At 38.9% G+C, this 72,089-nt stretch overlaps 2 protein-coding genes across 3 annotated transcripts in view; one reads left to right on the top strand and one right to left on the bottom strand.

Annotated features, from left to right (window-relative positions):
* Window positions 1–15,647, top strand: part of SASS6 (SAS-6 centriolar assembly protein) — a 48,065-nt gene extending 32,418 nt beyond the window's left edge. For both annotated transcript variants that reach the window (XM_025385233.1, XM_025385243.1), the window contains 3 exons: window positions 12,176–12,273; window positions 14,733–14,827; window positions 14,928–15,647. In XM_025385233.1, the coding sequence (XP_025241018.1) occupies window positions 12,176–12,273; window positions 14,733–14,827; window positions 14,928–15,034 (300 nt within the window). In that variant the 3' untranslated portion in view covers window positions 15,035–15,647. The remainder of the gene's footprint in view (window positions 1–12,175; window positions 12,274–14,732; window positions 14,828–14,927) is intronic.
* A 1,326-nt stretch (window positions 15,648–16,973) lies between these two features.
* Window positions 16,974–65,092, bottom strand: MFSD14A (major facilitator superfamily domain containing 14A). Its single transcript, XM_025385256.1, has 12 exons — window positions 64,854–65,092; window positions 51,078–51,173; window positions 41,354–41,416; window positions 40,122–40,249; window positions 38,185–38,299; window positions 32,321–32,539; window positions 31,928–32,041; window positions 30,847–30,918; window positions 23,089–23,201; window positions 21,824–21,921; window positions 19,711–19,874; window positions 16,974–18,351 (listed from the first exon to the last, which is right to left on the bottom strand). The coding sequence occupies exons 1-12, from the start codon at window positions 64,935–64,937 to the stop codon at window positions 18,145–18,147; spliced, it is 1,473 nt and encodes a 490-aa protein (XP_025241041.1). The 5' UTR covers window positions 64,938–65,092; the 3' UTR covers window positions 16,974–18,144.
* Between the last annotated feature and the right edge of the window lie 6,997 nt (window positions 65,093–72,089).

Genomic DNA, 72,089 nt, shown 5'->3' with positions numbered 1-72,089 from the left:
CAGGTGTGTGCTACCGTGCCCAGGTACCATTTTTTGCATTTTTTGTGGAGGTGGAGTTTCGCCATGTTGCTCAGTCTGGTTTCGAATTCCTGGGCTCAAGTTATCTGCCTACCTCAACCTCCCAAAGTGCTGGAATTATAGGCGTGAGCCACCGTGCCTGGCCGTGTCCTTCCTTTTCACTCAGTATACCGTGTTTGATGTTCATCCAGGCTGTAATGTGTATCAGTAATTCTTTTCTTTTAATTGCTCAGTAGTACTTCATTGCATTGATATGCCACAATTTGTTCATTCATCAGTTGATGGACATTTGAGTTGTTTTAAGTTTTTGGATATTACAGATTAAGCTGCTGTGAACATATGTGTGCAAGTCTTTGTATTTATTGTGGGTGAGTACCTAGGAATGGAGTGACTGGTGGCATATGTTTGATTTTTAAGAAACTACCAAATGTTTCCAAAGTGGTTTTACCATTTACCACCAGCAGTCTGAGAGTTCAGGTTGTTCTGCATCCTTCCAACAGTTGATATAGTCAGTTGTTTAATTTTAGCCATTCTAATACATGCATAGAAGTACCTCATTGTGATTTTATTTATTTATTTATTTTTTTATTGAGACAGAGTCTTGCACTGTTGCCCAGGCTGGAGTGCAGTGGTGCAATCTCAGCTCACTGTAACCTCCACCTTCAGGGTTCAAGCGATTCTTGTGCCTCAGCCTCCCTGGTAGCTGGGGTTACAGGTGCACGCCCCCACGCCCAGCTAATTTTTGTATTTTTTAGTAGAGACAGAGTTTCACCATGTTGGCCAGGCTGGTTTTGAACTCCTGACCTCAAGTGATCCCCCACCTTGGCCTCCCAAAGTGCTGGGATTACAGGCATCAGCCACCACACCTGGCCCCTCAGTGTGATTTTAGTTTGCATTTTCCTAAAACCTAATGAAGTTGAGTATCTCTATTCATGTGCTTATTTAACATCAATATATTTACTTTGGTGATATATCTATTTGAATCTTTTGACCATTGCTAAACAAGGTTGTCTTTTTATTGAATTGTAAGAGTTCTTTGTATATTCTGGATACAAGTCTTTTATTAAGTATATGATTAGCAAATATTTTCTCCCAGTGGCTTCCCTTTTCATTTTCTTAATGTGTCTTTTGAAACACAAAAGTTTTTAATATTTGATGGAGTGCAGTTTATCAAACTTTTTTCTTTTGTGGATCTTGCTTTTGGAGTTGTATATAAGAACTCTGTCCAACCACAGTTTGAAAACATTATCTCCTTTGTTTTTTTCTACAAGTTTTATAGTTTTAGCTGTTACATTTAGATCTGTGATCCATTTTGAAAAAATTTGTGTGCATGGCTTGAAGTAAGGATCTAAGTTTATTTTTCCTCCCCGCTGTGGATATGCAGTTCTTAGTACCATTTATGAAAAGTCTTTTTCTCTGTTGAATTGTCTAAGCACTCTTTGTTAAAAATCAGTTGACCATGTAAGGATTTATTTCGGGATTCTCAATTCTGTTTCGTTGATCTTTATACCTATCCTGTGCCAATATCACAGCATCTTAATTACTATGACTTTATATTAAAAGTGTTGAAAATCTCCAGACTCTCTTCTTCCTTTTCAAAATTGTTTTAGATCTTTTTCATTTTCACAAAAATGTTTGGTCACGTTGTCAATTTCTGCAAAATGGTTTGTTTGGATTTTGATAGTTGTACAAGGAATTTATAGGTCAGTTTTCAAAGAAATGCTGTTTTGACAGTCTTTTGTCTTCCAATCCATGAATAGTAAGAGTCTTTCCATTTATTTAGATCTTCACTTCCTCTCAGTAATGTTTTGTAGTTTTCAGTGTATAAGTCTTGAATTTCTTCTGTTGAATTTATTCTTATGTGTTTTATTCTTCTAAATGCTATTGTGGGTATAATTATTTTATTTATTTTTCAGAATATTGATGTGTAGAAATGTCATTTTTGTATGTTGATCTTGTATCTTGAAACCTTACTAAACTCATTTATTACACTCATTAGTGGTTTTTGGTAAATTCTGTAAGATTTTCCACATAGACAGTTATGTTATCTGAAAATAATGACAGTTTTACTTCTTTCTTTCCAATGTGGTTGCTTTTTATTTATTTTTCTTGCCTTATTGTAATGGCTGGAACCGATAGTACAATTTATTTTTATTTATTTATTTTTGCAACAGAGTCTTAGTGTCACCTAGCCTGGAGTGCAGTGTTGCACTCTTGGCTCACTTCAACTTCTGCCTCCCCGGCTCAGGTGATCATCCTACCTCAGCCTCCCTAGTAGCTGGGACCACAGGCGCATGCCACCGTACCCAGCTAATTTTTTGTAATTTTGTTAGAGACAGGGTTTTGCCATGTTGCCCAGGCTGGTCTTGAGCTCCTGAACTCAAGTGATCCACTTGCCACGGCCTCCAAAAAAGTGCTGGGATTACAGGTGTAGGCCACTGCTCCCAGCCTATAGTGCAGTTTAAATAAGTGTGAGAGCAGACATTCTGGCCTTGTTCCTGGGCTTCAGGGCAGAGCATTCAGTCTTTCATCATAAGCATATTAGCTGTAGATTTTTGCTAGATGGCCATTTTTCAGAATAAGGAAGTTCTGTTCCTAGTTTGCTAAGAGCTTTTATCATGAATGGATGTTAAATTTTGTCAAATGCTTTTTCAATTGATACGGTTATGTGGCTTATCTTTTATCAGTTAACAGATTGTATTGATTGTTTAAGATTATATTAGTCTTTCATTCTTGGGATAAACTTCACCTGGTCATGGTGTATTCTTTTTATGTATTGCTGGAGTTAATATTCTTTTTTTTTTTTTCTGTTTTTTTTTTTTTATGGAGACAGAGTCTCTCTCTGTCGCCCTGGCTGGAATGCAGTGGCGTGATCTCGGCTCCCTGCAACCTCTGCCTCCTGGGTTCCAGCAATTCTCCTGCCTCAGCCTCCCGAGTAGCTGGGACTACAGGCGACTGGCACTGCGCCAGCTAATTTTTGTATTTTTAATAGAGACAGGGTTTCGCCATGTTGGCCAGGCTGGTCTTGAACTTCTGACCTCAAGGTCAGAGGTGAGTGATATGCCCGCCTCGGCCTCCCAAAGTGCTGGGATTACAGGCATGAGCCCCCACACCCAGTTTGGAGTTAATTTTCTGATAGTTTGATTTTGTGTCCATGTTCATAAAGGATATTGGCCTGTAGTTTACTTTTCATGTACTGTCTTTAAAAAATTTAAATCAGGACAATACTGGCCTCATAAAATGAGCAGGAAAGTATCTTTTTTATTTTCTGGCATATATTGTATAGAGTTGCTTTATATTTTCTTTAAATGTTTGGTAGAATTTTCCAGTGAAATCATCTGGGTCTGGAAATTTTTTTGCTGGAGTTTTTTTTTCAGCTGTGAATTAATTTTTTTCAATAGCTATAGAATATTTGGGTTATTTATTTCTTCTTGGGCCAGTTTCGATAGTTTGTGACTTTCACAGGATTAAATCAGTTAATCTAAATTTTAAGCTATGTGTGAAGAGTTGTTTGTAGTATTCCATTATCTTTTTAATGTCTATAGACTCTGTTGTAACATCCTCTCTTTCATTACTTATAATGGTGATTTTTGCCTTGTCTCTTTGAAAAATCAGTTTGGTAAGAGGTTACCAGTTTCATGGATCTTTTCAGGGAACTGACTTACGGTTTCATTGGTTTTTCAATTTACTGATTTCTCCACTTTAATATTTTTTCCCTTCTAACTGCTTTGAGTTTGTTTGGCTCCTTTTCTCACTTTCTTAAGGTAGAAGATTATGTTCTAAGAGTTTTATGTTAATCTAAACATTTAATGCTATACGTGTTATTCAGTCTTGCTTTAACTGCATTTCACAAATTTTGGTATGTGTATTTTCATTTTCATTAAGTTCAAAATATTTTTTTTCTTTTTCTTTTCTTTTTTTTTGAGACGGTCTCACTGTGTCCCCCAGACTGGGATGCGGTAGCATGATCGCAGCTCCCTACAGCCTCAACCTCCTGGGCTTATGTGATTCTCCCACCTCAGCCTCCTGAGTAGTTGGGACTACAGGTGCACACCGCCACACCTGGCTAATTTTTGTGGTTTTTTTTGGAGAGACAGGGTTTTGCCATGTTTCCCATGCTGATCTCAAACTCCTGGGCTCAAGTAATCTGCCTGCCTTGGCCTGCCAGAGTGTGGGGATTACAGGCATGAGCCACCACACCCAGCCCTATTCTTTTCAAGTACATATGGAACACTATCCAAGATAGACTATGTCCTTAGTTCTAAACCAGTCTGGAATTAAACTAGAAATCTATAACAGAAAGATATATGGAAGATTGAGGGAAATTAGAAAATATTATTTTGGCCAGGTGTGGTCAGATACACCTGTGGTCCCAGCTACTGGGGAGGTGGAGGTGGGAGGATCACTTGAGCCCAGGAGGTGAAGGTGGCACTGAGCCATGTTTGCACCACTCTGCTCTGTCATGGGCAACAGAGTGAGAGGTCTTACAAAAAAAAAAATAGTGTTCTGTTTTTGTTGGGATAGTGTTCTTTAAATATATCTCTTTGTATGATTTTTATTTTAGTGGTTGCTCCACGCATTTATAATATACATATTTTTCATAGTGTGTAGAATTAAAGTAGAATATACATACCTTGCCACCATACAGTCCCTTTGCCTTTTCCCCCCTTATGTTTTCATATTTCATAAGTATTGTATTTACATACATTGGAAACATTATCAGACAATCTAAAATTTTTGCTATCATCCATTATACATATTTAAAACTCTGGAGTGGGCTGGGTGTGGTCCCTTACACCTACAATCCCAGCACATTGGGAGGCCGAGGCAGGCAGATCACAAGATCAGGAGATTGAGACCACCTTGGTTAACACAGTGAAACCCCGTCTCTACTAAAAATACAAAAAGTTAGCTGGGCGTGGTGGTGGGCGCCTGTAGTCTCGGCTACTCGGAAGGCTAAGGCAGGCGAATCACTTGAACCCGGGAGGTGGAGGTTGCAGTGAGCCGAGATTGTGACTGCACTCTAGTCTGGGCGACACAGCGAGACTCCGTCTCAATCATTGTGGGAAACAGTGTGGTGATTCCTCAAGGATCTAGAACTAGAAATACCATTTGACCCAGCCATCCCATTACTGGGTATATACCCAAAGGATTATAAATCACGCTCCTTTAAAGACACATGCACACGTATGTTTATTGCAGCACTATTCACAATAGCAAAGACTTGGAATCAACCCAAATGTCCGTCAGTGACAGACTGGATTAAGAAAATGTGGCACATACACACCATGGAATACTATGCGGCCATAAAAAAGGATGAGTTTGTGTCCTTTGTAGGGACATGGATGCCGCTGGAAACCATCATTCTCAGCAAACTATCTCCAAGAACAGAAAACCAAACACCGCGTGTTCTCACTCATAGGTGGAAATTGAACAATGAGATCACTTGGACACAGGAAGGGGAACATCACACACCGGGGCCTATTGTGGGGAGGGGGGAGGGGGAGGGATAGCATTAGGAGATATACCTAATGTAAATGACGAGTTAATGGGTGCAGCACACCAACATGTCACATGTATACTTATATAACAAACCTGCACATTGTGCACATGTACCCTAGAACTTTAATAAAAACAAAAAAAAACCCCAAAAAACAAAAAGCAAACAAACTCTGGAGTGGAGAAGACTAGTTCATTATATTACTCAGTGTTTACCATTTCTGTTGTTCTTGTTATTCTTTTCCTTCATTCCTGGTATTCTAAGTTCTTCTACAGTATAATTTCCCTGAATGATAGAACATTCATTAGCATTTCTATTAGAGGAAGTCCTCTATCAATTCTTCTTCTTCCCCTGGGAATGCCTTTCTTTTACCTTCTTTCCCGAATGATATTTTCTCTGGATATAACATTCTGTATTCATAATCCTTTTCCTTAAGCACTTTAAAACTGTTGTTCTGCTTCTTTTAGGATTTCATGATTTCCAGTGAGAAATTAGCAGTAAATTTGAATTGTTCTCCTATAACTAGTGCATCATTTTCTCTGCCTGCTTTTAAGATTTATTTATTTTTTTAGTTTTTCGCAGTTTAACAATGATATGTCTGGGCATGGATTTCGAACTCATTTGACTTTATCCTTTTGGGGGTTTACTAAGCTTGGTAAATCTTTTCCCAAATTTTTGACATATTCAGCCATTATTTCTTCTTCTTTTTTTTTTTTTTTTTTTTTTTTTTGAGACAGGGTCTTGCTTTGTAGCTCAGGCTGGAGTGCAGTGGCATGAACAGAACTCGTGGCAGCCTTGACCTCCCAGGATCAAGCAGTCTTCCCACCTCAGCCTCCCATGTAGTCAAATATTTTTTTCTGCAGAACATTCTTCTTTCTTTTAGGACTCAAAAGACATGAATGTAAATCTTTATTTTCCTAAGGGTCCACAACTTTCTGTTCTTCCATTCTTATTTTTTCTGGTTTTCAGATTTGATTATTTCTGTTGATCCGCCTTCAAGTTTACTCTTTTCTCTGTCCATTCTACTATCAAGCCCATTCAGCGATTATTTCTGTTCTAAAATTTCCATTTCATTTTTTTTTTTTTTTGCTGAGACTTTTTTACATTCATTTGAACATTTGAGCAGTGTTATTAGAGCACGGTTATAATGGGTGATTTGAAGTGTTTTCCTGATAATTCCAGTAATTGTGTCATCTTGGGGTTCACTTCATGGTTTATCTTTTCCCTTATGAGTTGCTTACATTTCCCTAGTTCTCTATTGAGTGCTTTTGGATTGTATCCTGGACATTAGAATATTACGAGATCCCAGATCTTATTTAAATCCTAAGGAGAATGTGTTTTTTTTTAAGCAAACAGTCTTGTTAGGTTCAAGTTCTGATTAGCCTTCTTTAGGTTGTGATTCTTCAGTTCAATTTTTTTTTAAAGACAGAGTTTCACTGTGTCACCCAGGCTGGAGGATAGTGGCGCAATCTCAGCTCACTGCAATTTTGGGTTCAAGCAATTCTTGTGCCTCAGCCTTCCAAGTAGCTGGGATTACAGATGTGCACCAGCAGGCCCAGCTAATTTTTTGTATTTTTAGTAGAGATGGGGTTTCACCATGTTGGTCAGGCTGGTCTCAAACTCCTGGCCTCTTGTGATCCGCCCACCTCAGCCTCCCAAAATGCTGGGATTACATGTGTGAGCCACCATGCCTGGCTGTCAGTTCAAGTTTTAAAGACTTTGTCATGTCATGCTGTTTGGATCTGTCTCAAATGTGCTATTCTGTGACCTTGGCAGTAGTTAACCCCATAGTCAGTTCCCAAAGCCTTTGGTATGCTGATCAGGGTCAGATTTGTACAGCTCATAAGCGAGCCTAAGAGTTTATATACCACCTTATAGGATTTCTGCCTTGAGTTTTCTCTCCATGATTTCCTCAGAATTATCCATGTCCTTAGGGTCCCCCTTCCTGGTTTTCTGGCTAGAAAATACAGGCCCCTTCCCTGCTATGCAGTTCCTGTAATTGTATCTGCATCTGTTATCAAGCAGCAAGAGGACAAAGAGAGGAGAAAAGTAGTGAGGATATTTCCCCTGTTAATGAGACCACAGTGCCTTTGGTAGGAAAATGATTCCCCTCCTTCAAAGTTTTAGTTACCACCTTGCCACTGTTGCCACTCTGGCACTTCTGCTTCCATATAGTAGCCTGGGGGTTGGAGCAGGAAAGAACATAGGGAAAAATGAAAAGAAAGGGATTTTCCTCACTCTTTGATCCTTAGGAGTTTCTTTTTTCATATCTCAGCAGAAAATGAATCTACCTTGATATTAATATTCTATTCTGGCTCTCTTATGCCTGGTATTTACATGAAGTATCATTTTCTATTTTTTTTATTTTCCAGCCTGTGTCTTTAAATGTGATTTCTTTTAGATATTTGTAATTGACTCATTTTTATCCATTCTGACATTCTTAAACAATTTAAAATGTAATGCATAAGTTTTTCCATATTATGATTTGTTTTCTATATGTCCTGTTTCTTGTCTCCCTTTTCTGCTTTTTTCCTGCCTTCTTTCCAGTTAGTTTTGTGCATTTTATTTCGTTTTTCATTTTATATTTACTGTTGGCTTTTGTTTATTTTCTTTGTGTTTACTCTGGTTTACAATATACAATTTCATCATCTACCTTCAAATATTTTACTACTTCCCGTGTAAAATAAGACTGTTACAATAATATACTCCCATTTCTTCCTATCTTTTTGCTACTGTAGTTAAAATTTTACTTCTATCTTTGTTATAAGCTCTACTTTTTTTTTCTTTAAACAATCAAGTATATTTAAAAGACATTAAACAATGAGGAAAAGTCTCCTTGGTTAACCCATACATTACTATTTACACTCTTTTTTCCTTTATGTAGATCTAAATTTTCATCTGGTATTTTCCTTTCTCCTCAATAACTAAGATCTCTTATAGTACAGATTTTTAAGGCTTCTTACAATGCAGGTCTGTGGGGAATTAATTATTCTTTTGTCTCATAATGTTGCTATTTTGACTTCATTTTCTCTGAATATAGAACTTTAGGTTGACAAGTTTTTTTCCTGTCTTTATTTTGAAGATGTTATTCCATTGTTGCCTGGATTGAATACTTTCTGGCAAGATGTCAGTAGTCATGTTTATAATGTTTCCTTTATATGAAGTGACCTTTTTCTCTGGGTGCTTTTAAATTTTCTCTTTATCATTAATTTTCAACAAGTTAATTATGCTTTGGTGTGGAGTTTGTGTATCATGTCTAACGGGTTTTCATGAAGTTCTTAAATAGGTGGGTTTGTAGTTTTTATCAGTTTAGGAAATTCTAGTCATTATTCACATTTCTTTTTCTGTTTTGTTCTCTTTTTTGGTGTTCCTCCTTGGTACTCCAGTTATACATGGTTGATTACATGATATTGTCCCAGGGAGACTTAGTTTATTTCATTATTTGTTTCATTTTATGTAGATTCTGATGCCGTGTCTTAAAGTTTATTAGTCTTTTCTTTTCTTCTGCAGTATATAATTTGCTGTTAATCTATCCAGTGAGAAATTTTCATTTTATATAATGACTATTTTGTGCCTAGAATTTTCATTGCACTCTTTTTTATATCTTCACTTTTCTCATACTTTTTATTTCCATTAAGTTATATACAATTACATTTGTGTCCCTGGTCTATAATTTCTGCCATTTCTGAATCTGTTTCTGTTGGCTAATTTTTCTTCTGAGTATGACATCTTATTGTGATCTTTGTAATTTTTGATAAGTGGAACATTGTGAGTGTTACATTGTTGATTGTCTGGATTTTATATTTCTTTAAAGTATGGCAGGCTGTTTTTTTTTTTGAGACAGGGTCTTGCTCTGTTGCCCAGTATGGAGTGCAGTGATGTGATCATAACTCACTGTAAAACCAAACTCCAGGGCTTATGTGATCCTCCTAACTCAGCTTCCCATGTATCTGGGACTACAGGTGTGCACTCCCATACCTACCTAATTTAAAAAATTTTTTGTAGTGATGGAGTCTCATTATGTTGCTGAGGCTGGTCTTGAACTCCTGGCCTCAAGTGATCCTCGCACTTTGGCCTCCCAAAGCACTACAATTTCAGGTGTGAGCCACTGTGCCTGCTCAAGAGTGGCAGGCATGTAAGTTACTTGTGGATCACTTTGATTCCTTTGAGCGTTTTTGGTTTTTTTCTTTAGCATTAATAGCATGCATCTAAAGTAACTTCTACTTGAGGGTTAGTTCAGCTGTATTTCAAAGCTTGAAATGCTCCTTTATTGATGGATGCAGTGGATCAAGCCTGTAATCCCAGCACTTTGGGAGACTGAGGCGAGCAGATCACAAGGTCGAGATCGAGACCATACTGACAACATGGAGAAACCCCATCTCTACTAAAAATACAAAAATTAGCTGGGTATGGTGGCGCACGCCTGTAGTCCCACCAGCTACTCAAGAGGCTGAGGCAGGAGAATCTCTTGAACCCGGGAGGCCGAGGTTGCAGTGAGCCGAGATTGCACCACTGTACTCCACCCTGGCTACAGAGCGAGACTCTGTCTCAGAAAAAAAAAAAAATGCTCGTTTATTTATCCAGCCTCGATGAGTTTTACCCTATGCATACGCCTAGAACAGTAGAGACTAAAGGACATTGACAGGCAGGTATCTGGAGATTGTTCTTTGTATAGCTCCCTTCTCATCAGAATTCAGCCCTACAACCTCCAGCGGTCCAATCTCCCTAAACTCTAACTTAATGTCCTCAATTTAGCAATTATGTTCTCCCTCTGCATCTGCTGTCAAGAAGGGGTTGCCAGTTAGAAAGTTTGAATCAGTTGTAGGGATCACATCTTGGAGATCACATCTTGTCTGTGGTCTTGTATCTGTGAATATTCTCTTCATTTATTTTGCTCAGTTTCCTAATTGTTTATGATTGGTGGCTAGAAGCTATATTAGTATTAGTACTGGTATCTTAATTTGCCTCCCTCTTATTGCATGTTTTTTAAAAATAAAGAATATTAGAATCAGCTCTCTTGATTAAAAATATCCTATTTGTGTGTAATGCTGTTACGGGTAGATTAATGTAGGGAGATCTGGTATCTTGATGGTATTCAACCTTGATAGCCAAGTGAAGTAGCATATATCTTTATAATTTTATCATATTTAGTATCCATCTATTCCTATTTTGCGTTTTACCAAAAACTGATGTGTACTTTCTTATGTCTTTTCTTTTTGTATCAGAGTAGTCATGAATTTTTTCTTTGATCTATTAATTTATATTTATAGATTTCCTGTAGATTTATACCTTTCTGATATAACAGGAATTCCTTAGTACATTATTACTTTAAATAAACTACATCTTATATGCGTTCTTTATTTTGGATTTTTGCATAGATACTTGATTACTTTTGACGACTTTAAAATTCAGATTCCAAGCCCTCATTTAGAATCTTTAAATAAATAGGCTTTGAAAGTCTTGAAAGGGGAAGAATTTTCAGAATGTATGAGGTAAATGCATTATTGTGATCCTTGGTTACTTTTAACACTAACATTTATTTTAATGTATTAATGTTCATATTCTTATTTGAAAATAATTGGTAAAAGAATCATTTTGTAATTCATTTTGCTTGTATGACAGGTATTTTTTTTTTACGTAAAGAGAAGTAGGCTTCTCGGCTGGGCAGGTGGCTCATGTGAGCCTGTAGTCCCAGCATTTTGGGAGGCCAAGCTGGGAGGATCCCTTGAGCCCAGGAGTTCGAGACCAGCTTGGGTAACATGGTGAAATCCCATCTCTACAGAAAAATACAAAAATTAGCCTGGGCAAGAGAATGAAATCCTGTCTCAAAAAAAGAAAAGAAAAAAGAATTAGGCTTCCTTTTATTAACTCTTTTCAATAGCATGTGCTTGTGTTATAAAATATAGGTGAAAACTGTTTGTTTTGGTTTTTTTGTTTGTTTTTGGGTTTTTTTTTTTTTTTTTTTTTTTTTTTTTTTTTTTTTTTTTTTGAGACAAGATCTCATTCTGTCACCAGGTTGGAGTGCAGTGACATGTTGTTGGCTCACTGCACCCTCAACCTCCTGGGCTCAAGCAGTCCTCTCATTTCAGCTTCCAGAGTAGCTGGGACCACAGATGCGTGCCATCACCCCTGGCTTATTTATTTAGTAGATATGGAGTCTGTGTTGCCCAGGCTAGTCTCGAACTCCTGAACTCAAGTGACCCACCCAAAGTGCTGGAATTACAGGCATGAGCCACCACACTTAGCCAAAGCCTGCATTTTTATGTATAGATTTATCAGAAAACAAATTTAACCACCCATCTCAATATAGAACTGTCTCATTCACCCTGGGAATGGTGGCTCATCCCTGTAATCCCATGATTTGGGGAGGCTGAGACAAGGAGTTTGAGACTCGCCTGGGCAGCATAGTGAAACCCCATCTCTACAAGAAATAAAAAATTAGCCAGACTTTGTGGCGTGTACCTGTAGTCTCAGCTAAGTAAGGCTGAGGTGGGAGGATCACTTGAGCCCAGGAGATTGGGACTGCAGTGAGCCATGATTGTGCCACTCTACTCCTGCATAAGCAACAGAGCAAGGCTCTGTTTCAAACCCCTCCTCTGCCCAAAACTGTCTAATTCTATATAACTCAGTTACATGAGATGTTTTTCCTTCTCGCAGGTTCAGTTTAATTTGCAGTTTACAAAACCAAATGCATCACTAGGAGACGTTCAGTCAGGAGCAACTATTAGTATGCCTTGCTCAACTGATAAGGAAAAGTAAGTACTTAATGACATAAACTTTAATGTTTGCAATTTTGAAGGCCATCTTAAAGAATTTTTCTCAGTGCTTGAGAGCTGTGATACCCACCTGTCTACCTGAGACATTGCAAGTTACTGATCAGTGGAATTTAAGTTGAATCACTTAGCTATAAAAAAGAGATTTCTCCTATTTTTTCTGTTTCCTCCTCCAACAGTCTACTCATTTTTTTTAATGTGGGATATGCTTGGATAGTAAAATTTTGTTTGTTGAAAGAGATTTTCCTACATAACTGAAGACTGGTCTTTCAGATATTCTCAGATATATTCACAGAAATTTTTAAAAATTCCTCATGGTCAGCTGTTTTTGTTTTCTTATATGGCTATGTCTGCCCCTGGAAGCTCTCCATTTTTCTGATTTATTGCTTTCAGTATAATCTAATCTAAAATACCAGCTAGTTAATATGCTAGAAATATGCAGAGAATGAGTAAAAAGGTTTGTGAGATTTTCCTGTAGATAACATAAATAAGCTTTAACGCCATTTTGCGACCCTAGGTTTTAAACAGGGTTTACATAGTGAAGTCTGTTGATTCAGTGACTTGTGGTTAAATCAAACCATTCATACAGACAAACTTTTCTCTCTGGGTAGACTTCATGTTTGTAATTTATTATTACTAATAGTTATTTATTAAATTTAATGACTTTAAGGCCTGTCTGCCAATACTCATTATCATGAGCTATCACCATCCCAGTTCTACATTACAAACTAAATTACTAACATAGCTCAAAGAGGGTTCCATCCCCAGCTCTCAGCTTTTATTCATTGGATCATGATGTGTTAAAATAGTTAATAATGTTTGTGGCTGGTCACAGTGTTTCACGCCTGTAATCCCAACACTTTGGGAGGCCAAGGTGGGTGGATCACTTGAGGCCAGGAGTTCGAGACCAGCCTGGCCAACATGGTGAAATCCCATCTCTACTAAAAATACAAAAATTAGCCGGGTGTGGTGGGCACCTGTAATCTCAGTTACTCAGGAGGCTGAGGCATGAGAATCGCTTCAACCCAGGAGGCAAGAAGTTGTAGTGAGCCGGTTGCACCACTGCATTCCATCCTGGGCAATAGAGCGAGACTCTGTCTCAAAAAAATAAAATAAATAGAAAAAATAATTTTAAAAAGTCTTTGTGAGCCTCTATTTTTTAAAAAGATTAAAATTCACTTGTTCACAGGGAGAGTACCTTGAATTCCTGTTAATGGTAGCATATCATAATGTTTAGTATATCTAATTTATCATAGGTTAGGCATAGTGGTGTATGTACACCCGTAGTCCCAGCTACTCAGGAAGCTGAGGCAGGAGGATCACTTGAGTCTGGGAGGTTTGAGACTGCAGTGAGCCATGATCCTGCCACTGCACTCCAGCCTGGGGGCCCTGCCTCAAAAGAAAAAAAAAAAAAAAAAGCCAGACAATGTGGTACATGCTTGTAGTCCCAGCTGCTTGGGAGGCTGAGGGATCACTTGAGCCTGGGAGTTGGAGTCTGTAGTAAGCTATGATCAGTCACATCACTGCACTCCAAACTGAGCCACAAAGCAAGAACCTGTCTCAAAAAAAAAAAAAAAAAAATTATAGAGCAGTTTTACTAGCAGAGAATATGACAATCATATTTGTAGTATGAAGTCAAACATAACCATCTGTCCATAAAATTAGGACTGTTCAGTGATTTTGACTTTTTTCTGGTTATTTTGTCAGCTAGCAAAAAGTGGCAACAGGTATCAAACGTTAAAGAAAAAAATAAAGTAGAAAAAAAATCTATTCACCCACTTATTTTCTGAAAATTGGGTCAAGAGCAGCCATCATTTAATTTTAAGGACTGATTTATTCTCATTGTTTTGCAAGAGCCTTTAACTTTTTACAAGTAATACTAGGGAAACCGTTAACACTGGACAGATTTAGAAAAGATGGCAGTGGTAGAAAGGGGAAACATACAGAAATGCCCTTCTTTCTCCCCGATTTTCTCATTTGTATTAATTTGACCAGAATTTATTATTGTGGAATGTGTATTAATATTTGGTCATGACTACTTTGAAGCAGTAGAAAATTTTGAAGAGCTTTTGGTCAAAGGAAAAAAATCTTATTTTAAATATGAGTTAGAAATTAATGGTGTTACTCTTAAGGCATGTATTTTTCTGTCATGTATCACTTATGTGCTAGTATTTAAATTTTTACAGCACTTGTAGAATTTTCATTTTTCCCACCATCTTTATCCCAGCTCTTAAGATTTTATTATAATCTACTATTTACTGAGGATACTTTGGTTTATGTATAAAATTACCATTTGCTTAAGAAACCAGTGAAGAATGTGTTCTGAACAAAGCTAAGCTATAAATAGAACTTAGTTACATTATCTTGCATATGTATATATATGAGATAAACCTTCAAAATTAATAAAGACTTTGTTAAATAATTACCATTTTCTTTTTAAGTAGTGAAAATTTAGGGTTGGAATCCAAATACCTGAAGAAAAGGGAAGATAGCATTCCTTTACGCGGACTCAGCCAGAACCTATTTAGTAGTTCAGGTGAGCAGGGATTTCTGGATTTTGTACTCTCTAGTTTAATTAAATGTAATGTATGAAGACTTAATGAATACCACTAACTTCTTTTTGTCCTCATTTGCAGACCATCAGAGAGATGGCACTTTAGGAGCATTACAGGTATCTTCCAAACCCACAGTGCTCCCCTCGGCATCTTCAGCATATTTCCCTGGGCAGCTACCAAACAGTTAATTCTAGTGTAATGTTTTACTTTTTACTGATATTTTAGAAACTCAGGTGCTTAAAAATATGTCAACACGAATGAAATCCTAAAATAGCAAGTTTCAAATTTTACTTGAGCTGTTGAACTGGATCCTTTAAGTACTGCTATCTTTTATGGCAGTTTATAGGAACAAATTTGTACTTGGGGATTGGTAAAGCTTGTGAGTAAATGACATTTTTTGGTTTGTGAACATGGTGTTTTATAGAATAATAATATCTATTTTATTAAGCTATTCTTTAGAAATTCAGTTCTAAGGAAAGAGTTGATCCTTATAAGGGAGATTTCAATCATATTGAAAATCTGGGTAAAGTAAAACCTGCTCATAACCTCATAGTATGCAACCAAAGAATGCTAATTCATTTTATCACTTTCATTGGTAAAGCAAAACTTTTAAATTCAACACCTGAAAATTTTGAGGGAAAATGATTACCTCCTGAGATATCTATATTATTGATGACATTTAAAGGGAAAAGTCCTAAATTTACCTTAAATAACTGAAATGAATTAAGCCTTCGTAGCATATTTTCCTTGAAACATTTAAATTTGCTACTGATGAATCAAATAAACTTGATATACTTAAAAAAATTTGGACAGTGTATTTGTGACCAGATTAAGTGCTTTAGTCATTTGAGCTGAAAAGTTTTTTAAAACTTTAGTGCTTCCTAAATGTTTATACTCATCTAGTTTTTCTCAATTTGTAGTTTTATTATGCAGTTAAATCTCTATCAGTGGAATTTTAAAACTTGGTACTACTACTAAATCTATATCATGAATGATTCATTTATTTTTGTAGTATTAACTTGGGTTGATTTCAATGTTAATAAACTATGCAAAACAAATAACTGTTAGAAGGTACAATTTTCTTCTCTTCCCTGTAACTAAAAGTTTTAAGAATTGTTCCTTTGGAAAAATTTTTTTTAAAATTCACCCAGAATCATAGGGCCTCATTTTGTTTTCTTACTGACAAACAATACCTGGTAGCATTCGCTAGAGTCTTCCAAATCAATGTTTGTAAAGTACTAATGCTCATGTGGTAATTTTAAAATTAGTTTCAAATACTTTATTATACAGATGAAGAAACATTTCAAGATATTAATGATATAATAATGTTACTGAGTTCCATGGTAAGACTCTTTGCTAAATTTTTTTATGAAGCCAGTATCTTGAAACTACTGGCAATTGAAAGTGTCTTAAACTATGGATCTAATCTGAAAATTCAATAACTAATATTAGGCAGTGATACTCCCCCTGCCCCCCCCCATTTAAATATACTACTGTATTAGTGAGAATACTTGGTACAGTCACTTGAAAGCACTTGCTATTCTGGAAAGAAGCCTCTTGGTGATTTTGGAAGGGGCTTTGTTGTAAATACTATGTAATATATATAAAATATTATGACAGGTTTTGGATGTGATGCATGACATACAGGTAGCTCTCTTTTTTTAAATATAGATATCTATCTCTTTGCATAACACAAGGAAAGTTGAATTTTCAAAAAGATACCATGCTATCATCTTGCAAATTTTTTTGTATTAAATGTATATAGACTTCCAAGTGTGCTAATTCTTTGCTCTACCTCTTAAACTTCTTTTAGTTGCAATTGTTTTGCAGTGTAAAATTGTACATGTGTTAATAATCAAAGTGTTGCATTTAATGTTATTTCTGTAAACTCTGAGCTTTGTTAATAAACTATTATACAGCATCTACACTTTGAAAGTCAAGTACTTCAAAGCTAATCTGCATACTTACTGCATTTTTGTTTCTTTCCTCTTGTCTTCCTTGAAGCATATTTTTTAGTGAGGGCAAAGAAATGGATGCAAAGAATGAATAATGCTTTGATTTGTTACTGTAAAAATGAGTATGGTAACAAAGCCAAAACAGGCCCTATAGGAACTCACAGATCAAGACTTTTTTTTAAAAAAAAAATCATTAAAATATTTAACTTTATTAACAGAATATTTACATTTCTTTTAAGACCTTATTTAACCATAGTGAGTGTTCCAAGTTTAAAAAGCATTAAGCAATAACCACACACAAGATGAAAACAGTGTAAACTATACAGTACTTTATATACAATTTTTACAAAGTAACACTTTTTTAAATAATATAACTGGACACAAAAATATACACTTTAGAGAAATTCACATCAGTAATTGTATAAAGCTCTCCTCTAGGGTCCTGAAAATTTAGGACAAACATTAGCTCTGTAAATAAAGTGTTACTGTGACAGTCCTGAAAGGCCACTATATATATTTATCTACATATAGATATCACATTGACATTTTCAAGGCTACCAGCTTTACTATATAATTTTTAGATTATGTATTCAAGTGTTGAGGTGCTTATGATTATGCAAACATTAAAAGAATAGTGGTATAAGAAGTAGCTGGGGAACAAATTTGAGCCAGCATTTAGATTTACAGGCTCTAAACACCCCAATTTAAATTCTAAATGGCTGATACTTTCTCACTTCAAAAACAGTAGTGAATAATGTTTAAAAGTACTGCAAACAAGCTCGAAACATGATTCAGATTTAGTACAGTTTTCTTAAGAGTTTTTTTTTAAATGCAAACAATTCATTTACCATTTCTTTGTTTTAGTGCATCTGCATTAAGGCTTTGAATTATTTGACCCAAGATTTTACAATATTAAAATCTGACTCAAAATTTTACAATGTTAAAACAAATAGGTCCACAACCATACTACCTACTCTGTCTCACTGAGTCAGCATAGAGTTAAAGCTCAACACCTTAAGGAAATGGTAGCAGAGACATTTGCTAATATCTAAGAAGTTACATATATAGTTTTTAATTAAAGGATGTATAATAAAACAAACAGCTTAGTGGCAAGAAATTGGTGCTAATAAACAAAAGGTTTTTCAAAAGAAATTGTAACATCTTTGGAAAACTGTCCGGTTCTTTAAGTTCCCACTTCCTTTAGTTCCCACGGAGTTCATGCAGATACAGTTCTTAAGACAATCTTAAAAGTACACTGTGGATGGAAATGGAATGTATATCCAGAACTAGAGGTGAAAACTAAGACCTGGGTGCTGATAGAAAAATCTTCCTGATTTCAGTCGTCACACATTTGTGTCCTGGAGTAAAGGTTCTTTGGCCTCTCCTGGCGCTTGTGTACTATGAGGATGGCTGTGACTGCCACAGTGCTTTCTCCAACTGCTGGACCTTAAGCTTAAATTGGTATGTTCCGGAATAAACAAGGCAACAAGCAGAGCCAGCAGTACTGAACAGGCTCCAAATAGGAAGGGAGGGCCAGGGATGATGGAATTCTGAGGAAGAATAAAGTAATTAGGATTTTTACACAAGTACTTTTACTCATAAGGAGAAACTGCATACCTTTTAGTATTAACTTACGAATTACAAGCTAATTGCTCTTCTCTTTATTAAAGCCATAAATATAAAAGGCATCCCCTTTTTAGGATAAAAGAGATACTAACACATTCTGTATAAAATTCTGGGAATAACAACTGGCAAAATAAGACTATGCAAAAATATTATATCATTACTTTCAGCACAAAATGTGAACACAGATGTTCTATGATTAATTTGTTAGTCCAAGGGGAAAACATTTATAGAAAGATCTCAAAAATAAAATCAGGCTGTGCGTGGTGGCTCAAGCCTGTAATCCCAGCACTTTGGGAGGCTGTGGCAGGCAGATCACTTGAGGTCAGGAGTTCGAGACCAGCCTGACCAACATGGTGAAACCTCGTCTCTACTAAAAATACAAAAAAAAAATTAGCCAGGCATGGTGGCATATGCCTGTAATCCCAGCTACCCGGGAGGCTGATGTTACAAGAATCGCTTGAACTCGGGAGGTGGAGGTTGCAGGGAGCCAAGATTGTGCCACTGCATTCCAGCCTGTGTGACAGAGTGAGGCTGTCTCAAAAACAACAAAAAAACTAAACAACAAAATCAGGTAGCATACAGTATTTACTATGGTAGCAGAATAAATGACCACTTCTTTGTTTCAAGAAGGTAATTATAATTTCAAATGACTGAAAGTAAAAAAAAACACAGGTTACCAAGAAAAATAGACCTTTGTTTTAGCCCAAAATTACATTCATTCTTAGCAGAAGCTTGCACTGCCAATTTTAATTTGTATATGGCCCACAAACATTCTTTTATTTAAAAGTAGTCTTAGTGGGTTGGAAGATTAGTGCAGACTCTACTAAATAAGCCAGGAAACTGATGAGCTGCTAATATTGGCCAAAATGATCAGCACTGTTTGGCATTAATTTTCAGTTGAAAGGAGGGAAATATAGCAAACAAGTGAACAAAGGTATTTACCAGCACATAAGCCTGCCTTTTGTATGAAAAGTCAGTTATATGGAACTGTGACATTAGACAAGTTTCAAAAGAGAGACTAGTAGTATAGAGAAATGGTTTGTTACATATGCCATTGACAAATTAGGTTGTTTAAAATTTTTCATTCTCAAGCGGAAAAAAAATACGCACAGCCAATTTTCACAAGGCGGTATGTAGAAGAACACAGTCCCTTAAACTCTGGTTTTTAAGCATTTTATTCAGTCTCAAATAGAATCTCACATAAAAGTTTTCATGACCAAAAACCAGTATCTTTTAATCTAGCCAAATGAACTCTACAATTTGATCATGTGAATGAGAATTACCTGTTCAAAGTGGTGCTGAGGGCTTGTGTTTGTTCCCAAGTCTGTTCCTGTTATTGGCAGTTCTTTAAGTTCCACATGGAATATGTAGAAAATGAATCCATAGAGGGCCGGTCCCAGACCATTGCATAATCCTCGAATTCCTGTTATCATTCCTTGAACGACACCTACATTGTTTAAACAAATTACCACTTAGTAAACTACATATTTTTTCCCCTACCCTAGAACCAGTACAAATATGAAATCACTTAATCTAAAATCAAGGTTCTTATCAGACACTAGCAATTTACAGCAATGTCATTAGAAACTATTAATATTTAGAAGCTATCAGCTCTACAAAGTGCAGTAAGCTGTCCTATGCAAACATGAGCCTGGATGTACCGATGTATAGGTCTAACATAGAAACAAGTGGGCAAAACCACTTTATGCCCTAGATTACAGCCTTCAACACATGGCTGGTTAAAAAGCAGTCACGATTTCACAACTACGAATGTTAAAATTTCTCTGTCCCCAAGCAACTACTGAAGACCCCTTTTAGTCAAAAATAAAGTGGGAGGGTTACCCTGGCTGGAGTGCAGTGGCGCAAACTTGGCTCACTGCAGCCTCAACTTCCTGGGCTCAAATGCCTGGCTAATTTTTGTACTTTTTGTAGAGATGAGGTCTCACTTTGTTGCCTAGGGTGGTGGTGAACTCCTGGACTCAAGTGATCCTCCTGCCTCAGCCTACCAAAGTGTTGGGATTACAGGCGTGAGCCACTGTGCCCAGCCAAAATCACACTTTGGTTTTGTTTTTTTCTTTTTGAGATGGAGTTAAACTCTTGTAGCCCAGGCTGGAGGGCAATGGTGTGATCTCGGCTCACTGCAACCTCCGCCTCCAGGGTTCAAGTGATTCTCCCGCCTCAGCCTCCTGAGTAGCTGGGATTACAGGTGCATGCCACCACGCCTGGCTAAACTTTTTTGTACTTTATTAGTAGAGATGAGGTTTCACCATGTTGGCCAGGCTGATCTCGAACTCCTGACCTTAGGTGATCCACCTTGGCCTCCCAAAGTGCTGGGATTATAAACATGAGCCACTGTGCCTGGCAACACTGTTTTTATAGCATTTTTGTTTCTCTTTTGGATCTTTTCTCTAATTTAAAATGCAACTTGCTTTGGCCATAGGCCTTTTCTTCCTCATTTATCAACCAAGTGACAACTGCCACTGTTCTGCAGTGCCCCTTTTATCCTTATGACTAGAAAAAAACATCCTTTTCAAAGAACTATTACTCATCTGTTGGCATCCCAAGAATTAAATGCTCCCAACAAAAAAAAAAAAGCATATGACATTAAAAATGTTTGCTATGTTACATATCTTTAGATGACTGAAACTGTAAGACTTTTCTTTTTTTATTAGAGATGGGAGTCTTGCTATGTTGCCTGGGCTAGCTTCAAACTCCTGAGCTCAAGTAATCCTCCTGCCTCAGCTTCCCAAGTAGCTGGGACAACATTCATAAAAGGTCTATGAATATATCCCACAAGATGTCTAGCACAACACAGCAAAAACTTAATGTTTAGTTAATATTCTGTGGCCAACCTTCATCAGGAAATTTTTTTGAGACAGGTCTTTCAAGGTCTCTCACTCTGTTGCCCAGGCTGGAGTTCAGTGGCCTGATTTTGGCTCACTGCAACCTCCGCCTCTGAGGCTCAAGTGATCCTCCTACCTCAGCCTCCCAAGTAACTGGGACTACAGGCGTGTGTCACCCTGCCCAGCTAATTTTTGCATTTTAGTGATGGGGCTTCCCTATGTTGTCCAGGCTGGTCTCCAACTCCTGAACTCAAATCTGCCCACCTCAGCCTCTTGAAGTGTTGGGATTACAGGTATGAGCCACCATGCCCAGTCTCATCGGTAAATTTTCTAAGAACAGAACAGATAAGCCACATATTCTAAGTGAGAGAAAAGGGAACATGTATCTACCTAAGGACAAATACCCTAGAATCTGCTTTTCCTGTTTATATCAAAAGCAATTTTAAAATTCTCTACCCTGAAGATATACTTATGTTCAGTACACAGGAGACAGAACACAGGATTAGAACATTCTGTACTTTTAAATAATTATCGCTGGTTCCCATCAACTCACCCTGTTGATCAGCATCAGCAGTTCGCGAAACAAGTGCACTGACGGCAGGAAAGGTGATGCTAGACATGGCCGCTACTGCCCCAGCAGCCCACATCATCCTGCAATGAAAGCAGCAAAACCAAAACAGTAACTTCTTCTCCACTGTACCTGAAAGTCAAACTACATACTTAACTCATTCTTACTGTGAAATGGCTGTAGAGAAAAGGAGAACAGAACTTGCTTACTAGGTGACTATGGGCAAGTCGCTTAACAGTCTAACCCTGTATACAAAGGCAGCAACTTAATTCACAAGAGTGCTGTGAGGGTGTCATGTAAAATCGGGGTATCATGTTCCAAATTGTAAAATGTGCTGGGTATTATTTCTACAGGCAGCTGAGAGGTTATATTGAGGATAATGTATGATACAGATGAAGAAACATCATCAAATATTTCCAAACACATGAAGCCAACAAGTCTTTAGCAAAGTTCTCATGGATTTGTGATTCAGTGTGAAGATACCGCTGATTTGATCTAATCCTTCAATTGTAAAGAACAAGTAACTTGGATGTTCCTGGCTTGATGTTTAAAAGAAATGTTTTAGGTAATCCCAATTGTGAGCACCTCTTTGCAAAGGCTAGTCTGGAAAACAAACAGTCACACTCTTGATGCTTACTCCTATCCAAGTCCAAACAGAGACAAGGCAGTGAGCTGTCTGAAATATTAGTGCAAACCATGGAGTCCAGTGCCGTAATGCCTGAGCACAATAACACTATCTACGTGGGCAGCCTGACAAGCACCACTACTCAACGCCCCTGCAGGAAATCCGACTGGGAGGAAAAGCTAAGACACAGCATGACGCTGGCACCAAAACAACTGGATTGTTTTCACTTCTGGTTTGCTATCAGTAATGATCACTGGTTATACAACTTGCTTTTTCCTAACCGGAAAAGCAAAAAATGTAAATAACGTTCAGGGCCTTGTTGCTGTGGGATTACATACTTTTTCCTAGTAACAGACTGATTTAGATTAAATGCTCCTTAAAGATTCAAAAGCTGTATAATCTCATTCAAAAATTCAGCCTGTCATTTTGCTACAAAAGGTCACCTTTTTAATCCTCAAGTCATTCTAGGAGAATATATATACAATTGGCAGACTTAGACATATTTTGAAAGATAAAAAGCATAGTATGAGATGGATTACAGTCTACCGCTCAGTTGAGAAGCAAATAAAAACAGAAGGGCTAACACCAAAATTAAAACTATTAATATTAAAATATTTATACTTACCAAGGTTCTGAACCAAAGCCATACCATGCCAACTGTAATATTTGAAATCCTAGACCCAATAAAATGGTGTTCTTATTTCCAATTGACCTCATAAGTAAACTCAAGACTATGGTCTGAAAAAAAAAAAAAGATTTATCGGGAATAAAGTTTTAAAAAGTGACTTCTTTCAATCTATACTATAAAAGGACTATTGGTACTTTTCTACAATTTGGCTGATTTTCAGCAATAATTGCCCTGAATATGTCTGAGATCACTGGTCCAGGTCACATCAGCAGATGAAAAGTACCTCTGCTGACACAGATCCAGACTGAGAGAGAGTTAGAAAACTGAAAGATAAAACTTCCTATTCAGTACATTTCTACTGAGGACCACTTAAATCAGTAGTTGAAAATGGAAGGGTCGAGAGTTCTAATGATTTGGAGATCCCCATTATGTAATAGCCTTAAAGCTTGTTTAGGTCCAAGTTAGTCTAAAATGCTTATTTCTACAACTAAAGAAAAACTAACATAGAACAATGATTACCCATATATTATTTACCTAAGTTAATCTATTGTTGAAACCATGATGTCTTTTATAAACAGTAAATAAGTTTGATTTGGGAGAAATACAGTATACTAATTAACAGCAGACTTTAGAAAAACAGCCTGGATCATAATCTTGGCTTTGTGTGGCTCTGAGCAAGTCACTTGACTTTGAGGCTCACTTTTGTCTCTTTCCAAATGGGGATAACAGCACCTATTTCAAAACCTTGTCATGTGAATTAAATGAGATATATTTACATTAACTTCTTAGAATTGTGCCTGGCAATAGTCAGAGTTAATAAACAATATTATCAGCGGGTGGGTTTTCTTGTGCCTCCTTTTTCTTTCAAAGTTAACAGAAATTCAGCAGTGATTTGGGAACATTAGAAAATTTTTTTTTGCTATTCTAACTAAAGTTTTTAATATATTACATAAGATAGCTAGTAAGTCCATAGACAAAGAAGTAAAAATAATACAGGAAGTCACTATTTTATGATGGGCTGACACTTTAAAACCCATAAAATGTAAGTTTTGAATTCTTTAAATTGAGATGGCCATTTAAGAATTTAATCACAAATATGCCAGTGAAAAGCAAATTACTCTTTGAAGGAATTTTGGGCAATTAGAACTCAAAGCTTTCTTCTGTAAGACTTTCACTTAAATCATGTGAGTATAAGATTGAGTTCCACAAGGCATTGCTCCCTTGTAGAATTACATTCTTCAGCAACCAAACCAGAAAAGAAAACTCGCCCAGAGCCAGCAGTTAGCTGAGAAAAACTTCAACTGAAAGAAACATTTAGGCTAGGCACAGTGGCTCATGTCTGTAATCCCAGCACTTTGGAGGACTGAGGTGGGACGACTGCTTGAACCCAGGAGTTTGAGACCAGCCTGGACAACATAGGGAGACCACATCTCTACAAAAAGTTGAAGAATTAGCCAGGCTGGTGGCACACGCCTGTGGTCCCAGCTACTCAGGAGGCTGAGTCCAGAGGATCACTCGAGCCCAGGAGGTCGAGGCTGCAGGGAGCCATGATCACACCACTGCACTCCAGCCTGGGTGACAGAGACAATCTCAAAAAAAAAAAAAAAAAAAAAAGAGAGAGAAAATTTGTTCACCCTTTCACTCTAAAGCCATTATTTTCCAGTCTGATAAGTATGCTAAATATTTTCCATTTTTATTGCCCCCAATCAAATGCAATCTATGTGATCATGTTGCTTTCTTCTAAGGTAGTAAATCACATGCTTCCCATGGCTTGTGGGTGGGAACTGGCGGCCAATATTATAAAAAAGAATCAGAAAGATTAGAAATGATTAGGATTCAAATTAGGGTTAGAAATAATTAAAAATGATTTTACTTGTGGAATATATCAGAGACTGGCTTTCAATTAATTATGAAAAAGGAAACTGTAAGTATACCCGCTGTGGCCTCCAACTGTCTCAGAAGAACAGGGAACTATAATGCAAAGTCGAAGAACTTCTGGGAAACTACTTTCAAGAACATCCCTGAAGGTAGCACTTTCATCTAAAAAGCTGGGATTCTTTATATGGCTCTAGGAAATCACAGAGCAGAAAACATTTGTTCTCATTATTCACTGAGATGATGATGAGCACTCAAGGAAGAAACGCTGTTAAAAAATAGATTTCACTTATGATGAAATCCCTGGCACTTCAGCCAAGAGACAGGGCAGTGAAGAAGGCTGAGCATCAACTCCCAGCTCAGTGGGAACAGGATGGCATGGGCCAGCCGTGTACCCTGGAGCACGTGCTCTTTCAGGAATGCTGGCCTAAGAAAGCTGAGACTTCTCAAGCATAGATCATTCATATTACCAAAAAGTACTTATAAAATGCAGTCATTTCACAGCCCTTCAACCAACGCATCTAGCCAGTAAGTAATTATCTACAGAAATGAGTATCTTTCCCTTTGTGGAAAGCTGTTCTCAAAGAAAAAATCCCAGTTCAATAAAAAAAGGCTCAGAATGCATTATTAGCCCCATTTCCATTTGATAGATTACATTAACTGGAGAATATATTTTCTTTTCTTTTTTTTTTTTTCCAGAGATGGAGTCTCGCTCTGTTGCCCAGGCTGGAGTGCAATGGCATGATCTCGGCTCACTGCAACCTCTGCCTCCAGGGTTCAAGCAATTTTCCTGCCTCAGCCTCCCAAGAAGCTGGGACTACAGGCGCCTGCCAGCGCACCCGCTAATTTTTGTATTTTTAGTAAAGACGGGGTTTCACTATATTGGTCAGGCTGGTTTCAAACTCCTGACCTTGTGATTCACCTGCCTCGGCCTCCCAAAGTGCTGGGATCTCAGGCATGAGCCACCGCGCCCAGTCTCCCCCCCCGCCCTTTTTTCCCCAAGATGGAATTTCGCTCTTGTTGCCCAGGCTGGAGTGCAGTGGCGCAATGTTTGCTCACTGCAACCTCCACCTCCTAGGTTCAAGTGATTCTCCTGCCTCAGCCTCCCAAGTAGCTGGGATTACAGGCACGTGCCACCATGCCCAGCTAAATTTTTTTTTTTTTTGCATTTTTAGCAGAGACGAGGTTTCACCATGTTGGCCAGGCTGGTCTCGAACTCCTGACCTCAGGTGATTCACCCACCTTGGCCTCTCAAAGTGCTGAGAATACAGGCGTGGGCCACGGCGCCTGGAGAAGAATATATTTTCTTAAGGCCATGAGATGAGTCATTAAAATTGGAAACAATTCAGATACACCAATCCCCCTTGCCTGGGGTAACATCCTATGTGCAGAATTACAGCAGCAGGCCCACTGCTGTGAAAACCTCCTCTTGGACTCTCCCCTACAGCCCATCTTGTGACCCAAAGCCCTAAAAGACACTGATACTTATAACACTCTAACTGGGAACACTGATTTTCTTCTTGAAGGCAGGAACTTTTCTCTTATTTACATTTATATCCCCAGCACCCAGTAAGTTCTTAATAAATGTTTATGGAAAACATGCATAATTCTAAATGTTATAATATTCTCAACTCAATAATATTAATAATGAAACAAAATACTTAACATATACAGTGTTCTTGAACAGAAAAAAATTTTGGTGTCCCTTAATTTAACTCTCATTTTGAAGATGACAGCACCGAGTCCCAAAGGTTAAATGACTTAAGCAAGATGGCACAGCTGATTAAACAGCTAACACTAACATCAACTTTGGTTAGTCTGTTAAATATTTGCCAAATTCCTAATAAGACCAACTCTTATTCTTGGCCTGAAGACACACGGGTAAGTCAAAGTATCCAAAGTATCCACACACGGACTACCTTCTCGTGAAGGAAAGATGGACATGAGCCCGCTTATTTAACAAGATATTCCAGGTTGTAGCTGCTATGAACAAAATAAAATAGGGCAGCGTGACGGAGATGCTGCTTAAACCAGGATCCAGGGAAGGCCTTTCTGAAGTGCGAGTTGAAGAAGGGGAGAGCGGTAGTTATGTGAAGATCTGGGGAAAGAGAACACCCCAAGCAAGGCTGACAGCAAGTGCAAAGGCCCTGGGCTGAAACAGAACACACTCAACCATGTGGAGAGTGGAGGAAAATGACATAATGAGGAGTCTAGATTTTATTCTGGTTGCAAAGGAAAGTGAGTTTTAAAGAGGCAAGATGCGATTAAATTTCCATTTTACAAAAATTACTCTGCCAAGTGCAGAATGAACTATAGTGAGGCAAGATGGAGGCAGAGAGACCAGATGGAGGATACGGCCACAGCTCAGATTGGGTTCCTACCAATGGAGAATATCAGAAACGCTCTGATTCGAGATGTATTTTGGAGACAAAGGTGATAGGAAGTATCATTTGATGGGCTGAATGTAGGCTAGGGAGAAAGGATTCATGAATGTCGCTAAGGTCTCTCTCTGGCCCCCAAAACCAGGTGGCGGTAAAGCCACTGAATGAGATGAGGAGCATAGGGGTGGCAGGCAGGGGATGGAACCCAGATTTTAATTTTGGCCATGTTAAGACTGAGATACCCAGCCAATGTGTCACATAGGAGCTCAGGGACTGGACTGGAGGTGTAGTGTGGGAGTCACCCCCATAGAGAGGACTGGATAGGAAAGCACAAGAGAAAAAAGAAATGTGTAGAAACTATATCAATGTTCTCATGTAAACACTTACTTAGTGCAAGTGTTAGGAACTCATATACCTACTGGTGCCCAGGAAGCAACAGGGCTGCCGGCAAACCAGAAAGAAAAGGTTCCAAAGGGGACAGCAACTACTTGGCTCTCGCTGGAAGGTTGGCCCATACCTAGTTACCAGATCTAATCATTTTGGGGGAGAAGCTGCACAACCATAATTTCACATAACACTTCCCAACTTTAAAGTATTTACTATAAATTTTTTAAGTTGTTTTTTTTTTTTTTTAAACATTATGAAAAAAACAATGACATTTAGTTTAGCACCTCCTGGCAGTTCAGGGTGCCAGGGTGACAAAAATGAATATGATACAATCCTGACCTCATGATCTACTCAGAGGTCCGCTAGAGCTGACAAAGTAAGGCAATAAACAGAGACAAAATCTCTACTACAGTGTATTCTGTACAATGATAGAGATATGCCCACATTAGCATGCGAACCCAGAAAAGGGATACTTAGGGTGGAGGAAGGGGAGGCAGAAAGAATAGCAGGAACAAAAGCACATGGGTAAGAAATACAGCAAACAGGCGTAACTGGAGAGCTATTAGCAGCTCCCTGCGCTGGAGAGGAAGGAGAAATACATTGGTTTTTCAGTGGTTTGGGAGGTCAACAGGGGACAAGTCATTCTCAATTCTATATTTCTGCATAAACGAGAATACAAGATCATTCTTCCACCTTTGAGGCTACACATGTAATAATGTAGTAGTTCATATATAATGATATAAAGTGTTAATTCTTACTTCTATATAAGCACCGATACCTAAATGGTCACTTAAGGACCTTGTTCCTCACGGACTGTGACTGTCATGCTGTATCAGCAATGGTGGTTGGAGGGTTGCTTGCACCTTTGGGTCTTACTGTCGTCAGGTCTCTGCTGCTGCACTTATCTTTCCAATACAAATCCAGCTACATCCCTCTCCTTTCTTTACCTGTCTGCCCTGCCAGATTCTGCACTCTCAGAGACTGTCTTTCATCTTGTAACCTAGTACCAGGTGCCATCTGCTGAACAGAGAAAAAATACTCTCAAAAGCACCTTGCACTCATCACTCGGTCTGCAGTGTCACTGACTAAATTTATTAGATGCATACAGCTCCCACGGTCATTTAAGTAAGAAACAGAACTAAGACCTTATAGCTGTCGATCTCTTACGTGTCATTACAGTATTAGTCTGCTCTCTTCATCTAAATCTGAAACAAAATGTTAGCAAATCTAACGTCGGCAATGTATGAAAAAGATACTCATGACCAGGCTGATTACATCCGTTGCAAGGTTGGGTTAATCTTTGATAATTCATCAAGTTCTACACATACTGTGTATTTTCCTTACACTTTTTTTTTTTTGAGACACGGTCTCATTCTGTTGCCCATACTGGAGTACCATGGCACAACTATGGCTCACTGCACCCTCGACCTCCCAGGATCAAGCAATCCTCCCATCTCAGCTTCCTGAGTAGCTGGGATTACAGGCACACACCACCACACTGGGCTTCTTTTTTGTTTTTTTTTTTTGGTAGAGATGGGGTTTTGCCAAGTTGCTTCAGCTGGTCTTGAACTCCTGGGCTCAAGTGGTCCCCCATCTTGGCCACCCAAAGTGCTGGGATTACAGACATGAACCACCGCACCTGACCTCAAAAACTTTTTTAAAGCCATTTTTATATAAAGGCTACAGTATATTTTCCCCCAAAGTTGAAAAGCACTTTTCTCATGGCTAGGAATGAATACTTAAATGCATTGTTTTTCCAGACTGATGATTCTCAGGACAAACCTGAAGCCAGAAATAGTACTAATACTCAACACCAAGTATATGTATGTGCAGAGGCTTGGGGAGGCATATGGGATTTAAATTTGAAATTTGTTGCTAAACCCACCAAAACAGAATGAATCATGAGATCTGCAGAAGGAACCCTACTCAAAAAATGGTGAACCATCCAAGAATCAATTAAAAATACCCTAGAATAAAATTAAGTTGCAATCTAGTAGATTACATCTAAGGTGAGAAAAAGTATTAACTTAGACTAGATTATCTTCATAGAGTCTCGGAAACAGAAAGCCAAATAGCAAGAAAGGGGGCGGGGCTTTTTCACAGAAAGGAGGACGACGTTCTGTGATGTGGGGGAATTATGGAGGCCACCAGAGAAAACTGGTACTCTTATTGTTCAACAGAAATTGTTTGGAAGCCAGGATGAAGTATCTCCTCAGAAAATCCAAATTCCTGTGTTGATTAATATCTTATTCATCACACAACAACTGTTTCCCAACTGGGCTGCCAAGATACACACTTTCATGTCATTCTGCTGCTCAGAACCCACCAATGACTTCCTATCTTACTCGTGTCTTATGAGGACCTGCAAGTCCCACGTGATCTGGTCCCTCACTACCTCTTGGACTTCAGTTTCTAAAATGCTCTCAACTGTTCACTCAACGGGAGCCGCACTGGCCCCCTGTTGTTTCTTACACAGGCCAGTTACAGTCTCTCCTGAGAATTTTGTTTGTACTGTTTAGAATTCTCTTCTTCCAGATAATCCTACAGCTTGTTCCTCATACCTTTGGGTCTCTGCTCAAATGTCACCTTGCATTAGCAAAGTCTTCTCAACCAGGCCCCCTGTGCCTTAAGACCTTTCCCCCAAGTCACTCTCTATATGACCCTTAGCTTTTTTCTCTGTTCTCAATACACCTGATATGTTTACATTGGTGTTATTTTCTGTCTTATCCCACCAGAATGTAAACTCTACAAGAGCAAGAATTTAGTTGAGTTCACTGCTGTATCCCCAGTGCCTGACACACAGTAGGTATGCAATAAGTATCTGTTGAATGAGTGAATAAATAGGACAAGGACTAACAGACACGAAACTTCTAACTTCATCCAGGCATATATCCTAGTATACATCAATAAACTAGCTTTTACATTTATATATCCTACATTAATATATGTCAGTCCCAAAAATTTGATCAACACACAAACTGAATTTCTGAACCTATCAACCTCAGACTCCTGACTTTGTTGATTCCACCCAGATACCATCACTAGATGAGGCCCTAGTCTGGATGGCCAGCCAGGCTCACTCTACGACATCACTCTAAAAAAAGAAACTCACCTGTGCAATAATGGAAAGAATGCCAAGGACTGCTATAAACGCTGCAACACTTTCTGGTGAAAATTTCATTATCTAGAAGGGTTTCCAGAAAAGGTAACATTAATGAATACAAATGTATACCAGATAGAAAACTAATGCAGCTACTTGTACATTAACATTAAATGGGCCAGAAAAAAATAAATGTAATTCATTTATAAACAAAGAATTCCTCAGAGGAAATACAACAAATCTTAACATACTAAAAATGCCTACTTATACATGGTGGGTCCCTCAGTGTGGATATACTACATTGGAGATACTTACCAAGAACTCAGAATCATTTTACAAATAAATATTGCAGTATTTTGTGCATTTTACATGTATTGGTTAAAGGCTTGATTTCTGTCTAGTGAGACTAGTGTCAAGGAGAAAAAAACTCGTTTTTGCTCTCATTTTGGCTAGTTGCTCTACTTACATATGCTCCAAATCACAAAGAAGCTGGAGCAGGTGAAGGGGTTAAATCACTTCTACAACCAACAAATAAACTCAAACCACCGATATGGACAGGGAAAACTATCTTTCTTAAGTCAAAATCTTAATATACCAAATACTCCCATAAGAAATGCACAAGGAACATCAGCCACACGGAACAGAAGGTTAAGTCTAGTGGACTAAATGGTATTTTTTTTTTTTTTTTTTTTAATTTTGAGACAGAGTTTTGCTCTTGTTACCCAGGCTGAGTGCAATGGCGCAATCTCGGCTCACTGCAGCCTCCGCCTCCCAGGTTCAAGTGATTCTCCTGCCTTAGCCTCCCAAGTAGCTGGGATTACAGGTGCCCGCCACTACGCCTGGCTAGTTTTTGTATTTTTAGTAGACACAGGGTTTTGTCATGTTGGCCAGGCTGGTCTTGATCTCCTGACCTCAGGTGATCTGCCCACCTTGGCCTCCCAAAGTGCTGAGATTACAGGTGTGGGCCACTATGCCAAGCCCAGTGATATTCATCTTTAAAGGCCACTTCTATTATAGTTCTCTCAAGATTCAGTATTTTTATAAAGCACTGGACAGTGAAGGAAAAGTCCCCCTCAGTGGAAGCGGATTTTACCTGTCTGAGGTATAGAAAAAAGCTGGAATATTGGCCCGCCTCCGGTAGGTAGGAGAGAAACACCGTGATGCAGATGAGCAGCACTATGGAATCTTGGCCGACTTTTTTTAAGGACTAGAACAAGAAAAAAGACTGATTGATATAAGGTTTTATGTCAAAACCACTGAACTGCTCTTAAGAATACGCAGAGATTCCTTTTGGCAGTGTACGCGAGGACAACTAGTTGTCCTTTTTAGTTTATTTCATATTCCCCAAACTATTCTGAAAAACATTTCAAAATGTTAAAAGAAAAACCCAAGATGTTTTCCCAAAAGAAATATCCACAACAAAATATTAATGCTGCACTGAATCATGCACTTTTTTATCAAGGAGAAGGAAAAGGTATAAACTTACCGCAAAAGGGTCAGCTTGTTCCCAGGAAATGGGTGCTCCCCAGGATGCTGGCCGCATCTTCTCAGGCAACGACTCTGGCACAGCAACAAGGATAAAACAAATATCTAGCAAAGCTATCGCCGTAGCTAAGACCACCACCAAGCTGTCCCCATATACTCGTCCAAGATAAGCTCCAATTGCAGGACTGGTGACTAAACTTGCAGCAAATGTTGCTGAAACCTGCAATAAATTAAGGATAGATAGAGATTAGTCAGGCTACCTTTTTTCTTCAACACCACATAACTCCTTTCATAATCTTGATTTATGTCAGAACTTCTGTTGCACACCCTCCCTTTCCTCCTCCTACCTGTGTCATTTATCTTTTTTTTTTTTGTGGGGGCAAGAGGGTGGAGCTGGGTCTTGCTCTGTCGCCAGGCTGGAGTGCAGTGGTGCCATCATGGCTCACAGTAGTCTTGATCTCTCAGGCCCAAGAGATCTTCCTGCCCGAAGATCTCCTGATGGGGCTACAGGCACACACCACTATGCCCAGCTAATTCTGTGTATTTTTTATAGAGATGGAAGTCTATGTTGCCCAGGCTAGTCTTGAACTCCTAAGCTCAAGCGATCCTCCCACCTCGGCCTCTGAAAGTGCTAGGTGTATAGGTATGAGACACCAAGCCTGGCCCCACTTTTCTTATACTCTCTCCTTTGACAGGAAAAGTAAAGAATTAGATTCTTGCCTAAAAACAGCCTGGGTAACATGGAGAAATCCTGTCTGTACAAAAAAAAAAAAAAGAAAAATTAGCTAGGCATGGTGGTGTGCACCCAGCTGCTTCAGAGGCTGAGGTGGCAGAATTCCTTTGAGCCAGAAAGGTGGAGGTTGCAGTGAGCCATGACAGCACCACTGCACTCTAGCCATGGTGACAGAGTGAGACCCCCATCTCAAAAATAAATGATAGCCTCTCAGGACACTGTCTTCAAACTTCTAAGCCTTGAAGCCCTCTGTTCCAATAAATCCTATTGGCAAATTCATAAGTAAAACAGATTGTTTAAGAAGACTGGGTGTGGTGGCTCATGCCTGTAATCTCAGCACTTGGGGAGGCCAAGGTGGGAGGACTGCTTGAAGTCAGAAGTCTGTGACCAGCCTGGGCAACAGAGCAAGACTCCACCTCTGTTTAAATTGTTTAACTCTTTTTAGTTGAGGAAGGGTTGAGGGCCTGGGCACTGCACAAACGCCCCTCCTTGACTGCCAGTCCTGCTAGTCCTTAGGGGAGGGGTGTCCAATCTTTTGGCTTCCCTGGGCCACACATAAAATACACTAACACTAACGATAGCTGATGAGCTTAAAGAAAAAAAAAATCGCATAATGTTTTAAGCAAGTTTATGAATTTCTGTTGGGCCATGTGTGCAGGCTGTGGGCCACGGGTTGGACAAGCTTGCTTTAGGGCATCTCCATAAACCCGTAAGGGCTCTCTGTGAAAGGAGTCTAAAACCCACTGCACTAAGGAAATCCAATTTCATTGTGACTTTTCCAATATTAAAATTAAATGAACTTTTATCTTGATACATACTGAAGGGCTAGCTGAAATAAAGCTTAAAGACTTTGAGGTTCCTCTTCTCATCAATAATATGTTAAGCCCTGGAACAAAACTGAACTTGGTAATCTTTTTAGTTGGCAGGATTAGGAAGAATGAAATCATAGAAATTAAGAACATCTCTAAAACTCTGAGGAAGTCTACTTTTTAAGCCTGGTGAAGATGAAGATTAAAGCTGAAAAGGACACAAGCAGAGCAAACCTGTTAACCTCAGACATTTCTAGCCTACTGGACAACAGCCTACAAATTAGCAGATGTGACAGCAGATAACAATTCCTAAAAATAGCACTGTTAGGTGAAGTGGCACCTGCCTATATTCCCAGCTACTCAGGAGGCTGAGGTGGGAGATCACTTGATCCCAAGAGTGAGTCCAGTCTGGGCAACATAGTAACACCCTGTCTCGAAAGGAAAGACGAAAGGAAAGCAAAGGGAAAAGGGAAAGAAGAGGAGCGGAGAGAAGAGGAGCAGAGAGGAGGAGAAAGGAAAAGGGGAAAGGGAAGAGAAAAGGGGAAGGAAAGGGTTAAAAAAGGGAAAAGGTAAGGAAAAGGGGAAAGGGGAAGGGAAAAGAAAAGGAAAGAAAAAGAAAAAAGAAGGGAAGGGGAAAGGAAAGGAAAGGGAAAAGGGGAGGGGAAAGGCAAAAGGGGAAGGGAAAGGAAATGGAAAAGGGAAGGGAAAGGAAAGGGAAAAGGGAAGGGAAAGGAAAGGGAAAAGGAAAGGGAAAGGAAAGGGAAAAGGGAAGGGAAAGGAAAGGGAAAAGGGAAGGGAAGGGAAAGTGAAAAGGGGAGGGAAAGGAGAAACGTGAAAGTGAAAAGGAAAGGGGAAAGTGAAAGTGAAAAGTGGAAAGGGGAGGGGAGGGGAGGGGGAAGGGAAGGACAAAGGAAAGAGAAAGGGAAGAGAAGGAAAGGAAAAAGGATCATATTCTTTTAAAACATAATTGGAGATTAATGTTGGAATTTTATTCTGTTTCTATGCCATTTTTGACTTTTGGATGGAGAACTTAAAACTTCACAAGAATGCTTACTTGCAACTCTATTGCTTAAGGCAAGCAATTCAATTTTCAAAGGTCAATTATTTGAACAAATACATAAAATTATAGTAATTTCAAACATCTAGCTATTAATCAAATGTCCATCAACTTGTGAATGGATAAGAATATACTACACAGCAATTAAAAAAAACTACTGGCCAGGTGCAGTGGCTCACGCCTGTAATTCCAGCACTTTGGGAGGCTGAGATGGGTGGATCACTTGAGTTTAGGAGTTTGAGACCATCCTGGGCAACATGGTGAAACTCCATCACTACAAAACATACAAAAATTAGTCGTCCCAGCTACTCGGGAGGCTGAGGTGGAAGGATCACTTGAGGCAGGGAGGCAGAGGGAGAGAGAGGCTGCAGTGAGCTGTAACGGCACCACTGCACTCCACCGTGGGCAAGAGAGTGAGACCCTGTCTCAAGAAGAAAAAAATTAGCTGGGCATGGTGGATCACGCCTGTGGTCTCAGCTGCTTTGGAGGCTGAGGCAGGAGGATAGCTTGAGCCCAGGAAGCCAAGGCTTCCGTGAGCCGTGATCATGCCATTGCACTCCAGCCTGGGTGATACAGCAGGACCCTGTCTCAAAAAAATAAAAGAGAAAAACAGAACCTATTGATCTACAGCATCGACATGAATAAATCTCAAAAGATTATGCTAAGTGAAAGAAGCTAGACACAAAAGATGTTTTGTATTATTTAATCTATATGAAGTTTCCAGAAAAGGCAAAACCATGGTGACAGAAACTAAATTGTTGGTTGCTTGGGGTCATAGGTGGAGCATGGGGAGAGATGGCAAACAGGGCTGAGGGAACTGTTCTATAACTGGGTTGTGGTGGTTTTTTAAACAGTATTTAATATATTCACACGTGGGCCAGGCACCGTGGCTCACGTCTGTAATCCCAACACTTTGGTAGGCTGAGGCAGGCAGATCACAAGGTCAGGAGTTCAAGACAAGCCTGGCCAATACGGCGAAACCCTGCCTCTACTAATGGCATGGTGGTGGGTGCCTGTAGTCCCAGCTACTTGGGAGGCTGAGGCAGGAGAATCATTTGAACCTAGGAGGTGGAGGTTGCAGTGAGCCAAGATCGCACCACTGCACTCCAGCCTGGGTGACACAGTGAGACTCCATCTCAACAAAAAACAAAACAACAAAAAAAATACACACACACACACATACATATAGATATATATATTCACATGTGGTGGTCATTTTGTTATTGCAGCCCTGGTGTGGTTTCAGAGGGACCCAGATCTCAGCAGGGCTCTGGCACAAGTGTGGGGAAAGGGATAATGGTTCTCACTATGAGGGTCACTGAAAACATTTGAGGGCACTTACAGAGATCACATTTGCGACACAGTGAGCAAAAGTCAGAGTACAGTTGTTTCATGTCATTTCCCTTCTCAGTTCTCCCCACTTGGTAGCCATTCCTTTCTGCTCAGAAAAAAGACCAAAGGGTCACCCTATAGCCCCCAACCCCCTTTTTTTCAGACAGGTCTCACTCTGTGGCTCATGCTGGAGTGCAGTGGTGCGATCACAGCTCACTGCAGCCTCAACCTCTCAGGCTCAAGTGATCCTCTCACCTAAGCCGCCCAAGTAGCTGGGACTACAGGCACATACCACCACACCTGGCTAATTTTTAAAGTTTCTGTATAGATGGGGTCTCACTCTGTCGCCCAGGCTAGTCTCAAACTCCTGGGCTCAAACAATCCTCCTGCCTCAGCCTCCCAAAGTGCTGGGATTATAAGCCACTGCACTCGGCCCTCCAACTTTTTTTTTTTTAAGAGACAAGGTCTCGCTCTGTACCCCAGACTGGAGTGTAGTGGCATGATCAGAGCTGCAGCCTCAAACTCCTGGCCTCAAGCAATCCTCCTGCCTTGGTCTCCCAAACCGGTGGTATTACAGGCATATGCCACTGTGTTCGGCCACTTCCCCATGTTTTTTCTGCATCCATATTATTTCTAGAAGATTTAAGTTTCCTTTTTTTTTTTTCCAGAACATGTCTTAATACACAGAACCTCCAGATTGAAAATTGTTAATTTCAAAACTTTGGCTATGGGAAAATAAATTATTTCAGTCAAAAAACAAACCCCAAATTGGGTTATGGTGTTGTTTGCACAACTGTATAAATTTACTAAAATTCACTGAACTATACTCACAAAAAGGATAAATTTTATGGTATGTAAATCATAGCGTAGACGATTTCTTAAAAATCCTGGCTATTCAGTCTCATATCATTTAATGTTCCAAATTTACAACTGAAATTATTAGTTCTTTTTCTTTTTACTTTTCTTTTTTTTTTAAATAGAGACAAGGTTTCACCATGTTGGCCAAGCTGGTCTCGAACTCCTGATCTCAAGTGATTTGCCTGCCTTGGCCTCCCAAAGTGCTGAGATTACAGGTGTGAGTCACCAAACAGGCCAGAAATCATTAGTTCTTTTTCTAAGTTTCTCTCTATAGGTGTTTCCGTCCCATAAATCTTATGATTCTTCATTATAATGTCCTTTGAATCAGAAATCAGTCCCTTTTAAAACTAATTCAGCCCAACACAATATTCGGTCCTTATTTATCAAAAGGTATTTGTCTCACATTTACTGAAATGCATCACTGTCCTATTTCAGGCTATTCAGTAGTGATCTATTATTGTGCCTATAGTAGTCATTCTATTAGTAGGCTTTTTTCCTTTAATTCCTAGATTTGATAGATGACAGATTATACTGCCATAATTTAGTTTGCCAAAAGAGTGTTAAGGAGTTGGCAAACTACCACTACGGCTAAAATCTGGCTAAGTGGTTCTTACGTTCTTACAGAGTTGATCAACATAAATACACATGCAAAAACAAAAGAATGAGACAGAGACTATATGTGGCCCACAAAGCCACAAAAAAAGGTTTGCAGATCCCTGAGCTAGATGTTAGCCTGTTGTATTCTAGATTAGACATTAAGTGAGTAGTGACTTTTTTAAACTCTTGACATACTAAATAATTGTTATTTTTAGGATGCTGTTAAAAAGAACTCTACAAGGTAAAACATACTATAATTTCAATTCTGATATGTGACTCATATCTCCTGAATGAAAAGTATCAAAACTTACATAGCCTCACAGTACAAAAAAATTTTAAATGTAGTCTAATGAACGATTTTATTACAAAATATATTTTATGCAAATATCTTATAATGCAAAGGTTTGCACTCCTTATATCTACCTTAAAAACAAGGCATTTCTCAGCAGGTACAAAAGGTACAGAATAAACACACATACCAGTCCATAAGCCATACTTCTTTCATGCTCTTGAGTTATATCTGCTACGTATGCAAATACCACAGAAAAAGTCACTGCAAAAACCCCGGAAACAGAGATAACAGCAAAGTACCACCTAGGAATGAAAGATAACAAGAAATGGTTAGAGCAATTACCATTATTTTAATCTTTCATTTTTATAAGTTAATTAAGAGTAAGAGCAGCTCATGTCAGTCAACAGCTTACTAGGATAGTTCATGGATTAACTCTTCCATAAACATAAGCCACAGATATTATGAAAACATAGGGCTACAAGGAGCTCTTCAATAGCAACTCAGTTACTCTACAGGAATACTTAAAATTAGATCATGTATTCAGGCAAATCTTTTGACCAACTATTGAATTGTTAAGTGGTTTTGTTTTTACTGCCAAAAACAGCAGCAAACTAAAGTATATTATAATCCATCCATTACTGTTTTTCATCACTAGACAAAAAACAAAATCCAGTAAACAAGACTGAGGAACAAGTTTCTTCATATTTATCTTGAGCCTCTATATAGTAACTAAATGTTTTCCATAAGTTATCTTTAGCTTTTCAAATGCTGGCAAAATAAATAACTCAGTTTCACAAAGAAAAAACCTATATGGCAGTGTCCAGTGTTAATAAAACTGAGAATAGACAGTTACTATAAAGAGTGAACAAAATATTTAAAAAGCAAATTATATTTTGCTATAAATAATTCCAAAATATCTAGCTGGGAATAAGAAGTTTCTATTGTAATACTGATGTTTAGTTTCTGAAAATCATATATGATCATAATGAACTTTCAAAATATCATTTCACCAAGACTATGATTACTAAAATTTTTCTAACACACCACTTAACACAGCAAATTCTTTGTTCATTCTATGTTCAATCTTTGGTAAGATTTCATGTGCATGAGCGGCCTTCATCAAAGGCTTGGTCTATTAGAGTTGTACCTCATCTACGAGAAGAAGATCCTGCCCCACATAAACCTGTGGGCCGTTGTAGATAACACCATGGAAATAAAGCCCATCCATGATGTAGAACTAACTAACATTAATACTAAGTGGAGTAAAAGGAACATTAGTCAGAATAAATCTACAACCAAATTGGGCTCTGACTTTAGGACAATTATTCCCTTTTTGTTGGCTTTCCTTCCCTTGCCTCCTGAATGAAAAAAAAAAAAAAATGATTTTAATCAAGGTGGCCTTGAGTCCAGCCTCTTGTAACTAGGAGCAGCATATCCCTGAAATCTGACCAAAGAAATGCAAGCAGAGATGGGATGGGAATTCTGTAAAGTTTCCTTAAAAGAAGGCGATGTGCTCTTCTTAGCAACTCCTTCCACCTTGCTCTCAGTATTATGACTTGATGGCTGGAGCTCAAGAAGCCACTTTGTTGAATGAGGTGAGAGATAAGGATGGAAGAACAGCAAGACAGAAAAAGTCTGCTCCACTGGAACTGCCACACCAGCTCCAGACTGCTCAACTGCAGGTGTTTTTTCACATGAAAAGAGAAATAAACTTGATTTTTAAGCAACTATTATTTTGGGTTTTGATATGTAGCAAAATCTATTCCTAACTAATATAGATAATGACAAACTTTGCGTCTGTTTTTTAACATTCTATACAAGAAAAAAAGTTAGCAATCCTATCCAGTCCCCAAAATATTTTTGAAATTTGGGTTCTGGAATCCAAAATTAAGTTAGCCAAAAGTCTAGATGCCTGCAACAGTGTCATCTATTTCTAAAATCTTTATGAACTATTACCTACTATATTTTTAGAAGCCTTCTTATCTGTGTGAAAGGATAAATGTATTAGAAAAATAAAATTAAAACCTCATAACCAAGATCGCCCAAGTGAAAGAAATAAAGGAACATTAAGAAAACAATAACTGAAAGTGATATTTAGTTGCTATAATCCAAATGTGCACGTACCATGGGCTGATCTTCATTAAAGGAATTGGGGCACATGTGAAAAATACTGTTAGCAGCAAGAAGGATTTTCGGCCCCAAACATCAGAAAGAGCACCAATAAGCGGGGCACTAAGGAATGACAACAAACCCTAAAAGAATTAAATGAAAAAAATGAAAACCACACATCTACAAACATGAACCAAAAATAATTTTACTCCTATAGAAAAATTTTCAACAACTTTGCTTCTAAAGTAAATATATCACTAACTTTTAAATAAATAATGAATTGCTTATCTACACATAATTTTAAAATTTCCCAAGACAGTTTAAAATCATCTGTAGGGCTCCAGGTGGGTATTAAATACGAACTGCTCTAATAAATTCTCAATCACAATAAATCCACAATAGCAATTCCATATGCTAATTTCCTATGTATGTATATATACATATGTATGTACATGCGCGCGCGCGCGTGTGTGTGTGTGTGTATCAACGGACTAATTATCTGTTTAGAAAATTTGTTTGTCAAACTGAATCAAGAGTAAAGAATCTGAGCGGGGCATGGTGGCTTGCACCAATAATCTCAACACTTTGTGAGGTCAAGGGCAGATCACTTAGGTCAGGAGTTCGAGACCAGCCTGGCCAACATGGTGAAACCCTGTCTCTACTAAAAATACAAAAAATTAGCTGGGTGTGGTGGCACACGCCTGTGGTCCCAGCTACTTAGGAGGCTGAGGCAGAAGAATCGCTTGAACCTGGGAGGTAGAGAGATTGCAGTGAGCTGAGATCATGCCACTTGCACTCCAGCCTGGGTGACAGTGTGAGACTCTGCCTCCAAAAAAAAAAAGAAAGAAAAAGAAAAAGAAAAAGAGCAAAGAATTCATATAATAACTAACTCTTTACCCTACTGATACAGTTTTGTATTGATGGGGGGTTTTGAGTATAGTTTTTTTCCTCTTCAATCTGTAGTCTTACAAAATCATTGAGATCTCTGGAATTAAAATGTCAACATAAAAACAGGGAATCTGTTACGATGTGGTTTATTATTTTACACAATTGGCGATACTGTAGTTAGATCGAATTTAAAACTCAAGTCTAGAAAGTATTAAGATATCTCTCACAACATACTCCATCTAATTATAAAAATTAAGTTGTTAATCAATAAACAAACATATATTGGCATAGTTATAGATACATAAGTATTTATGTATGTTCATCTGTGTGTGTGTGTATATATGTATGACTGATCCTACCTTTACTCCTTGAATTAAGCCATTCATCAGAAATGTATGTTTAGGGAAGGTTTCATGTAATACCTAAAGAAAAAAAAACAAAATAAAAATAACATGCTATATTTCAGTCTTAATAAAATTTCCATATTTACCTTTTTGAACATCCTTTCATACTACAATCTATTTTACATATTCAGATTTGCATGACATGCATATGACCATTAATAATCATCTATTTATACGGTACTTACTATGTCACAGGGCACTAAATTGGGCACTTTACATATATTATCTCATTTAATCCCTCATAACAACCCTATCAGAAAACTGATATGCAGAGGTTAAACATCTTGTCTAAGACTACATTCAGCAAGTAAATGGCAAAGCTGAAACTGAACCTAGGAGATCAGACTTGAAAGCCTATGCTTTTACTCACTATGCTATGATGCTTCCTCAAAATAATTGACTTATATTTCTCTTTCAGATGGATATATTATCTAGGATAGGAGATTGGGAAAATTAATAAGGAATTTTTAATTGCCACAAAGTAGATCAAGAAAGATTCTATAAAATAAGAAAAAAATCCCAACCTATGAAAATGTATAACAAGTTATTCTATCCTTTCCAAGGCTTGTTCTCAAATCATGTGGTATCGTTTTTTTTGCAGTGGGCAGCAAGAGAACCATTGGAATGCGTCGACTGAAAAGGCAATTCCAGGCAATTGGAAAAATAAACAGCAGCTACCATTTTTACAGCCTATATGTACTCTTATTTAATCCCAACATTGTGAATTAGATAATATTATCACTTTACAGATGAGGCAACTGAGTTCCTGTTTGACTTAGAAACTAATGCTTCCATTATCCAATGCTATCTCTCAGTAAAAACAATAGAGAATGGGAATGTGGGTAACAAGAAAGGTAGGGAAGGTCTTCCCTTTAAGAAGAAACATTATGCTAAATATACTTTCTGACATGTTGCAAGAAGAACCTTTAGAGGGATCAGAGTTGCTCCCCTTTCTTCAGTGATTCTTCTTCTGACAATAGCAAGAAATTTAACAAAAATGTGCTCACTGTAAGTAAAAATAAAATTAGAGGCCAGGTGTGGTGGCTCACGCCTGTAATCCCAACACTTTGGGAGGAAGAGGCAGATGGATCACCTGAGGTAGGAGTTCAAGACCAGCCTGGCCAACATGGCGAAACCTCATCTCTACTAAAAATACAAAAATTAGCCAGGCATGATGGCGGGTGCCTGCAATCCCAGCTACTTGGGAGGCTGAGGCAGGAGAATCACTTAAACCCGGAGGGCTAAGGTTGCAGTGAGCCAAGATCATGCCACTGCACTCCATCCTCAGCAACAGAGCGATACCCTGTCTTAGGGAAGAAATGAAAAAAGTCTTAGACTGTATGTAAATGAATGGGTTTGACTGTGTTCCAATAAAATTTTATTTATAAAAATAGTATGTGATCTCCAGGACCCTGGACTGGGCAAAGATTTCTTGATAATACTCCACGATCACAGGCAGCCAAAGTGAAAATGGACAAATGGGATCACATCAAGTTTAAAGCTGCACAGCAAAGCAAACAAGAAAGTGAAGAGACAACCCACAGTATAGGAGAAAATATCTGCAAACTATCCATCTGACAAGGGATTTTTTTTTTTTAATAATTTATTTATTATTATTATACTGTAAGTTGTAGGGTACATGTGCATAACGTGCAGGTTTATTACATATGTATACTTGTGCCTTGTTGGTGTGCTGCACCCATCAACTCGTCATTTACATCAGGTATAACTCCCAATGCAATCCCTCCCCCCTCCCCCCTCCCCATGATAGGCCCCGGTGTGTGATGTTCCCCTTCCCGAGTCCAAGTGATCTCATTGTTCAGTTCCCACCTATGAGTGAGAACATGCGGTGTTTGGTTTTCTGTTCTTGTGATAGTTTGCTAAGAATGATGGATTCCAGCTGCATCCATGTCCCTACAAAGGACACAAACTCATCCTTTTTTATGGCTGCATAGTATTCCATGGTGTATATGTGCCACATTTTCTTAATCCAATCTGTCACTGATGGACATTTGGGTTGATTCCAAGTCTTTGCTATTGTGAATAGTGCTGCAATAAACATACGTGTGCATGTGTCTTTATAGCAGCATAATTTATAATCCTTTGGGTATATACCCCGTAATGGGATGGCTGGGTCATATGGTACATCTAGTTCTAGATCCTTGAGGAATCGCCATACTGTTTTCCATAATGGTTGAACTAGTTTACAATCCCACCAACAGTGTAAAAGTGTTCCTATTTCTCCACATCCTCTCCAGCACCTGTTGTTTCCTGACTTTTTAATGATCGCCATTCTAACTGGTGTGAGATGGTATCTCATTGTGGTTTTGATTTGCATTTCTCTGACGGCCAGTGATGATGAGCATTTTTTCATGTGTTTGTTGGCTGTATGAACTGACAAGGGATTAATAACGAAAATATATAAGGGGCTCAAATAATTCTATCAGAAAAGAATCTAAGAATCTAATAATCTGATTTTTAAAAATGGGCAAAAGAACTGAATAGACATTTCTCAAAAGAAGACATACAAGTGACCAATAGGTATACGAAAAAATGCTCAACCATCACTGATCATCAGAGAAATGAAAATCAAAACTACAGTGAAGTATCATTTCACCCCAGTTAAAAATGGCTTTTACCCAAAAGATAGGCAAGGATGTGGAGAAAAGGGAACACTCGTACACTGTTGGTGGGAATGTAAATTAGTACAATCACTATGGAAAACAGTTGGAAGGTTCCTCAAAAAATCTAAAAATAGAGCTACCATATGATCCAGCAATCTCACTGCTAGGTATATATCCCCCCGCCCACCCTCAAAAAAAGGAAATCAGTATGTCAAAGAGATATCTGTACTCCTATGTTTACTGCAGCACTATTTCTTTATTTGTTTGAGACGGAGTTACGCTCTTGTCGCCCAGGGTGGAGTGAGATGGCGTTATCTCGGCTCACTGCAACCTCCGCCTCCCAGGTCCAAGTGATTCTCCTGCCTCAGCCTCCTGAGTAACTGGGATTACAGCATGCACTACCACGCCTGGCTAATTTCTGTATGCAGCACTATTCTTAATAGCTAAGGTTTGGAAGCAATCTAAGTGTCCATTAACAGATGAATGGAAGGATAAAGAAAATGTGGTACTTATACACACAGAAAAAGAATGAGATCCTGTCATTTGCAACAATATGGATGGAACTGGAGGTCATTATGTTAAGAGAAATAAGCCAGGCACAGAAAGAGAAACTTTACATGTTCTCACTTATTTGTGAGAGCTAAAAATTACAACAATTGAACTGATGACGATAGAGCAGAATGATGGTTACCAGAGGCTGGGAAGGGTAATGGGGGAAGGAGGGGATGGTTAGTGGGCACAAAAAAATAGAACAAGATCTAGTACTTAATAGGCTAACAGGTTGACTATAGCCATCATTTACTCTACATTTTAAAATAACTAAAATTGGGCCAGGCGTGGTGGTTCACAACCTGTAATCCCGGCATCTTGGGAGGCTGAGGCGGGCGGATCACAAGGTCAAGAGATCGAGACCATCCTGACCAACATGGTGAAACCCCATCTCTACTAAAAATACAAAAATTAGCTGGGTGTGGTGGCTCATGCCTGTAATCCCAGCTACTTGGGAGGCTGAGACAAAAGAATCACTTGAACCCACGAGGCAGAGGTTGCAGTGAGCCAAGATTGCACCATTGCACTCCAGCCTGGTGACAGAGCAAGGCTCCGTCTCAGAAAAACAAAAAACAAAACAAAACAAAACAAAACCTAAAATTGGACTGTTTACAACACAAAGAAACAATAAATGCTTGAAATGATGGATACCCCATTTACCCTGGTGTAATTATTACATCTGTATGCCTGTATCAAAATATCTCATGTACCCCATAAATATAATACCCTACTATGTACCCACAAAAATAAAACATGTTATTTAAAAATAAAAAAGGAAAAATGGCATGCCCTCTCTAATTGAAAAGAATTATTGGGAGGTCTTTGAGAAACTCCTAGTTCTTTTTAGAGTTCCACTGCACGCATTAACTAAGTAGCTAAGTGACAATTAGGAAAAAGTTCAATTTAACATACTTGTGAAAAGGAATATAAACACACACACACACACACACACAGAGAGAGAGAGAGAGAGAGAGAGAGAAAGCTACCAGAAGCAACTACAAAAAAAAAAAAGAGTGCAAAAAAGATTTAGTCCTCTAGCCATATTTTGCCAGTCCTTGTGCTAAAGGATAAGATTTAAACTCCTTAAACTAGTATCTCAAACTTTTTATGGGACTCAAATGTATTATGCTTTTCTTTCAATAATCACAAAGGGCCTACTGCAAGCCAAATCTTTCTAGGTATGAAGAACAGGTTTGGTGTTAGAAAGAAGAACATTATAAACGTCTATAAGAAGTTTTATACTATGCTAGATCTTATCGCTAATGATTCACTTTGCCAAGCTATATTCCATTCCAATCAATCTGTTCTCCTCGCTGTTTCTGAAATATTCTATGCTTTCCAATATTCATATTTTATATATGACATCCCTTCAATTTTGAATGTTTCTTCCCTTTCTTTATTTAGTCAACCCCCAACCCTTCCAAACTGTTCCTCTGCTACCTTTCTTCTCCAAAGCAATTTCTCCTTTGGGGCCATACAATTTCTAATAAAATTTTAACAGACAAATATAACAAGTAATTCAAATGTTGTAAAGATTTTTGATGTCAGGATTCTTTAGCACTGGTCTTTAGAGGTGAACAGAGAAAATGTAACATTTTTCCAATAAATTTTATAGATCTTAACTTTTTTTTAACTTTAAAAATGTTGAAAGTAAATAATCCTTAAAATGTTAAACGCTTTGGGGCTGTTTCTGTAGCCAAGGACGTGAAACCATCTAGGTAGAAGAGATGCTAGTGGATTTTGAGTGTTCCGTAACATGGACTGTGCATCTAACAGCTTGAATCATCAAACACACTGGCCTATTATTTCCAGAGCCATAGGGCTGTCAAAAGGGTAAAGCCAGCCAGGCACAGTGGCTCACGCCCGTAATCCCAGCACTTTGGGAGGCCGAGGCGGGAGGATCATTTGAGGTCAGGAGTTTGAGACCACCCTGGCCAACAAGGTGAAATCCCGTCTCTACTAAAAAACAAAAAATTGGATGGGGTGGTGGCTCACGCCTGTAATCCCAGCACTTTGGGGGGCCGAGGTGGGTGGATCACAAGGTAAGGAGTGCAAGACCAGCCTGACCAAGATGGTGAAACCCTATCTCTACCAAAAATAAAAAAATTAGCCGGGCATAGTGGCAGGTGCCTGTAATCCCACCTACCTGGGAGGCTGAGCCAGAGAACTGCTTGAACCTGGGAAGCGAAGGTTGCAGTGAGCCGAGACAGCGACACTGCATTCCAGCCTAGGCGACAGAGTGAGACTCTGTCTCAAAAAAAATAAAAAAAAAAATAATTAGCTGGGTGTGGTGACGCGCACCTGTAATTCCAGCTACTGGGGAGGCTGAGGCAGGAGAATCTCTTGAACCTTGGAGGCGGAGGTTGCAGTGAGCTGAGATCATGCCATTGCACTCCAACCTGGATGACAGATTAAGACTCCGTCTCAATGAAAAAAAAAAAGAAACAAAAACGGTAAATCCGCTCCTTGGCATTACAGATCCTTACACCTACTGTCATTCTCATTACTTAGCTAATATGTTACATAATCAAGCAATGAACACTGATTCTGACAGAACATCTACTATGACAAACTATATATTCATATCCTCTCAAAAGTGTTAGACTTCAATCTTTAAAAATACTTGTCAGTACAAAATTCTTTTTAGCTAAATCCCCTTGTTGGTAGAGGCTCACCATCTTCCCCTCGGCAGGTCTTCCATAAAACACAGCTTTTGTTTTTTGACTGTTCTATAAGAGCTTAAAAGTGAAAGATAATTGCAACATACAGTTTTTTTTTTGTCTTAAAATGTCACATTAGTTTTAAAAATTAAGAAATTAAGGCTATCATAAATCCCAAGCCAGACATTCAAAATTAATATGTCTAAAACTGGTTATCTGATTTTAAAAAATACTTTAAAGAATATCTTTGAAATCTGAAATGCTGAAACAAACTATAACTTTTGAGGGAGGGACAGGGAAATGAAAGATACTGACTTAAAATACAAATTATGTCTTCATCCTCATTTCCTTTTAAAATGAATGTTAAAAACTTTGACTCTTGTGGCATGCACCATTTATAATCAGTTTCAAAACACATAAAACAGAAATGAAATGTTTAAAGATTAACAGACTTTTAAGAGGAGAGCCTTCTTTTACCCTGAAACCCACCTCTTTACACACCTCTCATACACAATGCTGGGGAAGAGTGGGAGGAATACTGGAGCCCAAAAGAAAGGCTGCCAACAAAGCCAACAACAACAAAAAACAAAATTTGTAAGCAAAAAGCCTTGAAATGAGTAAAACCTTTTTAAAAAGCCCATACTGAATTAATACATTGTTCTTAATTAGTGACATATACTAAATATGTAACAGGGTAACTTCTAAAAAGTAGATACGCCAGGCTGGACATGGTGGCTCACGCCTATAATCCCAGCACTTTGGGAGGCCCAGGCAGGGGGATCACCTGAGGTCAGGAGTTCAAGACGAGCCTGGCCAACGTGGTGAAACCCCGTCTCTAGTAAAAATACAAAAATTAGCCTGGCATGGTGGCAAGTGCCTATAGTCCCAGCTACTTAGGAGGCTAAGGTAGGAGAATTGCTTGAACCTGGGAGGTGGAGGTTGCAGTGAGCCAAAGTTGCACCACTGCACTCCAGCCTGGGCAACAGAGTGAGACTCTGTCTCAAAATAAATAAATACAATAAAATAAGAAAACACAGAAAAATTAAAGAAAATAAGAATACACTGGCCAGGCACAGTGGCTCACACCTGTAATGCCAGCACTTCGGGAGGCCAAGGCGGGCAGATCACGAGGTTAAGAGATCGAGACCATTCTGGTCAACATGGTGAAACCCCATCTCTACTAAAAGTACAAAAATTAGCTGGGCATGGTGGCACGTGCCTGTAGTCCCAGCTACTAGGGAGGCTGAGGCAGGAGAATTGCTTGAACCTGGGAGGCGGGGGTTGTAGTAAGCCAAGATTGTGCCTCTGCACTCCAGCCTGGTGACAAAGCGAGACTCCGTCTCAAGAAAAAAAAAAGGAATATATTAAGCACAACATTAGTCTATGAAAAATGAATAAACAAGCCTTTCTAATTAAGGGGACCCCTTCCTTGTTCTTAAAAAAGATAGCCTCCCTTTGTCCAACTAAGAAAAAAATGTACCAAAATTACACAGAAGATGACATACCTAAAAAAATGTAAACGAGAAGCAAATTTTAAAAATAGCTATATACACTTGAAATACTGATAACAAATTATGGAAACATCACAAAATGCTTTTTTCCACAGCTTGCTAACAGCTCATCCACATTTTGATCACCCTACTTAGCTAATGGTTGGGCTGCCTCATAACCTCAACCAGCTAAAACATCGGTACAAACCAGTTACTACCTGCATTCCCCAAAAGACTGACCACTGGAGGAGTCAAGGAAGCCTAGGTGCAAATACCAACACTGCAGCTTACTGTCAGAGTAGCAATCACATTGCTTAACTTTTCTAAGCCCCGGCTTCCTCATCTGTATTATGAGGCTAATATCTCACTGATAAGGTGGTTGTGAGGGTTAAAAATGATAATGTATTCAAAGTGGAATACGTTAGGGCCATGCCTAACATAGTCCACTTTGAATACATTAAAGGACTGTGCCTGGATCCATCATAACATAAATACACGTGGACTGTTTACTATTACAAAGCTCAAGTACTTTAAATGGTAGGAGTGATGATCTACCAGACAGATTTATATGTTAAATTGACAACTTATAAAAAGCATGCTGGCACACTAGGAAAGCTAATGTAAAGTCATGAGTCCACAAAGTTATTACAGCACTTCAGTAACCCTTGACAACAAACAGGCTATTACAATTCAATGAAGTTATGAATGTCATAACCAACTTGCATCATCTGAGGAAGTTCCAAATCACTGTACTTGGATTACGAAGCCAGGAAATGTGTAAATTAATTTTTTAAAGATTTCTATCTGAAATTAGTAAACTAAAAAAAAAAAAAAACCAAAACACCCTTTGATTTTTTTATAGCAATACTCATAAATATGCTCTATATATTCAAAATGACTTTTTTTTTTTTTTTTTGAGACAGAGTCTCACTCTGTCTCCAGGCTGGAGGGCAGTGGCACGATCTCTGCTCACTGCAACCTCCGCTTCCCGGGTTCAAGAGATTCTCCTACCTCAGCCTCCCAAGTACCTGGGTTTACAACAGGCGGCACCACCATGCACAGCTAAATTGTGTATTTTTAGTAGAGACGGGGTTTCACCATGTTGGGGTTTCACCATGTTGGCCAGGATGGTCTCGATCTCTTGATCTTGTGATCTGCCCGCCTCAACTTCCCAAAGTACTGGGATTACAGGCGTGAGCCACTGTGGCCGACTTTTTTTTTTTTTTTTTTTTTTTGAGACAAGGTTTCACTCCCGTCGCCCAGGTTGGAGTGCAGTGGCGTGATATTGGGTCACTACAACCTCCGCCTCCTGGGCTCAAGTGATTCTCCCACCTTAGCCTCCCGAGTAGCTAGAACTACAAACCTATGCCACCGCACACAACTAATTTTAGCATTTTTTGTAGAGACAGGGTTTCATCATGTTGCCCAGGCTGGTCTCAACTGCTGAGTTCGAGCGATCCGCCCCTGCCCAGCCTCCCAAAATGCTGGGACCACAGGCATGAGCAACTGTTAAACATCAATATTTTATGTGTAGATAGTAACGATTACGCAGCTGTCAATAAATATATCAAGAAATAGGCACTGTAAATATTCTTAGACTAGGTCAATCTACTTACATAACTTTTCTATTAAGTAACCTTTTTTATAAAAATGTTTTTTGTATAATATGAACAATCTCATGAAAACATAGTATATTACTTTAAAACTGTATTCCTCTAAGATTTGGTAAACTATATATAGAGCATATCCTAATTACTCCTTTCAAGATGGTATAGATATTTACCATAGATAGTCCTTCCTTCATTCCATTCCCCTTATCTACACCAATATAAGAAAACTGGCTATCTTCTGAGTTGTTTGGTCTGGCAGGGAGGTCTTTTCTAAGGTTTCAAACCTGGGAGAATTTGGGTAAAATCAGCTTAGATCTATTAAAGAATAGCCCTTCTAGGTACTTAGCCCACATGAACAGAAACTTGTTTTTGTAAAATACAGCTGCAAAAATGAACCTCAAAGTAATTATGCCGAGTCATGCAGGTCACAGACATCATCTTTTCTAAACCTGTCAGTTTAAGAATCTCTTCCATTTTACTCAGAGTAGCGACAGGGCCTCTGCTTGAACGTGCCCAGTGACAAGTCCAAATTCACATACCTCCATGCCACTGCCTCCCTCCCCCACCAAAAAAAAAGGTAAGGGAGAGTTAACGGTTGGAAAAGACAACCAGTAAAATACTCGTGAATACTGAACAATACCGGTGGGAGAATTAACCATGCAGAGGAAAAAGGGCCACATTTTCCTCCAAAACTGAAACAAAAGAGATTTTGGAGTCAGTGTTAAATAATTTAAAAGATTACTTACCACCAAGGTGGGTGCTGTCAATAGTCCCCAAGCAAAAAACTCCAAAAAGATGACGATAACCGCATGATAAACACTAGGAGAACCTATTCCTTGAGGCTATAAAAAACAAGATTTTTTAAAAAGTTAACAACACATTCTATAATTATTAACAATAACAACGATGCAATAGTCAACAAATATTAAGAACATATATGTACTGGGCACTGTGTCAAACATCTATACTCACTGCCTCTGGCTTCAAAGTCAGAGGGACAAGGCAACAACGAAATTCATTAGCATAAGCACAGTATTCAGCTGGAACACAGAGAGTCCAAGGGAGCTCGGGAGATGGGAATATCAGACTTCCAGGAGGAAGTCTGAAAGGACACAACAGAGTTAGACAGGCGGAGGTATAGGGTGGGAAAGACGGCTCAGCCTGTACAAAGGTTCCAAGGCTTGAGGCATTATGGGTCTCATGTACCGAGTTCAGTACAACCAGTGCATGGGCTGCTTGTTGGGTGTACTGAAAGATGAGCTACAGGTACTCAAAGACCAGCTTCCATGCTAAGGAGTCTATATTTAATTCTGAAGGCTATGGGGGGCCACTAAAAGATATTAAGACTAACATAATCAGATGTAAGTTTTAAGATTATTCTGGCAAAGATGTAACCAAAAAAAAAAAAACCATAAATGAAGCAAGTGGCAAAAATATAAACACGTTATCAACATGGCTCAAAAGCAGAACAATACCCAGGGAAAGTATGTAAGAGATTTGGGATTTGATATACATGAGAAAGAAAACACAAAATTAAGTTTATACTGCTGCCAGAGATGTCTTAAGAATCACTTCAGTATTAATGACTCCGGTGATTTCCTAAAGGATAAAATGGAGAAGCAAAATGCATCTAAAAGGAAGCTATTTGAATCAGCTCAAACAAGAGATGAGGGCATAAAACAGTGGCACAGTACGAATGCTGGAGGGAAGGGAACGGATTAAGGATTCAGGATTTGAAATTAGGAGGAGCTTGATAAATAGCAGAAGAGAGAATCAAGAACAACTTCCAAGTGTTTACCTTGGTTGTCTAGCAGTTAAAGCTGGTGGCTTCCCAGCACTTTCCCCCACGAGGCTCAGCTTTACTTCAGGTCCTATCTATAAAACTGCCCTCTTTACTTGAAACATTTGTATTGTCTCTGAGCACTGATTAAAACAATTAGCAGCAAATGTGATATCTGAAACCACCAGAGTGGATGAGATTATCAGGAGTGTCAAATGTGAAAACAGCAGTGAGCTGAGACAGAATCCCAAGAAGCGCCAACATTTTAAGTAGCAGGCAGAGGAAAAGAATGAAGTTTTTTCTTCTTTGATAAAGAAAAGAGGAAGATAAAAGGAACAGTGAGAAAAACATCAGGAGAATGAAGAGAATACAGTGTCACAGATGACAATGGAGCAGTTTTAGGAAGGAGGAGGTATCAAATGGAACAAGCACAGTAATACAAGGTCAAAAAATGGCCACAGGAGGCCAGGCATGGTGGCTCACGCCTGTAATCCCAGCACTTTGGGAGGCCGAGGGGGGCAGATTACTTGAGGTCAAGAGTTCGAGACCAGCCTGGCTAACATGGCAAAACCCCGTCTTTACTAAAAATACAAAAATTAGCTGGGCGTGGTTGCGTGTGCCTATAATCCCAGCTACTCAGAAAGGCTGACGCAGGAGAATTGGTTGAACCTGGGAGGCAGAGGTTGCAGTGAGTTGACACTGCACCACTGCACCCCAGCCTGGGTGACACAGTGAGACTCTGGGGGAAAAAAAAAAATTGGCCACAGATTTGATAAGCTTTAAACCTGTTTTGTTTGCCATGTTCCTCACCACATATACCCAGACAGTATCAGAAAGCTTGGTATAACTTCTCAGGGCTTAAAGCATGCTAATTTTTTAAAAATCAAAGTAGGATATAAAATTGTATAGGTAGGATAATTTCAACTCTGAAAAACAATACAAACTGACCTCAATGTAAATAAAATTTATACTGGGTAATGATTTTAAGTGATACAACATTGTTTACTATGCTATTCTGAATTTTCCATATCTTTTCTTTCCAATAAGCATTCTTGCACTTTAGGAGGAAAATGTTTTGTTTATTTAAGAGAAAAATTACCTAAAACTAGCATAGAGAACAACAAAATAAACTATGGGACAATATCTCTGATGAACATTGAAGCAAAAATCCTCAACAAATACTAGCAAACCTCCTTCAGGAAGGAGATTTAAAAAAAGGTCATTCATCGGCCGGGCGCGCTAGCTCACGCCTGTAATCCCAGCACTTTGGGAGGCCGAGGCGGGCAGATCGCCTGAGGTCAGGAGTTCGAGACCAGCCTGACCAACGTGGAGAAACCCCGTCTCCACTAAAAATACAAAATTAGCCACGCGTGGTGGCGCATGCCTGTAATCCCAGCTACTCAGGAGGCTGAGGTGGGAGAATCACTTAAACACAGGAGGTGGAAGTTGCAGTGAGCCAAGATTGCGCCATTGCACTGGGTAACAAGAGCGAAACTCTGTCTCAAAAAAATTAAAAACAAAAAAAATCATTCATTATGTTCAAGTGGGATTCTTCCAGGTATGCAAGGATAGTCCAACATACATAAATCTATCAAGGTGATAACATCATTTCAAAAGAATGAAGCCCAAAAAAATGATCATTTCAATTGATGGTGAAAAAGCATTTACTAAAATTCAACATTGACTCATGATAAAAACTCTCAAAAATGGTATAGAAGGAACATACATCAATACGATAAAAGCCATATATGACAGACATAGAGCTATCATGCTGAACAAGGAAAACCTGAAAGCCTTTCCTCAAAGATCTGGAACAAGACAAAGATGCCCACTTTCTTCACTCTTGACTGGAAAGAACCAACTAGAGCAATTAGGCAAGAGTAAGAAATAAAAGGCATCCAAATTAGAAAAGAGGAAATCAAACTTGTCCCTCTTTGCAGATGACATGACTTTATATAGAGAGAACCCTAAATATTCCACCAAAAACTATCAGAATGGAAGCAAATTCATTAAAGTTGCAGGACACAAATATCAGTATCATCTCTATATGCCAACAGCAAATATCTGAAAAAGAAATCAAGAAAGTAATCCCACTTACAATAGCTACAAATGAAATACCTAAGAATAAACTTAAAGAAGTGAAAGATGTCTATAATGTAGACTACAGAACATTGACGACAGGAATTGAAGAGGACACACACACAAATGGGAAGATATTTCACGTTCATAAATTGGAAGAATCAATACTGTCAAAATTTTAATACTACCAAAAGCAATCTACAGATTCAATGCAGTTACTATCAAACTACAAATGACATTCCTCATAGAATTTTTTCTTTTAAATCCTAAAACTTATATGGAACCACAAGAGTCAGAACAGCCAAAACAATCCTGAGCAAAAAGAACAAGGCTGGAAGCCGGGCACAGTGGCTCACGCCTATAATCCCAACACTGTGGGAGGCCAAGGAGGGCGGATCACCTGAGGTCAGGAGTTCGAGACCAGTCTGGTCATCAGAGTGAAACCCCGTCTCTACTAAAAATACAAAAATCAGCCAGGCATGGTGGTGTAATCCCAGTTACTCGGCAGACTGAGGCAGGAGAATCGCTTGAACCAGGAAGGTGGGGGTTGCAGTGAGCCAAGATTGCACCACTGCACTCCAGCTTAGCCAGCAGAGCTAGACTGTCTCCAAAAAAAAAAAAAAACAAGGCTGGAGGCATCACATTACTTCACTTCAAATTATACTATGAAGTGATAGTAACCAAAACAGCACAGTACTGGTATAAAAACAGATACATAGACAATAGAGCACAACAGAGAACCCAGAAATAAATCCATGTATTTACAGTCAACTCATTTTTGACAACAGCACCAAAATATACATTGGGAAAAGGACAGTCTCTTAAATGGTGCTGGGAAAAGTGGATATCCATATACAGAAGAATAAAATTATACCCCTATCTCTTGTGATATACAACAATCAAATCAAAATGGATTAAAGGCTTAAATCTAAGACCTGAAACCACAAAATGACTAGAAGAAAACACTGGGAATACATTCTAGGACATCAGTCTGAACAAATATATATATATATGTTTTTTTTTCTTTCTTTCTTTCTTTTTTTTCTTAGAAGAACCCTAAATATTCCACCAGAGTCTCACTCTGTCACCCAGGCTGGAGTACAGTAGTGCAATCTCAGCTCACTGCAACCTCCACCTCGCGGGGTCAAGCAATTCTCCTGCCTCAGCCTCCCAAGTAACTGGGATTACAGGTGCCTGCCACCACGCCCAGCTAATTTTTGTATTTTTAGTAGAGACAGGGTTTCACCATGTTGGCCAGGCTGGTCTCAAACTCCTGACCTCAGGTGATCCGCCCTCCTCAGCCTCCCAAAGTGCTGGGATTACAGGCGTGAGTCACCGCACCCAGCCTAGATTTCTTAATACCTGAAAAGCACAGGCCACCAAAGCAAAGAGGCACAAGGAGGAACACACAAAGTTAAAAAGCTGCACAGCAAAGGAAACGATCAACAAAGCGAAGAGACAACCCACAGAATGGGAGAAAATATTTGCAAACTATCACTGTAACAAGGGATTAATAAACAGAATATATACGGAGCTCAAACAAGTTCTATAAAAACAAAAATCTATATATAGATTTTTAGAGGGGTGTAAGACCTAAATAGAGATTGACATACAAATGACCAACAGGTATATGAAAAAATGCTCAACCATCATTGAGCACCAAACAAACGCAAATCAAAATTATGAGCTATCATCTCATCCCAGTCAAAATGGCTTATATCCAAAAGACAGGCAATAACAAATGCTGGCAAGGACGTAAAGAAAGGGGACCTCTCATGCACTGTTGGTGAGCATGTAAATCCCCAGCAACTATGGAGAACAGTATGGAGGTTCCTTTAAAAACCTAAAAATAGAACTATTATATGATCCAGCAATCCCACTCCTGGTTATGTATCCAAAAGAAAGGAAATCAATATAAACAAGAGGTATCTGTACTCCCATGTCTATTGTAGCACTATTCAAAACAGCCAAGATCTGGAATCAACCTAAGTGTCCATAAATGGATGAATGGACAAAGAAAGTGTGGTACACATTTTAAAAAAGTCTGTGTGCTGAAAAGAAAAAGGAGGTTTAAAAAAAAGAAGAAACATGGCCGGGCGCGGTGGCTCAAGCCTGTAATCCCAGCACTTTGGGAGGCCGAGACGGGCGGATCACGAGGTCAGGAGATCGAGACCATCCTGGCTAACACGGTGAAACCCCGTCTCTACTAAAAATACAAAAACTTAGCCGGGCGTGGCGGCGGGCGCCTGTAGTCCCAGCTACTCGGGAGGCTGAGGCAGGAGAATGGCGTGAACCCGGGAGGCGGAGCTTGCAGTGAGCTGAGATCCGGCCACTGCACTCCAGCCTGGGTGACAGAGCGAGACTCCGTCTCAAAAAAAAAAAAAAAAAAAAAGAAGAAACAGGACAGGCATAGTGGCTCACACCTGTAATCCCAGCACTTTGGGAGGCTGAGGCAGGAGGAATACTTGAGGCCAGGAGTTTGAGACCAGCCTGGGCAACATAGCAAGATCTCATCTCTAATATAAAAAAAGAGAGAGAAAATGAGGTACATATATACAATGCAATATTATTTAGCCATAAAAAGAATGAAATTCTGTCATTTGCAACAACATGGATGGAAATGGAAGACATTATGTTCAGTGAAATAAGTCAGGCACATAAAGACAAATTTTGCATATTCTCACTCACATGCAGGAAGTAAAAACTTAAAAAGCTGATCTCATGGAGATACGGAGTTAGAATGGTTACCAGAGGCTGGGAAAATAGCAGGGAGGCAGGGATAAAGTGGGTGCAAAAATATAGTTGGATAGAAGGAATAGGTGTAGTGTGAGGAAAAGAAAAAAAAAAGAGTAAGATCTGGTATTTAAGAACACAGCACTGTGACTATAGTAAAAAATTATTTATTGTCTATTTTAAAATAACTAGGCCGGGCACGGTGGCTCACGCCTGTAATCCCAGCACTTTGAGAGGCCGAGGCAGGCGGGTCATGAGGTCAGGAGTTCGAGACCATCCTGCCCAACATGGTGAAACCCCGTCTCTACTAAAAATATAAAAATTAGCCAGGCGTGGTGGTGTACACCTGTAATCCCAAGAAAAAATGGGCATGAAGACCAATGGAACAGAACAGATAACCCAAATATAAAGCAAAATACTTATAGCCGGCCAGGCATGCCTGTAATCCCAGCACCTTGGGAGGCCAAGGTGGGTGGATCACCTGAGGTCAGTAGTTTGAGTCCAGCTACTCAGGAGACTGAGGCAGGAGAATTGCTTGAACCCGGGAGGCAGAGGTTGCAGTGAGTTGAGATTGCGCCACTGCACTCCAGCCTAGATGACAGTGAGACTCCGTCTCAAAAAATAAAAAATAAAATAAAATAACTAAAAGTGGAACTGGCATGTTCCTAACACAAAGAAATGATATATGTTTGAGGTAATGGATACCCCAGTATCCCTGATTTATTATACACTGTATACCTGTATCAACATATGCTTGTATCAAAATATCAGATGTACCCCAGAAATACCTATATCTACTTTGTATCCATAGTAATTAAAAAAATTTAGAAGTCCTAGCCAGAGTAATCAGAAAAGAGAAAGGAATAACGAGCATGCAAATTGGAAAACAGGAAATCAAACTGTCACTGTTTGCCAATGATATGATCGTATACCTAGAAAACCCTAATGACTCATCCAAAAAGCTCCTAGATCTGATAAACGAATTCAGCAAAGTCTCAGGATACAAAATCAATGACATAAATCAGTAGCACTGCTATATTCCAACAACAAGCAAGCTGAGAATCAAATCAAGAACTCAATTCCTTTTACAATAGCTACAAAAAACAAAACAAAACAAAACAAAAAACAAAAAACACCACCTAGGAATATACTTAACCAAGGAAGTGAAAGATCTTTATAAGGAAAACTACAAAACACTGTTAAAAGAAATCATAGATGACGCAAAGGGAAACACATCCCATGCTCATGGATGGGAAGAATCTACATTGTGAAAATGACCATACTAACCAAAACAATCTACAGATTCAATGCAATTCCCATCAAAATACCAGCATCATACTTCACAGAACAAGAAAAAACAATCCTAAAATTCATATGGAACCAAAAAAGAGCCCACATAGCCAAAGCAAGACTAAGCAAAACAAATCTGGAGGTATCACATTACCCAACTTTAAATTATACAAAAGGCTATAGTTAACAAAACAGCATGGTACTGGTATAAAAATAGGCATGAAGATCAATGGAACACAACAGATAACCCAGAAATAAAGCAAAATACTTATAGCCGGCCAGGCATGCCTGTAATCCCAGCACCTTGGGAGGCTAAGGTGGGTGGATCACCTGAGGTCAGTAGTTTGAGTCCAGCCTGGCCAACATAGTGAAAACTCATCCCTACTAAAAATACAAAATGTTAGCCAGGCGTGGTGGTATGTGCCTGTAATCCCAGCTACTTGGGAGGCTGAGGCAGGAGAATGGCTTGAACCTGGGAGGCAGAGGTTGCAGGGAGCCAAGATCGTGCCATTGCACTCCAGCCTGGAGAACAAGAGCAAAATTCCATCTCAAAAAAAAAAAAAGAAAAAGAAAAAATCAGCAGATTAAACAGACAACCCATAGAGTGGGAGAAAATATTTATGAACTATGCATCTGACAAAGGACTAGTATCCAGAATCTACAAGGAACTCAAATCAGCAAGAAAAAAACAATCCCATCAAAAGTAGGCAAAAGATACGAATAGGTATTTTTCAAAAGACATAAAATCAGCCAACAAACATATGAAAAGATGCTCAGCATCACCAATTATCAGGGAAATGCAAATTAAAACCACAATGAGATATCATTTACTCCCGCAAGAATGGCCATAATTTAAAAATCAAAAAATAATAGATGGTGTGGATGTGGTGACAAGTGAATACTTTCACACTGCTGTTGGGAATGTAAACTACTACAACCACTATGGAAAACAGTATGGAGATTCCTTAAAGAACTAAAAGTAGAACTACTGTTTGATCCAGCAATCCCACTACTGGTTACCCACCCAAAGTAAAAGAAGTCATTATACGAAAAAGACACATGTACATGCATGTTTACAGCAGCACAATTCACAACTGCAAAGATATGGAACCAACTCAAGTGCCCAATGACCAACAAGCAGATAAAGAAAATGTGGTACATGAACACCATTGAATACTTGGCCATAAAAAGGAATGAAATAGTGTCTTTTGCAGAAACTTGGATGGAACTGGAGGCCATTATTCTAAGTGAGTAATTCAGGAATGGAAAACCAAATGTCATATGTTCTCACTTACAAGTGAGAGTTCAGCTATGAGGACGCAAAGGCATAAGAGTGATAGAATGGACTTTGAGGATGGGGGGAAGCTTGAGAGGGAAAAAAGACTATATATACTGGGGCAGTATACATTGGTCAGGTGACAGGTACACTAAAATCTCAGAAATCGCCACTAAAAAACGTATCCATGTAACCAAAACCCACCTGTACCCCATAACTATTGAAATATTTTAAAAAATAATAAATTTTAAAAATAAAGTAAAACTTGAATGGAAAAAGACAGGTATGCTGCATATACTTGTCCCTCCTGAACCATTCCATTGAGTTTCCCATGACTGGAAGGAAAAAAATATGTATTTTTTTTTAAAAAAGCAGGGCAATGGGAGGGATATTTCTTTGTTACAAAGTACTGGAAATTTTGAGAGCTATATTATATCCATATTCATCTCTTCTTGATGTACCCTGGCTGAAACTGTCAACTGTTACTTTCACACTTTCAATTTAAAATAATGCTAAAAGACAACCAGAGTTCTTTATAATTGAAACTTTTAAATCATACAGACTTGTCAGAATGTTACCTGAAGAAAGCTATTCTTTTTTTACTTAAACTTTAAACTTTCAGTAGCTGCACAGGAGTTACATTTCAACTGTAGGAGAATTTCTGCAGATGGTCTGATTATGTTGGTATGCAAGTCTTCTAACTTCAAGTTAAGTAATTCATGATGCTGCCTGCCACACACCTGCCAAAGACAATATAAACACCCTGATGTTTCTAGCCTTTTTGAAAAGCACCACGGGGCTGGGTGCAGTGGCTCACACCTGTAATCCCACTTTGGAAGACTGAGGCAGGTGGATTACCCGAAGTCAAGAGTTTGAGACGAGGCTGGCCAACATGGTAAAACCCTGTTTCTATTAAAAAAATACAAAAATTAGCCGAGCATAATGGCACATGCCTGTAATCCCAGCTATTCAGGAGGCTGAGGCAGAAGAATTGCTTGAACCAGGGAGGCGGAGGTTGCAGTGAGCCAAGATCGCGCCATTGCACTCCAGCCTGGGCAACAAGAGCAAAACCCTGTCTCAAAAAAAAAAAAAAAAAAAAGAAAGAAAGAAAAAGAAAAGCACCACAGGCCCTTCTCATTGCTCTCATGCTAGCAACCAAAGGCTGTTTAACAACTCTCTGGGTCTACAAAGGTCCTACATCCCGGTGAGCTTTCCTGCCACTACTTCAGCCATCCTTGAAGGTGAAGAGTGCAGAAGGTCAGAGCTTGGGTCCCGCTTTTGAAATGGTTGCTGATTCCTATTTAATGAAAATCAGGGATGCCAAGAAAAAAAAAAAAATCTGGTGCTCTGCTTATCCAGGGATATGCATTTCATTTTCAAATGATATATCAATTTTACTTTTTTCAGGTACTTCCAACCATGCAATTCACACATGCCTTACTATCTATCAAATCTTTAAAGTCATTTTACCAATTAACTTCTGAAAGAACTATACATTTTCCACTTTGTCAGAGATGTAGTCTCACAATTGTATTGACAAAACAATAAAGATATTTTAAAATGAGCATTTTAAAAGATAAGGAAAATTCAATTTGAATAATGTAAATAACTCTTTAGCTCTTAGCCTCTAACAGCTATGCTTAAAAACAAGTGGTAATGCTTTAATAAAACAAAACAGAATTCTAGTATTCGAAAATGTCAGAAGGTATTTTTATTTCAGCTGTCTTAAATACCTACACTGAATGTTACATACATTAAAACTTGTAACTAAAAACTTTTTTTTTTTAAAGACAGTTTCACTCCATCACCCAGGCTGGAATGCAGTGGCATGATCTCAGCTCACTGCAATTTCAGCCTCCCAGGTTCAAGTGATTCTCTATGCCTTGGCCTCCTAGGTAGCTGGGATTACAGGCGCACACCATCACACTTGGCTCATTTTTGTAATTTCAGTAAAGACGGGGTTTCACCATGTTGGCCAGGCAAGTCTCAGACTCTTGCCCTCAAGTGATCCGCCCACACTGGCCTCCCAAAGTGCTGGGATTACAGGCGTGAGCCACTGCCCCTGGCCTAAAAACTATTTCTATATATGGATGCTTTAAAAGCAAATTCACTAATATGCTTACTATCATCGGTGAAGTAGTATACAGTATATGATTAAATATTTACTGAATATAATCTGTGGAACTTATTCTTCAGTCACTCTGTTTTCAAACAGAACAATTGCTCTTAAACTTTTGGGAAGTATGGACTTTTTGGGACTCTTCCAAAAAATATGTATAGCCAAAAGAAAATTTTGAAAACTTCAGGGTGAACAGACCCAGGTTAAAAACGCCTAATATAGAATCACACACCTTAATGTAATTTATCTTAATTTTGTCTGCTCACATAGGTAGCCTACTTGTTGGTTTTATCCTGGCCTGGCTTTTCATTCAGCTGAATGAAATACAATTTCAATAAAAAAAATTATTAACTTTTTTCTGGCTCATTTAGAAGGATTTATTTCTTCAACCACTAAAAACTACAAATTTGCTCTAATTTTCAGACAAATCATTAACAACTCTTACTAGTTTTGTTTATAAATGTTTAACTGGCCAAATAGGCTTATATATATGTCATTAGCAGGACAACGGGAAAGAATTTTATTAACATTGTTGACAAGAAATTAGAAGGGGATCAAATCAGTACCATTGACCAGGTATGTGAAATACTGTTCACAACCTGTCATGTACCGACCATAGAGCCTCAGACATCTGACTGAATGAATCTACCTATTGGTGGAACTTTGTAAAAACTCTGAAACTCTGAGGTCAATGGCAATAGCACTAAAATATTCTATGATACGATGAATTTAAAAACACACAAGAACAGAATATCAAATGACAATTTTTTTCCCTTTCTTAAAAAATGTTCAGTCTGGGCACGGTGGCTCACACCTGTAATCCCTGCACTTTGGGAGGCCTAGGTGGGTAAATCATGAGGTCAGGAGTTCCAGACCAGCCTGGCCAATACGGTGAAACCCCATCTCTACTGAAAATGTAAAAAATTAGCCAGGTGTGGTGGCACGTGCCTGTAGTCCCAGCTACTCGGAAGGCTGAGGCAGGAGAATCACTTGAACCCAAGAGGCGGAGGTTACAGTAAGATGAGATCGTGCCACTGCACTCCTCCAGCCTGGGCAACAGAGTGAGACTCCGTCTCAAAAAAAAAAAAAAAGTTCATAATAGCAGTCTAACCTGTTGTAAATAGGGAGGTAGACAAGCAACTACCACTTTACAATAATTTCTATGATTGCAATAGTTGTATTTTTTAAATTTAAAGCTGGGATGGATTAAAATACAAATAATGCAAAATATTCCTCTGACATTTATTGAAATATATCCTCTAATTATGTATACGAATAAACAAAATTACAATAAAAATTCATGTATGAATGTGCTAGTACAAAACATAAGTGTTTTTATCACTTTAAAATTCACATACTAGGCCCTGTGGGATTCAAACATAAAAAACAAAGCCCCTATTCTAAAGGAGTGCCCAGTGCTCTTAGAATAGATAATGAAATATTAAGTGTATAAAGATGAGAATGATAATAGCCCCCATGTTCACAGCCCTCAAGGAAAGTCTTCCCTTGTTCTATGTAAAACCTACTGCTGGTGCAAACATTTTATCTTGTGTCCCAAAGCAGGCTAAGAATTAATTACAACCTTAATAATAGGACAAGAAAGTTCAAAAACAATCCTTTCCAAAACTCACAGGATTTGGAAAGAGAGCATCTGTTGTAAAGTAAATCAAATAAAACCCAAAAGAAAGGTAACAAAACTGAACTTTTCAAGAAAAAGGAAGCTGTGTTTCTTAATCAGAGTTTCCTTCTTACATTTTGCAAAAAATACTGATCTTAAATATCACTTGGTCTTACAAAATACAATCCTTCATTTTCACTATTTTGTAGATTTTATGAAGAATGTAAAATACTGTATCTTTCTAAAGGTTGACAAAGGCAACAGTATTTTTCTCCCCACATAGTTCTTAACTACTTGGTCAAAAGAACTATGACTCTTCATAACAGATCTAATTAAAGTAATGTTTTAATTAATGAAGTTCAATAAAAAGAACCTGAGGAATTTCCAAGTTTGTTTTTTCAATAAATGTCAACGCTATAACATGTAATAAATGTTACAGTTAAACTAAAAATATATTCTGAAGTCATTACATATGTCCCAAGTTTTCTAAACTTTCGCATATTGACTGGGCCGTGTTCTGAAATGTCATACAATTTTGTTATGTTTTTCAGCTGAATTCAGCAAATCCTCAATGGTGGCCTACTTATATACATATTTAGTACTGTGCTAGCAGTTGATCAGGGCTCCAATAAGATATAAACAGAAATGGAATTAATGGAACCATTTCTGCACACTTCAGGTAAGTGAAACATATATATCACCTTTCCATTCTATTTCAGAACGCGGTATCAGCAGATGCAACAAAGACGACAGAGTGTAGCAACTGAGAAATGTTAGCATAAAAAGCATAGTTTTGGGGGTTTTTTTGTTTTTTTTTTCAATTAAAAATCCTACGTCCCCTGCTGGTTAACTACAGCACACTGCACAAAGTTTACTGTGATGACAACTGTTTCTAAAAAGCAAACCTTTCTTCCTTTCAAAGTGTCTTCCTCTGATCCTTAGGCCATGATTGATTCTAGTACTTTTAATCGTAGGGCACAGAGTGATGACTTTTCTTTGAAAACTAGCGGGTTGGAATGTAGGCCCCAGGTGTCTGCCGTCATGCTTCCGACTCCGGGAAGAGAGGGAAGCCCACCTCCAGACAGGGTTTACTGTAAGCAGCCCAGAGCCGAAGCACCGACGCACAGACGTAGAAACAGAAAGCGAACGTACTACGGGGCCGCAGCGGGATCCCGGTGCCAGACGCTACCCGGTTAGCAACATATGGGAGAGCAGGGATGGTTCCCAGCCCCTTGACAGGCGCGGCGACGGCTCCGCGGGGCCTGGCGGGTGATGCGGGGCGAGGCTGCGGCGACAAGGGGCGCGGCGGTCGGGCGGGCCGCCGGGGGAGCCGCGGCGGAGGCGCACGTGGGGTTCGAGGCCGCAGGGCCTGCAGAGGCGGCCGGAGCAGAGGGCGGCAGGTGCGGGACAGAAAGAGGACGGGCCCCGGACGCCGCAGGCCCGAGCAGGGGAGGACGATTCCCGGAGCGGCGGCATGCGGGTCCGCGAGCCCGAGGCACCGGCACCGGGGACAGGGTGGGGGAAGGCAGGGGGGGACCGGGGTGCCTAGAGACGGCAGTGTTGGGGTCTGAAGGAGAGACCGGATGGGGGCCCCGAGGGACGCTTGCCGGCGCGGAACTCAGCTCACCGTGCCTCCGTCCTTAATGATGATCTTCTTGGCCAGCATAATACTGCGGTTCGCGGCCCGTTTCTTCTTCTTCCCCTGGGTCATTTTACCATCCTCGATTCCTGGCGCTGCTGCAGCCACTCCCGGGGCGGCCGGCCCCAGCGGCTAGTGCCGTCCCACTACTACTGCCGGGCCGAGCCGCTCCTGGCGCCCGCCGCCATCTTGAGGGCCCGGCCTGCCTCCGGCGGCGCGTCACAATCGTGCGATCAGCCGACTAGCGCGCCCCGCCCCGTCCACGTGATGCCGCCCCGCCCGCTCGCCTGCCGGCCAGCTCTACAGTTGCCGAGCGGGTAGAGTAGCTGCGGCTGTGGGTGCTGCTGGCTACCTGTACAACTCCGTGCGTCGGCGTCACCAGCTAGCTAAATCCTCACAACGGTTCTGGGCGATAGGGGCCGTTACTGTCCCCCTTCTTCAGCAGATGAGGGAATTTGTTTCAAAAAGTTGTTACCTGCTCACGGAAACAGACGTCCTAAGCTATTAGCACAATCTCCAGCTGTGTTCTAATCTAGACAGGAACCGAAGGGAACAGTAAAAAAGAAATCATTTTCCATAAGTAATGGATAACTTAAGAGATAAAGATAAGGTAGTGTTTCAGAAACTGTCTTGTCCTTTTGGTGCTCAGGGACCCCCGCTAGAACTTAGCTCACGCTTGTTTACCTCCCTAGACCCGGGACCTTTTTTTATTCTCTACCAAAAAAAAAAATATATATATATATATATATATGTGACCGATGTCACACTGTGTAACCCTCTACGTTTTTACTGTATTGTTTAAAAATAAATTTGATGGGAACATTGTTAGGGCAATTTACACAAGTGGAAGTGGACTTTAAAGTATCACAATGTTAAAATTAGATATTGATAACTACCGTGTTGTATAATAGAATATCGTTTAAGAGCGAAACACAAGGGATAGGGATCCAACGCATGCTCCCTCCTCTCAAATGGTTAGGGAGTAGCATGTATGGGTATGTATATATAGGTGGGGAAAAGAGAGGGACCAAGCAAAATGGCAAATGTTTAAAAGTACTGAAGCTAGGTATGGTAGTTCTAAGATATGTTCACAGATTCAATGGTACTCCTCCCTGGAAGAGATGGACTCTAATTCCCCTCCCCTTGAGTGTAGACTAGGCTTCGTGGCTCTTGATAGATCAAAACAGAAGTGACAGTATTGACTTCAGAGTCTAGGTCATAAAAGGCACTGCCTCTTCTTTGCAGGTCTCTTTTTCATTCATTTTGGGGCTTGGAGCCTGGGGAAGCCTGCTTCCATGTTTTCGGGACACTCAAGCAGCCTATGGAGAGATCCAGTTGTCCAGGAACTGTATGTAGCCTCCTACCAAATGCCACGGAGTGAGTCACTTTGGAAGTAGATCCTCCAACCTTGGTCAAGCCTTTAGCTGACTACAACTTCATGAGAGGCTCGGAGCTAGGACCACCCAGCTTAGCCACTCCTGGAATCCTGACTCAGAAACAGTGTAAGATGAAAGTACTTGGTGTAAGCCACTAAGCTTTGGGGTTGTTACACAGCTATAAATTACTAACATATAGGGTAAAAGGAAAAACAGAGTAAACGAATGTGTGAGTTCTTTGTACTCTTTTTGCAACTTTTCTGTAAGTTTGAAATTATTTCCAAATAAAATGTTAAAAAGTAAATTTGAATGAATTTCCTGTTCCTTGTATTTTCATACTGACTGAAAATGGAAATGAACTAATTTCCATGGAAGAGAGAAGAAAGGCAATTTATAGCCTGATAGACACTTCTAGTTATATTTTCCAGTCAATAAGTATATTTAGTATACTTGTTTTAAAACATGTATTCTCATGTTGAAACTTTTTTAAATTATTTATTTTTTGAGACAGAGTTTTGCTCTTGTCACCCAGGCTGCAGTGCAATAGTGCCATCTTGGCTCACTGCAACCTCCAGCTCCCAGGTTCAAGTGATTCTCCTGCCTTAGCCTCCCGAGTAGCTGGGATTACAGGTCCCCATTACCACACCTGGCTAATTTTTTTTTCTATTTTTAGTAGAGATGGAATTTCACCATGTTGGCCAGGCTTGAACTCCTGACCTCAGGTGATCTGCCCGCCTCAGCCTCCCAAAGTGCTGGGATTACAGGTGTGAGCCACCATGTGTGGCCTATTATTACTATTTTTTGAGACAGGGTCTTACTCTGTCACCCAGGCTGGAGTGCAGCGGTGCCATCATGGCCCCCTGCAGCCTCGAATGCCTGGGCTCAAATGATCCTTCTGCCTTAGCCTCTCAAGTATGTGGGACTACAAATGCATACCACTATGCCTGGCTAATTTTCATTTTTCTTTTGTAAAGACAGAGTCTGGCTATGTTGACCAGGCTGGTTTCAAACCTGGCCTCAAGAGATACTCGCTTCTCCCAAAGTGCTGGGATTATAGGTTTGAGCCACCGCACCTCGCCTGCAACTTTTTAGTTGACATCCAATTGAAGTTCTTCAGAGAAAGTAATATGACAGATTTCATAATTCAATTCCCAGGAGCTTGTTTTGAATGGAAGTAGAGGGCTGATAATTTATTGTGTGGTTACTTTGATTTTCATAGCCCCTCAAAATCATACTTCATCTAGCTATACCAATTTTACCAGCCTTATGAACTGGTTATTGTTCAGTCATTGAAAAGAAATTTACTGGGTGCCTGTGTTTGTCAGTGTTTTGTTAGATGCCAGGGATACATCAATAAATGAGACAGTATTTATCTGCATAGAGCTTACATTCTAGTGGAGGACACAGTTACAAAACAAAAGGAAGGTAATTGCAGATTGCAGTAAATACTGTTGGAAATAATGTAGTAAGAGAAATTTAACACATACTAAATGTCCAGAATGTCCCAGGCTTTGTGCTAGAAAGGCTGCAATGATAAACAAGAGAGATCAGTCCTGTTCTAATAGGCATATTGTGTATGAACTTGTGGCTTTGTATGTGATTTGGGTTGTGAATACAGCTGGCCCTCAGTATTCTTCTGTGGATTCAACTATCCTCGGAATAAAAATATTTTTTTAAAATCCCACAAAACAACAACAGAAATACAAGTGAAAAATACAGTATGACTACACAGCATTACATGGTATTAAGTACTATAAATAATCTAGAGATGATGTATGTGGAGGATGATAACCAAATACTATGCCATTTTATGTAAGGGACTTGAGCATCCACTGATTTTGATATCCATGGAAGTCCCACAACAAGTTCCCACTCCCCTCCTCATATGGAGGGATGACCGTATTCACAAACTTTGCACTAAGAGACTGATATGTCAGTTAGGGTTATTTGGTTAGGATCAACAGAAACTAACACTGGCTAACAAACTAGTACTCGCAACGTAAGCAAAAGGGAATTATTTGGAAGGATACTGGAAGTTTTGAAAATTAATGAGAAGGCCAAGAATCAGGCTTAGAAACAAGCAGAAACCAATGTTTGGAAAGTTCATGAAAACAGTTCATGTGGCACCTTGAAAAGGGAGTGGGATTCCTTGGAAAGAAGGGCAAGTGGCCAAAAGTAAGATTCCTAAAGAAACAAGATTGCATCACAGAATCCAAATCCCACCCCCACTGTGCACAATTTATTAAAGAAACTGCACTTCACCATGCTAACAGAAGAGGGTCCTCTTTAACTGAAAAACTGAGTAAGTCACCCACATCCCTTCTACCCTCCATTCTATAGAACCACCTGTTATTGCTTATTCAAGAAAATCCTACACATTTAATCATGAATAGAAAAGCCACCAAAAATCCATACAAGGCTATTATAAAAAACAGAAAATGAAAACTTTTCAATCAATAGAAAATACTACCCTCTAGAAAATATGAAGCAGAGGCAAATAATATACAACGCTCCAACATGAATATAATTAAATAAGTAATTGCACATATAAAAGAACACAGCAAATAAAAATTTTAAAACTCAATAGTAAGATGTAAAATGAGAGTTGAACAAACATAGGCAATATAGTGAAAAGATAAAATCATCTAAAAATGAAAACTAAATCACAGGGTAACTGAGAGATACAAATAAAAGTAAGAAACACAGAGAAGAGGAATAAAACAGCTATGAGAACAAAAATGAGATAGAAAGGATTGAGATAAAATAATATAGAAAAAATTATCTGGGCCTCTAGGTAAAAATCAACAACAAACAAAATGTCATTTCCAAAAGGGAAAAAGTCAAGTGGTGCCACACTTCTTGTTAGTAACATCAAGCAACCCAACAGTGAAGCACAAATTCAGACAAACTCAAGAAAAGGAAATGTTTGTCAAGGATTTTCTATGTGGCCAAGCTATACTTCAAGTATCTAGGCTCCAGAAGAAATTGTAAACATGTCACAACTCAGAGAATATCGTGCAGTACTTACAAGCCCTCCTTGAATACTCTACAGAAGAGCTTCATCCAGCCAAGAGTTGACTGGAGAGACTTCAGGTAAGTATCAGTAGGGTATTAAATATATTTTTTAAAAATTTTAATAGTGTATAAATATTCTATGTTCTAATCAAATAGAAATAAGATAATTACAAAATATATGAAGAGATAATATATTCACTGACTGTCACATAGATAATTAGGTAAGAGTCAAAGAACATCATTTAAAGGTGTCGAATTAAATAGTAGAGGCCCAAAGCAAATTGGGGACTCTAAATGCATTATATAAAAATGTTATCAGTATAAATTAGAACATACAAACCTTTCTAAACATCCAAAGAAATTTTATAAAGACCCCATGTTGTGAAAGAGGCACAGTAAGTATAGCAATATACGTATCTGTTTGCTTTTTAAAAAGAAACACATGAAAGGGAAATTGGAAAACTAAGAAAATAATTACTTATAAGAGACGGTTAGGACTGGAGAGATAGGTATGACAGCTAGACTTTTTCGGAGTACACTTTTCATATATAACTTTTTGAAAAAAATTTATCTTTTATTTTTTTGTACAGATAGGATCTCACTTTGTTGCCCAGGCTCGTCTTGAACCCCTGGCCTTAAGTGATCCTCCCACCTCAGACTCCCAAAGTGCTGGAATTACAGGCATGAGCCACTGCACCTGGCCATGTTGCTAAATATTAACTGTAAATATTCATTTGAATTCATGATCTTTTAAAATTGTATTATTTCCTAGCTATGTCCACTAAAATAGCCTAGAAAAATGACAGCTCAGTAACAATGGATTCTATAATAAATTCCATTCACTGGCTAGAAAGATTCCAACGAAAAAATAAAATAAATCCCACTCCTCTTAAAAGGTATAGGGCTCCTTGGAGAATCAGCTGATAATCCAGATTTGGAACAAGACAAATACAAGGTAAGCCTCAGATTTATTGTGCCTGAAGCAAATAAGGACTAAAAGACTAATGTGGTCATGTTTAGAAAACACAAGAGCTAGCTTGCTGTGACTTCCATGGGCTAGAGGCTCACAATATATATGAGCATCAAAAAGAACTGTAACCGATTGGCTATAATATATTGAGTAATTTTTTTTTAATTCATGAAGACATAGTCTTTTTTTGTAAAGAGGGGTATTGGAGAAACAGGAGGGAAATAAACTTTTTTTTTTATTTTAAAAAAAGAATATAAACTAATCAATGTAGAAGAAATTCAGAGCACTAAAAAAAATTAATCACCATTTTGCACCCCAGTGTAATAAATTATTCAGTCAAGAATCATCAACTGATGCTAAAGCCATTGGGAAACAGAATATTCCCCTGGTGCTAAAACGTTACTCCATAGATTACTAAGGGTGAAAAAATGACCTTTACAACAGGGAGAACTTTACAATAACCTTTACAATGGGGTAGTCATCATCTTAACCAAATAATTACCAACATTAATAATGAGATTATCTGTGTCCTTTAATATGATACAATATAAAATCTATGAAATATTTTTACCCAATACATTTAGCTTGAAGGTAATCAAACCTATAGACTTGACTTCCAGTTCAAAGGACATGAAAGAAATAAAGGGAACAAATCAAACCACATAATAGGAGCAAAGTAACTTTGGTCCTTCAGAGTACTATCATGGGGAGAAAAGTCATTAGAGGTAGCATGTTCAGTCTCTTGGTATAAAAAAGCCCTTGAGGGGTGGGTGGTGGTGCAGGAAGGGGACTTCTAGACCAAAAGAGACAGTCAAATACAAAGCATTAACCTTGATTTTACCCTGGTCCCAAAACAAAAAAGCTATAAAAAATCATTTTTGAGACAATTGGGAATACAGTTGACTCCTGAACAACAGATGTGAACTGCTTGGGTCCACTTATATGCAGATTCTTTTCAGCCAAATGCAGATGGAAAACAGTATTTGCGGGGTGTGAAACCCGCCCATAGGGAGGGCGGACTTTCTTATACGCGGTTTCCCCCTAAGGACTTGAGTGTACCCAGATTTTGGTATGCACGAGGTGGGGGTTCCGGAACCAATCCCCTACATTTACAGAGGGGCAACTGTATTTGAATTTGAACTTAGATGAAGTGACCTGTATTAAATTTTCTTAGGTGCCATAATGGCACTGAGGTTAATTAAGATGTCCGTATCTTTAGGTCATGCATGCTGGAGTATGTAGGGGTAAAGTGTCCCCACAGAGATAAAGCTAGTGTGGCAAAATGTTAATAATGGTTGGATTTAGGTGGTATACCAGCCTTTCAACTGTTTTGTATGCTGCAAAATGAAAAGCTGGAGAAAATTTAATTTTAAAAAAAGTTCTTTAACAGTGCCGCATGTGAGTTCATGGAGGTAGCCCATTAGTGTTTTAAAGCTAAATTGGCACAATTTGTCATAGCATGATTGAAGCCATTAAAATGGCAATATTATAAAAACAAAATATTGAAAACAAAATGAAACTTGACACAGGGAAATGGAGAAAAATAATATGAAATAATGGAAATTTGAAGTATTATGTATATATAACATCCAAAATAAGTGGCAGGTTTTAAAGTTATAAAATGAAACATGGGCACACATCTTTCATGATTTTCTATAATTCTATCATCACTCAGGAAATATTACCCTGCCTTGGCTATATTTAAAAGACCTATTGAAGCAGCATGCATATATTAAAAAAGCACTTAGCATCATCATTTTAAAATGCTATATTTGCTATCCAAGCAGAATAAAATAAAATAAAACTTTAGCCGAAAGGGAAAAACCGTCAATTATTAGAAATCATGTTTGTACATGTGTTATC

Source organism: Theropithecus gelada, chromosome 1, assembly GCF_003255815.1.
Source record: "Theropithecus gelada isolate Dixy chromosome 1, Tgel_1.0, whole genome shotgun sequence".
NCBI lineage: Eukaryota > Metazoa > Chordata > Mammalia > Primates > Cercopithecidae > Theropithecus > Theropithecus gelada.
This window is presented reverse-complemented; position numbering and strand designations above follow the sequence as displayed.

Bases quoted from the DNA above. Each gene is read 5' to 3' on its own strand.
- MFSD14A (XM_025385256.1), bottom strand. From the start codon at position 64,937: ATGACCCAGGGGAAGAAGAAGAAACGGGCCGCGAACCGCAGTATTATG. The intron at 32,042-32,320 runs GTAAGTTTATAC...TTCTTGTTCTAG, and splicing joins AACAAGCTGACCCTTTTGCG to TCCTTAAAAAAAGTCGGCCA. The intron at 18,352-19,710 runs GTAATTCTCATT...ATTCTTCCTCAG, and splicing joins CTCAGCACCACTTTGAACAG to AATTCCATCATCCCTGGCCC.